General features: G+C 38.9%; 2 protein-coding genes, 1 non-coding gene and 1 pseudogene across 3 annotated transcripts; 3 read left to right on the forward strand and 1 right to left on the reverse strand.

Annotated features, from left to right (window-relative positions):
• The first annotated feature begins 2,507 nt into the window (after nucleotides 1-2,507).
• On the forward strand, nucleotides 2,508-32,146 carry LOC131903378 (zinc finger protein 120-like). The gene is made up of 4 exons (XM_059253917.1): nucleotides 2,508-2,605; nucleotides 29,350-29,476; nucleotides 29,669-29,729; nucleotides 30,870-32,146. The coding sequence occupies exons 1-4, from the start codon at nucleotides 2,579-2,581 to the stop codon at nucleotides 31,897-31,899; spliced, it is 1,245 nt and encodes a 414-aa protein (XP_059109900.1). The 5' UTR covers nucleotides 2,508-2,578; the 3' UTR covers nucleotides 31,900-32,146.
• Nucleotides 32,147-41,406: 9,260 nt separating this feature from the next.
• LOC131904561 (cytochrome c oxidase subunit 6A1, mitochondrial-like) lies at nucleotides 41,407-41,786 on the forward strand (annotated as a pseudogene).
• Nucleotides 41,787-42,119: 333 nt separating this feature from the next.
• Trnak-cuu (transfer RNA lysine (anticodon CUU)) lies at nucleotides 42,120-42,192 on the forward strand. The gene has a single exon. It is a non-coding gene; the product is annotated as a tRNA-Lys (tRNA).
• A 26,941-nt stretch (nucleotides 42,193-69,133) lies between these two features.
• LOC131904562 (NADH dehydrogenase [ubiquinone] 1 alpha subcomplex subunit 1-like) lies at nucleotides 69,134-69,442 on the reverse strand. The gene has a single exon (XM_059255662.1). It carries the CDS (start codon nucleotides 69,415-69,417, stop codon nucleotides 69,205-69,207), a length of 213 nt encoding a protein of 70 aa, XP_059111645.1. The 5' UTR covers nucleotides 69,418-69,442; the 3' UTR covers nucleotides 69,134-69,204.
• Nucleotides 69,443-72,089: the final 2,647 nt, after the last annotated feature.

Below are 72,089 nucleotides of genomic sequence, written 5' to 3' on the forward strand. Positions count from 1 at the left end.
CCTTAAATCATAAATATACAAATAATAAATATGGACTCAGCAGGGTGTATTCATATATTTCAGTGTACTTATCCATACATACTTAACAAAGAAGAAAGTTGGAAGGAAAGTATGTGGACAGAAATAGAGGGAGGACAAGAATGGGGAAATTGATGTAATATGTTTTCATTAAAAATGTATAGAAGAAATTTTAAATAAAAAAGAGGGTCTAGAGAGATGGCTCTGTGATTAAGAGCACTGGGTTTTGTTACAAGAGACACAGGTTCCATTTTCAGAACCCATATGGTAGCTAACCATTTGCTGTAAATTCATTCCTAGGCATCTCCTGCTTTCTTCTGGTGTCTGTAGGTACTGTGCACAGACACATTCAGAAAAAAGCACCATGTAACTAAAATTTTAAAAAAGGTAGAAAAGGAAATGAATGGAATTGTCTACAGTGATGTCACAGCCCTGAGACAGGTAGCAGCCAGAGCTGGTTAAAATGAGTTCCTTCTGGTCTTGCCTGGAAGCAGCTACGACCTTCCTCCTAGCCAGCCTTCTCAGAGACAAAATCAGCTTTGTTCTGAGGGTAATACAGCTCTTCATAAACATTCATCTAAGAGCAGAATATACAGTGCTGTTCTTGATGTTTTCTGTATTTGTGTTCTCTATCTTTTCTATCTGTGAGAATTGTGGCATTGGTACAGCTATCTTTTAGATCAAATACCAAGGTTGATATGTAGCATAGGCTCCAAAACAATCTGCTTTCACAGTGTCATTTACTTGATTTTCAGCTAAGACCTTATGGTACAAAATGAACATGCCAGAAACATTTCTTTCCATTATTTTTGTAATTTATATATGTTCCTGTATGACTTTCAGGTGAGAATGTCCCTAAATGTCCCTGCTTTTATACTTTGATCATGTTTAGAAGTGAATTTGCTAACTGAGCATGATTAGATATAAGCAGAACTCTACGTGAATGTGTCCAGACTAAGTAAAATCCCCATGCTTCACTTGTTTAGGAAAAGCATTGCTTTGGAAATGACTCCCATGCTCTCCTTGCCTCCTGCAGGCAAGAAATCTTTCTCAGTTCTCTTCTTGGCTGTTGTGATGGTTATTCTTGGTAGTTAAACTGACTAACTCTGGAAATAACTAAAACCCAAGGAGCTGGGTACAGCTGTGAGGGATTTTTCTTTAAGGTTTTGAAATTAAAGACCCATCTTTACATTGGATTATTTAAAGTGATGAGATCCACCTTTAGCATCTTGGTGGCAGTGCACACCTTTAACCCTAGCATGCAAGAGGCAGAGGCAGTCTTTTTTCTGAGTTTGAGGCTAGCCTGGTCTACAGAATGAGTTTTAGGCTACACAGATAAACCCTGTCACAAAAATACCAAAAAGTAATCAAACCAAGAATAAGACCTACCTTTAATCTGGATCACACCTTCTTATAGCAGGCTACATATATAGATATTGAAGAAGGAATCTCTCTTTCTTTGCCTGCTTGCCCTAGCTCTGGCAACCAAATTCATTCTTTTACAAGTTTTAGAGCCTACTCCTTTGGCATTTTGGTGTATACTGAAGACCAGCTGAGACATCCAGCCTCATGGACTGGGCAACTACTGGATTCTTCAAATTTCCATGGGTAGACAGACATTGTTGGATTAGGTGGACGACAGCTTGTGAGACATTCTAATACATCCACTTTCTACAGACATGGAGAGATTGATTTTTACCAGTCCTGCTCATGCAGAGAACCTTGAACAATGCAGCCATGTTTTCTTTTTCACTGCCCACTGGGGAAGATGTGCTGGCATAGAATATTGCTCATAAAGACATTCTGCCTAGCTCCATTATTCTCTAAGTGTTCAACTTACCATGAAGACTACTCTTTTTATTATTCATTTGTCAAGAGTTTGCCCTTAATTCCAGAAGAAAACTTCAAAAGCAATGAAGCCATCATCCAGCCTTCTGATGGGAGACAGATTTATCATTATGTTTTTTTAAATCTGGTTCCTGCATTTCTCTTATGGTTCTCTTAGTGCCTGTGACAAACAGGTAAAAAGTATCTTCAGTTCATTTGACCTCAGCATGAAGCTACAGAACAAACATCTCCTTTTGTGTTCTTAAATCTCTCTTTAAAATTGTTAATATTTTGGGTACCTTCCACCTGTAGAACAGGGAATCATTGCGCTCCACCCTGAGTAAATGGCTGTGCAAGCTAGTTGCATTAGGTCCAGGAGGAAGAATGGGAAGTGCCTATGGAATTCAGGAAGACAGCAGGGTCAGCTATCAGACCCAGGGGCAAGTGTCATTGAAATGCAAATCTCTGCAGTCTGGAAAAGGTCTGGGTCTGGTGTGTAAGGTAGGGTCAGGAACCATTGTGCTGTGTCTTTAAGCACATTGTAAACCTAAGCGAGGTGCTCTTGTCACTCACGCCTCATTAGCCAATCAGCGCTTCCCGGCTGAACTGCCAGTCAGAAGTGGTGCAGGCCCTTCCGGGAACCAGGTTACAGGCTTGGCTTTACAGCGAAGCTGGCGCCATTGCATTTATTTACTGTGCTGTTAGTGCTACTTCAGGGATCTGTGAGGGGGCCATGGGCGAGCAGGGAAGCCACAACATGGTGAGTTAGGGGCTGCTTTCCATAAATAGAGAAGAGTGAATGGGGACGTGCAGGAGCCGGTATGGCAGGTCCTCCCCGGGGCTGGGTGAGAACCTGCAGCCAGATTCCCTGTCCTGTAAATTTCTATACAGTCCATGCAACTCCATGGACCCAGGCACAGGTCTCGAATAATTTTGCACTGTGGGCTGCATCTGCAGAACATTGGGAGAAGGGAGCTGTGTGTGTAGAAACATTTGTAGTCAACAACAACATGCTTTGGTGCATCCGTGGCAGGCAGTTTGCCAAACTTGGAGAGATCCAGTTTCTCCATTATCTTCTAGAAGTTCAGCACTTTGCATTTAAGATCTATTTACAGTTAATTTTGTGGAGGTTGTAAAAGGCATCTCTTGTGTTGGGTAGCACTCCACTACTAAGCTGTGAAGTGGAAGAGTAGAATTGGTGATATAAAGGATTTATGAATGCTTAGAAGATAGTAAGTCTTACAAAGTAGAATTTAGCTGAGGGATAGCTGCCTCTGAAACGCCCCAAAGATAAGTATATGCTAACCAGGCGTCTTACAGATAAGAATGCTAGGATACACATTTTTTTTTTCACCAGGAATGTCCAGCCATTTGGCTCCAAACCATTACAAAGGAGACACCCCTGATTTACAGCCAACCACTAGGCTCATCCCTATATCAAAAATCAGGTCTCTAACAAACTGCTCAATGAGGTCACAATCTACCTTAAGGGCCTGGTGTGCTTTAAAGGTACAGTTTTTCTTCTAGAGAACAGCATAGTTCTGAGAGATGGGCAATTTGACACCAGGTCACAACTTTTTGAAAAGTAAAACACTGTTGCATTAAGGACTGGTCTGGTCAAGCAAGGCTTTCATTTATTCCCTCAGGAATAGAGGAGGAACATTTTGGGGATAGCTAGTTAAAAGCATGGGGCCTATACCTTTAAAGCTTTGCTTAAGGCCTTGATGTATTGACAGTAAAATAGAGTTCCTTCTCTAAAACCAGGAATATAGAGCTGGTGATGGTCTGGGGCCAGGGCCTTTTCATCACATGGAGCTGTGGTTGTAAGTCGTAAGGCCACTGTAGGCTTAGTAATGTTCCTGAGATACCCTGTGTTCCTCCTGTGCAGCATTATTTATTAGCCTCCTCCTGAGTTTGTCCTATTGTATGATAGTTTCAGCGGACTTCATAGAAGTTCCCCCATTTCCTTCCACTCCCCCCTGGAAGTAGTATACAAGAAGCTTTCCTTCTTAAGATGCTTACTTGGCATGAGATATAGCTTGTGCAAAAACCACCTCACTCCAGCTTTTATCTTTTCTACCCTGGTACATGTACCTGAGGACCCTGTTACTGAAGAATGACCTGCTGTATTAGGTCACCAGTGTACTTCCGAAATAATTCTGGTAATATCTTTTCTGTGTATGTCTCCCACCTGCCTAAGTGGTTAGACTCTCACTCTCCTGTTCCTATTTAAACGTTCCAGAGTGTAACCTGGAGTGTGAACCTAAAAGACACATAAAGATGACAGCATATGTGGGATGCAGATCTATCTAGACTGGCTCCTATTTGAGTGTTAGCCAGAGACAGCTGCATGTTCTCATTAAAGATATTTTTTTTATTGAGTTCATAAGTGTGTGGAGTGATTTCCCCCTGGGAAGGCATATTAATTATAGAACAGGTGCATTTCCAGTCTTGTAGAATAATGTTTCTGAGACAAGCTCTCTTCAGTGACTTAGGTGGCCTTGATTTCAGACTGTTGCACTCCAGAGCAATGACCTTGTTGTCCTCTATTTTACACTTCCAAAATTCATAAATTAAATGACTGTACCACCTCAGCATTTTAAAATTATTCATTTGAGTCTTGTAGTTTACTGTCCATTGCAGTTACAGAAAAAGGATTTTTATGTGGAGCATGGCTTCTGCCTCCAGACCAGAATAGGAGGAATAATTTATTGTGTACAGGGCAGAGGGAAACAGGGTAGACAGTCAGCTTCTGGAGTCACCGTTATGAAAAGGGACCAGATTGTGGCAGCAAGAGTTAATTTGTAATTTCCCAGCATGTATTAATTCCCTGTCATATGGATGAACACGGACCAGATTGGTGGGTGTACAATTTGAGAAAGTTAACTTGAACCAGTGAATATTGGATTTGCAGTTAGGGAGGTCTCCAGTGCAGATATGTTCAATCCTGCTTGACATACTTAAATCAGCTTAGAGGTTTGAGAAACAGTCCATTGATTGTAACTCACTGTGTTAAGTTACAGATCTCAGCAGCCAACACGTACATATGGAAAAAATCAGTCTCTTATTGATGGCCTTCCCTCTACTAGGGAAAGGCCTATTCTTTTTCAAATCAATTTAGCTAAGGTTTTTATTCTTTAAAATATATCATTTATATCATTTTAAAAAGGCACTTATTGGTATCAGTTTTTAACCTTTTTTAAAGTGCCTTAGTGCTCATCTCTATTTGTTTCTGAACTCCAATTTTTCTTGGTCATTATAAATTCACTCCTTCTTTCACAAGTGCTATTTATTTATTTCTGTTTAGAGCAATATCTCCTGTAGCACAGGCTTGCCTGGAGCTATGAAGTTGAGAACTGCTTTGAACACCTAATCCTTCCTCTGCTGCCCAGTGCTGGGGAGACAGTCCTGCAATTCCTTCCAGGCTCAGCCTTGACTGGTCAGTGAGAAGGATAAGAGACCAGTGTGAAGGATAAGAGACCAGTGCCCTCCAATTTCTCTGATTTTTTTTTTTTTTTTGGTTTTTCGAGACAGGGTTTCTCTGTGTAGCTTTGCGCCTTTCCTGGGACTCACTTGGTAGCCCAGGCTGGCCTCGAACTCACAGAGATCCGCCTGGCTCTGCCTCCCGAGTGCTGGGATTAAAGGCGTGCGCCACCACCACCCGGCTTTCTCTGATTTTTATCGGGCAGTTACAAATGAAGACGGACCCATGAAAGAACTGAGTTCACTGACCAACTTTGAAGGTGATGTAGTCACAGCACAGAAAGGGAATGGCAGGAAGGAGGATGAGAGCTTTCCTGTTTTGCAGTAGTTGATATTAGCAATATGGAGTCAGGTAATCAATTTTAGATGCTCCATAAATTTCCTGACTGGCCATTTCTTGAGATCTACAGACCAGGACAACCAAGAATCTGAGGAAAGGACTGATCTTATCATGTATCCAAATTACTGCAGTTACGTTAGTTCAACTGAAATAGAGAATCTGTAGAAAGTTGTGGCCCTGCCTAACAGGACTGTTGTTTTCCAGATTTAAGATGTACAGGCTGAGAGAAAAGATGTGAGTAGTCCTGGGTGTGCTCTCATACAAATACCTAGGCCCTGGAGAACATGACCCTAAAGCCTGTTTCATCTTTTCAAAATAATTACTTGACATAAAAACTACATCATATCCACACTCTCTTTCTTGCCTCTAAGCCCTACCATGACCCCTCATTGTTTTCTAATTCATGGCCTCTTTTTTGCTTTAATAACAGTCAGAGTTTGGGTGTGACCTATGCTGGGCTGTAGGACTTCCCAGCTAAGAAGCAAAGGACTGCTTTGGCTACATTGGACATTGAGTGTGTAATGGAATGTGCACACAAAGGACCCTGTGCCTTGGACAAAAAACAGGAAGTGCTCTGGGAGAGTTGAAGATTGTCTACTAAAATACAAACTTTCCAGAGTAAGGCCTTAACTGCTGAGGTGGAAGGGCAGAGCTACCTTGTGCTGTCTGAGTCATTTGATCTCTGCTCACCCAGTAGAGGAGCTGCTAGTATTCTGAGGCCCAACTGGGTGGTTCTTGTTAATGAGGGACCCTGGCAAGGCTTAGCAATAAGAGTTCTAGCTTGCAGGTTCTTTCCAGGATTCTTCTCTGCTTCGGCTATAGGAAGTTGAAAGGAGGACCACAATTAAGGCCATGATGATTGTGTGGTATTCAGAGTAGGTGTGTTGTGCTGTCATTTATGCTGCAACTTGGATGAATCATTAGCCAGACAGTGATTTTATTGGTCCATGTGGTTGGTGACCTGGGCAGTGGCCCTTGTCCTCTTAGTCTTCCTGTATGGAATTTCCTGCGGAGGGGGGGGCCTACAGCCTTGGCATGGGAGGATATGATGCTTGTAATATCACTGTCAAGTGTGCACACACAGGTATTACTTATGATGCATGACGGAAAGCTGAAAGTCTTCTTTCTATAAGTTCTGAATATTGCATTCTACTTTCAGGTTTGTCTTATAAATGTTACAAATAGTTTAGGAACTAGTAGACAGAGGTGATGTGGATTATCCTTCAGCAACATATGATTAGAATGCTTTTAACTTTCTGCTGCCACCAGCCACCGAGGTGTGATTCAGTAAAATTCAGTTCCAGGGGATGGAGAGGGTTTCTGATCTGCAGAGATTCCTCAAGTGTCCATGCTGTCATGCAGGTAGATAGGGCAGATTCCACATATTGTAGCAGGAAGCAAAATTTATATTATTATTCTGTGTTTTTTGGGAATTGGCCATCATTGGGGCTGGGTTTACCCTAAACCACAAGGAGCCATAAAGGGTCACAGAGCCATAGCAAGGGAACACCTCCATTTTTACAGTAAACTTTAGAGCATGGGACTTTGGAAGAACTGTCAATAGCTGAAGGGTCAGAAACATAACAGGTGAGGGTCACATTGAGTTTATTTTATGGAAGTTTTAATATCTGTGTTTAATTTAATTTCTACACACATAGAATCATAGGGAGCTGGATAACATTGGTCAAGATCATACTTTTCCTGTCTAGTGTCCTTTGGTCTTTTGATTATATTTTCCTGCCTTTGTTCTTGGCTTTTTCTCTCCATCCCCTTTATTCTTTCACAAATATTATACATTTTCTTGATTGTTATAGCTTTGTGGTAAGTATAGAAATCATCTTGTGTCAATTTGCGTACTTTTTTTTTCTAATCCCATTGAGCATTCTGAGTGTTTCCACAGTGAATGTAGCTTTGTAATCAGCCCTATTATAAATTGTTGGGCATTGTCATTGGATTGTATTCACTATATGGTACAAATTGACCATATACAGCATCTTATATTGATGCATCATGTTCCCAAGGATTATTTATTTACTTCTAAATTATTTAGATTTTGTTGTTCTTATTGGTCATCTGTAAAGGACTCTTGGTTTATTGGTTAAAAACTGTTATGTGTCTTAGCAGGTGGGTCAGCACATATTCTTCTTAAGGATGACTTGAGTCCAGATACCAACACTCAAGTTGGGAGGCTTATAACTATCTACTATTCTAGATCCATTTTTTGTATGTCACCTGTATACATATAGAAGATATTCTCTCTCATGTACAAACATACACAAAAAGTAGCAATAAACTTGTTTTCAAAATTGCTTATGACTTATAAAGCACTTAGAGCAAAACAAGTTGCTTTAGGTGCACACTGATTCTTTCAAAATCTGTTATCTTGCATTGTTTTAAAAAGATTTCATTTCCTCATTCTGAGGCAGACTTAGAGGCAATCATTAATCATAGAAAAAACAAATGGTGTCTAAGTGATCCTAACAGATATCTTTTTCTTTATCATAAGAGAATGAGATCCTTTTAGTAGTCAAAAATGTTTTCTACAAAGTTAAAACTTCAGAAGGCTTCAAGTGAATCTCTCCCATTTTGGTGGACCAACCTCCTTTCCCGACCAATTGTCTCTGATTGGCAAAGGAGAGAGCTGTGGTACACAGGATGAGTGGTGGCCAGTGATTCCTTGGAGTTTGATTTTGATTAGAATCTTGTAAGTTCTTGTTTAAAGGACCATAATATATATTTCTAGGACTGTCTTTGTGTCTTATTTTGTCAGTGGTTCCATCAGTGTTGTTGATTTTATCAATTGTAGTTTAATGATATCATTTGTTTCTGGAAAATGATGGACATTTACCAATTTATATTCAGAATGTTTTTTTGTTATGAGTTCCTTGAGTTTTTGTTGGTTTGGGAACTTTCTGGGGAGAGACAGTTTTAGTTTTCTGTTCTTGATCTTAGAGGCTTGCCTCTTCCTATTTCCTGGCATATCTGTATTTTGTCTTCATGTTTGGGTTTTTGCTGCTGAAGTGATTGGTATGATTAATACGTTGGCTTCAGATCTTTAAAATCTTCTTGTATATTATTGTCTTTGTGTCCTAATTAACCTCACCTGTCAATGTGACATAGCCTGGAGTCATCTGAGGGAACAGCACTTGAGGGCCTACCAAATCAGAATATCTGGTTACTGTGTCTGAGAGAGATTGTGTTCATTATGCTTGATGTGGGAAGGTTCTTGCACTGAGTTGGCAATATCTCTAAGCAAATGGGCCTTGGCTGGATAAGAGAGCTAGCTGAGTAGAAGACAGTGATTAAACAAGAGAGAAAGCCAGTAAACAATGTTTCCCCATGGTTTGCCTTCAGTTATTTATTATCTTGAGTTTCTATCCCAAGCTCCCCTAAGGAGGGATTGTGACCTAGGGGTTCAACCAAATAAACCTGTTCATTACTGGAGTTGCTTTTGGTTAGAGAATTTAATGACAGCAACAGAGAAGAAAGTTGGAAGAAAACATGGTATTCCAAATGTGATTTTGTTTCTGCAAAGAACCCAGGAATGTTGACTTTTGGAGAAATGTTGAAGATATTAGGACTTTAGATGGAAAAGCCATAGAAAGCTGTTCACAGAGTTTAATCAGCTGTTCTTGTAGAACCTGGAAGATTGGAATGTTGAGAATAATGGCAGAAGTAGAGGTCAAGGTTGTAGAATTTTAGTGGGCAATAAGCTCTGCAGGGAACCATGGAATTGACCTGGCCTACCTGCCTGGAGATACATGTGTCATAGGTTCCTCAGGTTAAAGTCCATGACTCCTGGGGAACAATGTGCCTTTGGGGTCCTGAGAGACTGATACAGCCCTCAGGCAATGGAACATTCAAGCTGCCTTTGGTTTCTCTCTGTAAGATCCCTTAGTAGCCAAGGAAGCATGGCAGCTTAACAGAACAATTGGTCTTAGACATTAATCTTATGTACCCTTGCAAACTTCCTTTTGTCATGGCAACTACAACTATTGATCCTGGGAATTGTCATTATCTTCTGTTTCTGATAAAGGCATAAGAAGTCTAATTGTTATCAATAAAACAGTCACAGCCTCCTCTTGCTGTGACCCCTCTAACCAAAGCCTGATTTCATTTTTCATGGCCTGTCAGGTGACCTTGGCCTGGTAAGTAAACACAGACACTTATAAGAGTCTATGAAAAATTTAGCTAGAGATCATTTGTGTGATAGTTTGGCTGCAAATTTTTCTTATTCTCTCCATGTCTCAAGTAAGTAAGTAAGTAACACAGAATTTAAAAGTAATGGGCTGATTTCATAGACAAAATATTGCTTCTGTTGGATATTATTACTGATGACTCATTCAGGTGTACAGTGGAAAAAAAGTGGTCCTAGAAAGAAATGAAAAGTCTTTATAGAGAAAAACAAGCAGTAGGTAGTTTCATATGGCAATCAAGTAGTGAAAAAGACACAGGAATTTTTTAAGGAGTTTAGCACCATTGAAGAGAACGCCCTTGCTCTGCATTGGAAGCCTAGGAAGGTACCAAGGCTAAGACTCCATCCAGTTGAGCTGTTAATTTATGGAAGGAGTAAGCATGGTGAGTCCTAGTCCTAAGAAGACACGTAATACAGAACCTGCAGCAACTGTGGTCCAAGTCTGGTAGGGTCCATCAAAACTTGGCAGGATCACTTATGTTGTACTGATTCTGGGAATAAGAAAGATGTAAAGTTTAAAGGTCATGGATTCTTTTTCTGTGGTCATTTCATCACTATTGTACCCATCTATGTTTGACCGAGTCAGAACCTCAGTGAGGAGAGTATGAGATTTCATTGTATTTAACAGCGAAGATGAAGATAGGTTGAATTTGAGGCCACAGGATGTTGAGATCTATAAGCTGTGAGACACCTGCAATGGAAAGCTGCACATAGGGTTTGGAAGTAACAAAAGAGAGAGATACATAAGAAGTTGCAGGCACAGAGCTATCTGTGCCCTTTGAAAATGAAGCCTCATTTATCTGAGACAGAGCCACAGGATTTGACATTTGCCCTGCTGAGTTTTAGTCTTTCTTGGTCCAGTCTTCCCTCACATGTCCACATTCCTCTTTTTCATTTATTTTTTATTTTTTATTTATTCTTCTTCATACCAGCTTCAGTGTCTCCTCACTCCACTCCTCTCAGTCCTCCATCTTGTACTCAAACCACTCTTCTTCCATTTCCCTTAGAAAAGAGGACATCTCTCATAGGTATTAACTAGACATGCTGTCTTAGTTAGGGTTTCTATTGTTGTGATAAAACACCATGACTAAAAAGCAAGATGGAAAGAAAAGTGTTTATTTGGATTACACATCCAGATTGATATTCACTCTTAAAGGAAGTCAGGACAGAAATTCAAACAGGGCAGCATACTGGAGGCAGGAGCTGATACAAATGCCATGGAGGAGGAGTGCTACTTACTGGCTTACTTCAAATGACTTGCCCAGCTTCCTTTCTTACAGAGACCAAGACCACCAGTACAGGGATGGCACCACTCTCAATGGGCTGGGCCTTCCTCCATTGTTCAGTAATTGAGAAAATGCCTTGCCAGTGTATCACATGGAGGCATTTCATAACTGAGGCTCCCTCCTCTCTGATGTCTCTAACTTGATGTCAAGTAGACAAAACAAAAGAGCCTCTACATATGGTATAGCAAGTTACAAAAAGACTAGGCACAAAACATCATTTCAAGGCTGGATAAAGCAACCCAGTATGAGGAAAAGGGTCTCAAAGCAAATAAATAAGTCAAAGAAACACCCCATATACACACTCCTACTTTTAGGGGTCCTACAAAAATACTAAGGTATGTAATCATTGTATGCAAAGGAGTTATCACAGACTCCTAGAGGATCCATGGTTGCTGCTTCAGTCTATGAGCACCAATAACCTTGGGTTATTCAGTTCTGTGGGCTTTGTTCTCCTGGTGTCCTTAAGCCCTCTGGCTGCTACAATTCTTTCTCCCCTTTATCTGCAGGGGTTCCTGAGCTCCTCCTAATGTTTGGCTGTGGGTCTCTGCATCTGCTTCCATCAGTTTCTGGATTAAGCTTGTCTGAATACAATTGGGCTAGCTACCATTCTATGAGTATAGCAGAATATCATTAGGAATCATTTCATTGACTTTTTTTTGCCAGTCTTGTTTGGTTCCATCCTAGATCTCTTGACCTTTGAACTCCAGATTCATCCAAGCAGTGTTTGGCATGGGCTCCCCCTCATGGAATGGGCCTAAAGTTAGACCAGTCATTGGTTTTCCACTACCACAAGTTCTGAGCCACCAAAAACCCAGCATCATGCAAATAGGACTAATTGTAGGTGATGGGTTTTGTGGCTGGGTTGGTGTCCCAGTCTCCATACTGAAAGGCTTGCCTGGTTAGAGAAGGCTGTTCAGGCTCCTTAACCCCCATTCCTAGGAGTCCCCTCTAGGGTCGTTTTCATAGAATCCAAGGAGTATCCAAAGAGTGAGTTTTACTGCTTATCTTAGAGTTAGGAAGGAGAGTGGTTCAGCCAATGAGGGTTATACAACAGAGACTGCACTAGGTTTCCATATCGACTCCCAAGTGCCCCCTCCCCTGTTCCAGTAGTCTCTCCCCATACTTTCTCCTTATATCTCCCCCACAGCCTGCTCTCTCCTGTTTTCCCCCTAGCCACCCCCAGTCTAATCCAGAAAATCTATTTTATTTCCTCTTTCCAGGGAGGTCCATATGTTCCCCCCATTGAGCCCTCCTTGTTAATTAGCCTCTCTGGGTCTGTGGGTTGTAGCATGATTATCGTTTACCTTACAGCTAATATCTACTTATATGGAAGTTCATACCATGTTGGTCTTTTTGGGTCTCAGTTACTTCACTCAGGATGATATTTTTTTAGTTTATCCATTTGTCTGCAAGTTTCATGATGTCCTTGTTTTTTTTTTTTTTTTTTTTTTTTTTTTTTTTGGTTTTTCGAGACAGGGTTTCTCTGTGTAGCTTTGCGCCTTTTCCTGGAACTCACTTGGTAGCCCAGGCTGGCCTCGAACTCACAGAGATCCGCCTGGCTCTGCCTCCCGAGTGCTGGGATTAAAGGCGTGCGCCACCACCGCCCGGCGATGTCCTTGTTTTAATAACTGAGTAATATTCTATTATGTAAATGTACCACATTTTCTGTACCCATTCTTTGGTTGAGGGACATCTAGATTGTTTTCAGTTTCTGGCTATTAAGAATAGAGTTGCTATGAACATAGCTGAGCAGGTGTCCTTGTGGTAGGATGGAGCATCCTTTGGGTATATGCCCAAGAGTGGTATACTGGCAACTTGGGGGTGAATCTATTCTTACTTTTTGAGGAACTGCCATTTTGATTTTCATAGTGGCTATACAAGTTTATAAAAGGTATTTCCCATATAGGAACCAGAGTGATGGAGTTAAAAAGTGTTGCTCAGCTCATGCCATTCTGAGGTTTAAAAGATTTTCAGTGGCTTGAATTCTTAGGCCTGCTCTTACTCTCCTGAATGGAATTTTGTTGTTGTTGTTGTTGTTGTTTTGTTATCTAGCCCAGGCTGGCCACCAATTCATGGCAATTTTTTCTTCCCAGCTTCTGAGTGCTGAGGATATATGCTATGTATTCATCTGAATAATTAAAAGTTCGTGTCAGATCTGAAGACCTAGGTTCACTGCTTCTTGTAAAATTAGAGGGGAAAGTGGTTTAGCCAAAGAGAGCTATGCAACAGAGGCTGCAGAGACTGAGGACACTTGTTCACATCCATTGTGTTATTTGCACATTTGCAGAGGTTGATACGAAGGATTTAAAAACAAAATCTCAACAAGTGTGGAGGAATGGTAACCAAATTTGGCTGCTTGTCAGGATTGCAAGAAGAGCTTACTACAGCTTACTGGACAACACCTGAGTTACTCTGAATCTTAAGGGTGGAGATGGATCCTAGAAAATGGAAATTGAAATAAAAATGATTTAATGTAGGTATTGTAATCTGCAGCTCTAGAGAGTTTCACAGAAGATGGAACTCTCAATGTGGCGTAATATGGAATCTTCACACTAGAGGGATTATTTACTATTACACATATTCTGTATGTTTTAAAGTTTAAGGACTTCCCTGTTACCTGCCTGTACTAATGGATGATATTATAATTTGTATCTATCTTACATTGTCAACTTTTTCCTGTGGCAAAGGCATCTAACTAATATCTAGCACTAGAAAAGTTTTAAACTGGTGTTAGCCACTGCATAGACCAGTGGATATAGTGAATTTGGGTAATTGTAGCCACAGTTGCTTTTGGTAAAATTATTTTAAGCATTAAAATCTTCCCACTCATAAAGTTTACCTAGTAGTAAATTTGAGTTAGTTCTTATATGTTTGAAAAACAATCACGCAAGACAGTATATTTACACTGACTTTAGGTGCCAGCACATTGTTGTACAAGAACAATAAGCTGGTTCCTGGGAACCCATGGTAGAAAGAACCAAGTCCTGAAATTGTCCATTGGCCAGTACCCATGAGATATAGCATATACCTGCACTCACACATCAAACAGACACATCACAATCACTTCTCTCTCTCTCTCACACATGCACAGTCATACATATACAAATACACATACAACATTCCCATAAATGCACACACATCACACATAAACACAAACACACACAAATACCAACACATACACAAACACATAAAATTAGCATACACACTAACATAATAGATACATCACACAAACACATATACTCAGACACACACACCACACCCACAAATACACCCACAAATATATACACACACACATACCCAAACACATACACCCAAACTTTCAAAAACAGTATTAGTATTTAAAGAACATTTAGAATATGTGTGGTGAATAAAGTTACACAGGATTGAATTTTTTGTTCCATTTGTTATTCTCTATTTGTGTGATATAACAACCTGTTCTGAAAAGTTCTGATTTCATAAAACTAGTCTGTTTTGGTAGCCCTAATAGAAATATTTGCAAAGTATAATGCTTGGAATACCTTGGCTACTATGAGGAGGGGATGCATAAAATATTTTTGTATTTAATATTAGTGGTTTAGAAGAATCATTTTGAAACTTTATTTTTCTCACTCTGTGATCTTTTTCCTTTTCTCTCCTGGTATTTATTCTCTATGCCTGCCAACCCTGCTGACCCTTTCTCCTGCCTAGCTATTGGCCATTCAGATCTTTATTAGATCATCAAGTGTTTTAGCCAGGCAGAGTAACATGGCTTCACACAGGTAAACAAATTCAACATAAAAGAATGCATCTTTGCATCATTAATCAAATGTTCCACAGCATAAGCAAATGTAAGACATATTAAAATAATATTATACAACAGAGACCTCTCTGTTTTGAAGAAAGAGCAGTAGCTAGAGGGTCAGAAACATAACTGTTTAAGGGTTACTTTGAGTTAATTTTGTGAGAATTATGAAATTTGTGTTAATTTCTATATACATAGAATTTATGAAGTTTGGTAACATTGGTCAAGATCACACTTTGTGTGGCTGAGTTTCTTTTGGTCTTTTGATTAAAAGTTGACTATATTTTTCTGCTTTTGTTCTTGGCTTTTTCTCACTCCTTTATTCTTTTACAAATATTGTACATATTCTTGATTGTTTTAGCTTTGTGGGAAATATAGAAGTCAGATTGTGTCAATATGTGTATTATTTTTTCATAATCCTATTGGGCATTCTGAATGTTTTCACTTTGTATATAGCTTTGGATTTGGGTATCCTGTTATAAATTGTTGAAGTTTTCTTTGGATTGTATTCATTTCCTGCTACAGATTTACATACACAACATCTTAATATTGATGCACCATGTTCCCATGGATCATTCATTTACTTCTGTGCTTATTTAGGTTTTGTTGTTGTTGGTAATCTGTGAAAGACTTTTAATTTATTGGATAAAAAGTTCTGTTGCTAGGCATGTGGTCCAGCATGTATTCTTCTTGGGGATGACCTGACTTCATATCTCAATGTTCTCATTGGGAGGCTCATAACTATGGGAGACAAGCTCCCACATTTATTTACCCCACAGACTCTTAAGGAGTGAGGGATAAGAGGTTGAGATAGAAATATAGAGAGAGATAGTTAGAAACACAGGATAGTGTGGGAGGGTCTGGATCAAAACCCACCATCCCCTTCTGTTTCTACTAAAGGGCTTTTAAAGGAATGCCAAGAAGTGGAGCAAAAGACACCCCCCCCAGCACAGCCAAGTGCAGACCATCCCAGACACTTGGTGACCATGCACATAGTCAAGCCATCCCCTAATGCAGCCTTGCTGTGTTAAGCAAGCTCAAATCTCACTAGAAAGCTTTTGGAGACTCCCACAGGCCCCTCTTAATTTTTTAAAGAGCCCTTCAGGCCCCTCAGATAAGCTGGGTCTGCTTTAGTTCATCCCTGTCAGCCAGACAACCCTTACCCATCTTGGGGGTACACTTTCCATCAAGTGCCCTCTGGTTTAGGTTGCAAAGCTGGCAGGGGAAAGTTGCCCAATCTTGACTGTCAGCTTCTGGCAGTACTGAGCTTAACTCAGCTCTGGCCCAGGTTCCTATTGAGTTTACAACCTCCACAGCAATCTCTATAATGCCACACTTCCCAGTACAGGAGTAGAGGATGATAGAGATAGCATATTTTTTTTCAAATGGGTCTTAAGATGTCTATAACAGCCTTAGCTGTGCCAAGCCCTTTTTAAATCAATAAACTCTTGATGCAAACTGCATCAGATAAATTATATCAAATTTAAAGATTCCCTTAGTTTCTACCAAACTCTGGTTCATTAACACCAACACAATTTTAGTATAAATGTTACTAGACATATTTACAACTATCATGATTATTTATTATATGTATTTACAACTAGCATTGCCGTTTACTATATGTATTTACACTTCTTACAAACTTACATCACTATACATATTTACAACTCTTTACAAGCTTATTTTATACTTCTTATACAAGCTTATTGATCTATTTTACAAACTTACATTCATAAGAATACTATTTTACAATTTTTAGCACATATTTAGAAGAGATTTCTTAGAAGAACTATTTACCAAGCTTATATTTAAGAGATTACTTAACTAACATCTAGAAGAGATTTCTTAGCTATTAACAAGACAAGAAGTACACCAATCATTTCTAAAATTCAGAGTTTATAGTAAAGTTCAGAGTTTATAGTCAGCTTTGATATCATTATGAAAGTTCTCCTGACAGTTGGAAACAAGAGTCTAATTTGTCATTGGCTCTCTCAACCCTGGGATTTAGTGAGTGCTCTTGTTGAACAGTACTTTATGCATTCCAGATGTTTTATAAAAACTCTATTAAGAGCTATCTCAAACTGTAGACTAGTGGCTGTGAAGCCCCCATGGGACTGGACTAGGCCCTCTGGATACAGAAGACGGTTGTTTGGCTCAAACTGTTTGGGGAGCACCCAGGCAGGGGGATTGGGATCTATCCCTAGTGCATTGGCAGGCTTTGGGAATCTGGTACCTGTGGTGTGGCGCCTTGGTACAGTGGGAAGGGGCTTGGACCTGCCTAGGCTCAGTGTGCAGGGCTCTGCTCACTCCCCATGGGAGACCTTGATTTGGGGGATGTGGGGATGTGGAGTGGCTTGGGAGGGAGGGCTGGGAGATGGGAGGAGGGATCTGTGGGTGGTATGTAGAGTGAGTAGAAAATTTCTTAATAAAGAAAAATGGAAAAAAAATAAAAAAATAAATAAAATAAAAGAGCTATCTCAGTTTACAGCAAACCCAAAAAAGAAAAAAAGAGGATGAGGAAAAAACCTCCTAAAGAACATTCTGTTTCTGAATTGCTTGGCTGGTAACTCCACAACAGTCAATTTCCCATCAAGAGAAGATAATAATCTAACTTGGAATGGGGTTCCAGACCTGCAGCCTTCAGCAGGTTCCCCTGTGTACCAAAAACATTGCTGAAATTTTATTCCAAACTCCTCAGCAGTCTGGAGGCCTCCTTATTCTTCTACTATCCACAGACTGCAAGTTGGAACCTCAATATTAGAATATTGGTTTAGCTGCTTTTCACTCCAGTTCCTTTAGAGGAGTATCGTTGGAGCTGACATTCCTCTGTTCCATACTCCTTACCAAACTCTCAGACAATTATCCCCCTTCTTGTTTTTTTTAAAGCTGTATTTGTCAGGAGTTCTTTTAACAATTTTCATTTTTTTTCTAGATTTTTATTAGCCCAATATTTCTGGCAAGGTTATTTGTTCACCAAAACTGCTACTGTTTAAAGGAGTGAAGAACATAGATGTTGTTTCATGAAACACATCCTTCATTAGCTTACTCTGAGGAAGAACATTTTCATGATTTAGTAGTTTTACTTCATTTATTAGCTTCTCAACCCCTGATGCCAATTTTATTAGCAGCTGTGATATACTCTGACCATAAGTTATTTAACTCAGACTGTAGTTGTAGCTTTTCATCCTTTAGACAGCTACATTTTCTTAAGTTTGATCACCATCTGCAACACAATTTTCCAGTGTATGGACTGCTTTCCCTTGGTTTCTTCAGGATTTCAAAGTGACTTGTTGACAAATGGTACTAGCATTTTAATTATCTCCTTAGAGGCAAGTTCACCTGTTCTTAGTTCTCGGCAGGTAAGATTGAGCTTTCTAACATTGCTTTGAAAAGAAACTTCATTTTCAGCTGAAAATGGCAGTATCACCATTTTTATCTGAAAAGCTACATTTCCCATAGTGCATTTCTCTATATCAGCCCAATGTTATGCACGACGTTATGGGCTACATTTCCCATAATTCCTTTTGAGTATGCCACTTCCATTTCTCTTTACATGGCTAAAGTCAGGTTTCTGCTTTTAGCATGGGAGGTTTGAGTCAAGCTTTTTGCTTTTTTCATCATGGGATATTGAGAGATTTCTGTTTTGCCTGAGCTGGTATTACTGGGTGTTTTTCTTTCCTGATACTGTCCCCAGAACTGAGTCATACCTGCCCATTCGCATGTATTCAGGCAGATCCTTTTGTGCCTGCAGCAAAATCCCTTGGGGCTTTCTCTTCTATGTTACCAGGTCAGTGAGGGAAAGTGAAAGTAATTAAGATAAAGCTTTTTCACAGCCCCTTCAGAGAGACTTTTCCCCTGATAGATCTTTGTCTTGTCCCTGCTTGTTCCTTCCCCTTCAGATGCAGAGCCTCAGATGTCTTAGGCCATGGCTTTGTTCCTCTGCTAACTGCTTCTGGAGGTAGGGGCTTCTCAGAACTTAGACTGTGCTTTTTTACACTAGCAGCCTTCCCCAGGTCCTGCACCTTTTGGGGAGGAATCTGTCCCTGTTCTGTTTTCTGCCTGCATTCTCTCACCTGGCCCTTTCCTCAGAGAACTCTGGCTGCTGTTTTTCTCTACCTAAAGAGAGACAGGGCTTAGCACAGAGGATTTATCTAATTCCAAGAGGTCTTTTTGTTTTTTCTTAGAGCAAACCATAGGTGGTTTCCTGTACTTTTCCAGGTGAATCTAATTTTGCTCTTCCAGAAAAAGAATCTGAGAAGGAAAGTTCTGAAAGGCTTTTTACTTTTTTAGAGAGAGAAAGATTGCTAAGGTTTTTCCCAAGACAACTTTCAGTTTTTGAGAGAGAAAAACCACCAGGTTTTCTCGAGACTTCTGTTCTCTAAACTTTTGACTTCATGCTTAAGAGGAAACTGATTCTGATGGTATGGTGTTTCCATACAGTACAGTGGTAGTGTCAGCAAAGTGAAAAGTTTTGTTTCACTTGCATATGTCTCAGTGAAATTTCTTCCCTCTGCTGCTTGGGACCAAAACCTTCCCACAGGAATCATTTTGCATTTATAGTCTCATAGTTGGAAAATTAAGGACATAGTTCCTCCATCTTGTTGCTTTTTTTAATCCTAAATTTTTTCCTTATGCTATATTCCTGCATTCTACTTTTCTGATTTTTGCCTTTTTTATACTATATTGTTACACTCTATCTTCCTTATTTTTCTTAGATAGAATTTTAAGAGAGAAAGGAAAAGGAAGAAACCTAGATAGAGAGAAATCTATGCTGCAGCCTTGCTTTTTGACTTCAGCATTTCACCACCTAACATTCACACCCAAGAATAAAATACCATTGCCTTTATCAAATCCTTTTTTGGCATGCCTTACACCTGTGATGTCCCTGTCAACCCTTTCACCAAATGCCTGGGTCCCTGTCCAGTGGCACCATTTGTGGGAGACCAGCTCCCACATTTATTTACCCCACAGACTCTTGAGGAGTGAGAGATAAGAGATTTAGTTAGACATATAGAGAAGAGAGACAGTCAGAAACAGTATACCTGGGGATGGCCTGGGTCAAAACCCACCAGTCCCTTCTGTCTCTACTAAAGGGCTTTTGAAGGAATGCCAAGGGGTGGAACAAAAGACCTCACCCCAGGACAGCCAAGTTCAGACCATCCCAGACACTTGGTGACCATGCATGTAGTCAAGCCATCCCCTAATGCAGCCTTGCTGTGTAAAGCAAGCTCAAATCTCACTGGAAAGCTTTTGTGGGCTCCCACACATAACCGCCTGCTACTCCAGATCCAGGAGATCTGACACCTTCTTTTCTTGTATGTCACTTTTATACATGGAACACATTCTCTCTCACACACAAACAAACACAGAATGTGGGGATAAACTTTCTTTTCAAAAGTTCTTCTGACTTATAAATCTATTAGAGCAAGACAAGTTGCTTTAGGTGTATGATACAAATCATACACTATCTTTAAAAATCTGTTATCTTGCATTTGGTTTGGAAAAATTTTAATTTCCTCAGCCTGATGCAGACTTATGGACAATCATCAATTATAGGAAACCAAATGATTCCTAAATGATTCTAATAAGCATTCTTTTGTTTATTATAAGAGAATGAAATCCTTTTAGTAATCAAAACTTATTTTCTAAAAAGTCAAAGCATCAGAAAGCTTCAAACAGATCTCCAATTTATTTGGAGCAGCTATCCTCACTGAATCCATTTTTTATTATTATCAAAGCAGAGTATGGGAGTGCACAGGATGAGTGCTGGCCAGTGATTTCTTATGGTTAAATTTTGATTATAATCTTGTAGTTCTTGTTTAAGGAATTGTGATATATATTTGTAGGTATGTCTTTTTGTCTTGTGTGGTAAGTGTTGTCATCTATGTTGCTAAACTTATTAATTGTCATCTAAATTTATTGTTGTTTCTCTGGAAAATGATGGAACTTCACCACTTTTTTTTTTCCAGAAAATTTATATATTTTGCTTTGTGTTCCTTGAGCTTTTGATGGTTTGAGAAGTTTCTTTGAAGAGACAGTTTTAGTTTTCTTTTCTTAATCTTAGAGGCTCACTGCTCCTCATTTTTTTATATATCTGTGTTTTCCAGTTGTTGCTATCTTCATGGTTTTTTGCTGCTTAAGTGATTGATATACCTAATACATTATTTTTGTGTTTTTAAAACCTTTTCATGTATTACTGTCTCTTTATCTTAATTAGCTTCAACTGTCAAAATGATGTAGCCTAGATTCATCTAAGGGAACATCAATTGAGGCACTGGCCCAGATCAGAATTGTTAGTTACTGTGTTTTTGGGAAACTATATTGATAGATGATTGATGTGAAAAGGGTCTTCCACTGAGGTTCCCTGTTTTTACCTTCAGTTCCTAGCTTGAGTTTCTGTCCTAAGCTCACACAAATGTGGGTTGTGATCTGGCAATATTAACCAAATAAACCTGTTCATTATTTGAGATGCTTTTGGTTAGACAATTTAATCACAGCAAGAAACAAACAAGTTAAAACAAAATGTGGCACACCAAAAGTGATTTTGTTGCCAGGTAGACTATGGGAATGTTGTCTTTTGGAGTAATGTTGAAGCTATTAGGGTTTTAGATGGTAAATACCATAGAAAGCTACACACAGAGCTTAATCAACTATCCTTGTAGGACTAGGAATATGTGAGTGTTGAAAGTAATGCAGACAGTAGAGTCTGAGGCCATAAGATTTCAGTGGGAAGTAGACTCCATTAAAAATTTAGATAGGTGTAATATGTATCATATTTTGGCCACAAATCATTCTTACTTTGTCCATTATCTGAGAAATTGAGTAAGGCAGAATTACAAAGTAATTTTGGCTGATTCATTGGACAAAGTATTGATTCTGTTGGGTTTTTATTAATGGTGACTCAATCAGTTCTACAGTGGAAAAAAAACAAGTGATGCAGAAAGAAATAAAATGTCAGTTTTGTAGAGATAAACTGGACTAGTTTCAAATAGTCCTGTGGTGAAGTAGAAGCAAGAAATTTAAAAAAAATTTTAGCACCATTAAAGGGAAGACCCTTCTCAGAATTTGAGGACTAGTAAGGTACCCTATTGGTAAGACTCTATATAATCCTTTAATTTATGGAAGGAATAGGCAACTTGATTTCTAATCCCAAGAAGCAACTTCATACAAAACTTGATGCAACTCTAGTCCAAGTGTGGTATCATCCATCACAACTTAGAAGCCAAATTTGGGTGGTTAACCCTTGTACTGATTCTGGAAACAAGAAAGATATAAAATTTATAGGTCATAGGTTCTTCCTCTGTGGTTTCAGTTGAGCACTGTTGCATCCATCTATGTTAGGCAGAGTCAGAAACCCAGTGAGGAGACTGTGAGAGGTCATTGCATGAAGCTTGGAAGATTAAGCCAGTGTTGTATTTTGAAATCAAAAGATATTGAGATACCCAAGCTATGAGACATCTGCCATGGAAAGCTGTACAAAGTGAGTGGAAATAGCAAAGAAAAAACTAGTATGATATTTTTCAGGGATAGAGTTAACTAAGCACTTGGTGAATGATGACACACCTGTCTGAGACTGAGCTACAGGATTTGTTATTTGCTGTCCTAAGTTTTAGTCTTGCCTTGGTCCAATTTTTCCCTCACTGTTTCCACTTTGCTTTCTTTCTTTTTTAAACTATTATTCTTCTCTCATATACTATATCCCAACTTCAGTTTCTATTTCCTCCACTCCTCCCAGTCCTTTCCATTGCTCCCCTCTCCACCAGATCCACTACTCCTCAATTTCTCTTCAGAAAAGTGCAAGCCTCCCAGGGCTATGCACAAAAACAAGTCTAAAAACGACAAGGCGCAAACCCACATATAAAGGCTGAATGAGGCAACCTAGTAGGAGGAAAATGGTTTCAAAATCAGGCAAAAGAGTTAGAGACACCACCATCCCTGTTCACACTGTTAGGAGTCCTACAAAAACACCAAGCTACACAACCAGAACATATGTGCAGAGAGTCTGGTACAAACTCTTGTAGGCTCCATGATTGCTGTTTCAGTTCTGTGAGCACCTATGAACCCTGATTAGTTGGTTCTGTGGGGGTATATTCTCCTGTGTTCTAAGTTAGGAAAATTTTTTACTATTAATTTTTTAAAAAATATTTTCTGGGCCTTTTAGCTGAGATTCTTCTCCTTCTGCTTCTGTTATTGTTAGATTTGATCTTTTCATAGTGTTCCAGAGTTCCTGGATGTTATGTTTTAGGAAATATTTTGATTTAGCATTCTCTTTGATCAGTATATCCATTTCTTCTATCATATCTTCAAAGCCTTAAATTCTCTGTTCCATGTCTTATATTCTTTTGTTTAAGCTTGCCTCTGTAAGTCCTGTTTGATTACCTAGATTTTTATTTCCAGAATTCCTACAATTTGCATTTTTTAATTGCTTCTATTTCCATTTTCAGGCTTTGAACAGATTCATTCATTTGCTTCACTTGTTTTTTGTTTGTTTGTTTGGTTGGTTGGTTGGTTTTTCTTTTTTCTTTTTCAGCTTTCTTTAAGGAATTTTTTTTCTCTAATTTGTCATTAGTCCTTTCCCTGCTTTCTTTAAGGGATTCATTTACCTCCTCTTTAAGCACTTCTATCATTTTTATAAAGTTGGTCTTTAGGTTTCTTAATTGCACTTCAACCATGTTAGAATAATCAGGGTTTGCTGTACAGTAAGATAACTGGAATCTGGTAGTGACATATTGCTCTTGCTGATGTTGATTGTGTTCTTATATTTGTGTGCAGGTATCTGGGTTTTGTGGTGATTGTGTGTCTAGGTGTGAATTTCTCAGTTTGTCTTTGTTGGATGGGTGTTTTGTTCCTTGGTTTCTATTTGTTCTCTTGTCTTCTGATCTGTGTGGCCTATGGTTGAACATTGGTTCTCACCCCAAGTTGGGGGCTAGAAATGTTGCAGTAGGTGTGTCCTTTTTTCCAACAAGAAGTATCTGCCCAAAACTGGGACTGAAAAAAGGGAAGGGGGAGGGAACTTGAAAATAGTGTTGAAGGGCCATAGAGAGAGTGAAGGAGTTCTGTGGGCAATTAGCCTACATGGACTTCTGACAGATGGTGCATACTTTGCCTGAGCAAGGGATCTTCACCCAAGTTGAAGGCTACAACCCAGAGATGAGGAGGGAAGTGGGATTGGGGATAATGCTGAGGTAATTGAATGAATGGAGGAGGTCCACAGGTAAGCAGCCTATGTGGATTTCTGATGGTTGATATGACTTCTGGTCCAGTAGGGGAGTCTTTGCCTCAGTTTGTCTACCTATTCTTCTGGCTGGTGTGGCCTGCACATAAGCAGAGGATATCCATCCAATTTGGGGGTGTGTACATGGCTTTGGGATTGGCATATGTATGACTTGTTAGGGATTCTGTCTGTAAGAATGTAGGGAGTGTGGAAGTTTTATGAGCTGGTGGTCTGCCTACCTGTTGTTCTAGTTGTTGTGACACACACATGCGCAGGGCATGTCTTCATGAATTGGGGGCTGGAATATAGCCATATTCCTCTTTCTCTGAATGGAACTATATCCTGTGCCATTATATTTGGAAATCCTTAATTTGTTTCTTGATTTTAAAAGATGTGACAATAAAAAGAATGTCTTGAGTGTCAGAAAAGACTTTTGATATTTGTGCTGTTTGGGCTGTTTCAGATTATGAGGATCATTGAAGTTAGACTAAATGCATTTTCATTTTTGCTATTTTTCTTTATATTAATTCTTCCCTCAAATTATACATTCTGACTTCAGCCTCCCCTTCCTCCATTCCTTCCAACACCCCATCCCCATTTCCATAGATCCACTGCTACTCTGTTTCCTTTCAGAATAGAACAGGCCTCCCAGGGATTTCAACCAAACACATCATAACATGGTATAATATACCTCATATCAAGGCTAGACAAGGTAACCCAGTAGGAGAAAAAGGGTCCCAAGAACAGGCAAAAGATTCCAAGACACCTCAACTCCTATAATTAAGAGTCTCACAAACACCCCAAGTTAAACAATCAAAACAGGTATGGAGAGGCCCTGGCAGAGAGCCATGTAGGCTCTATGATTGCCACTTCAGTTTTTCTGAGACCCTATGAGCTCTGCTTAGTTGATTCTGTAGGCCATGTTCTACCAATCTCTCTGGCTCCTACAATCCTCACCTAGAGATCAAGCTAATGTTTGGGTAGAGATCCCTGCATATGTTCCCATCAGCTGATGGAAAAAGCCTCTCTGAGGACAGTTGGGCTAGGCACCAGTATATGGTTATAGCAGAATATAGATACAAATCATTTCACTGATTTTTTTCCCCTTGGTCTCCTGTATTTGGTTCTACCCTACTTGTCTGAGCCATCCAAGTAGTGTTAGGCATGGGCTTCCTCTCATAACTTGGTCAAGTTAGACCAGTCATTGGTTGGTCACTAAAGAAGCTCTGAGTCACCATTGCCCCAGTATATCATATAGGCAGGACAAATGTAAGTTGAATGTTTTGTGGCTAGCTTGGTGTCCCAGTACTGCCATGGGGAGCCTTATGTGGTTGCAGAAGATGGCTGACTCAGCATCCATATTCTTGATTACTAGGAGTCCTTTCTAGGGTCACCCTTATAGGTTCCAGGACATATGCAATGCATTAAATTTTCACACCCCATGCTGAAAGCTCCCCTATTCCACTCACTTCTCCTTGTATTTTCTCCCTTGCCCCTTCTGTACTCACTTGATCCTTCCTGTTTCCATCCTCACCTGCCTCCAGTGTACTCACAAAATCTATTTCATTTTCCCAGGGAGGTCCATGCATCTCCCCTAGAGTTGTTCTTGTTACTTAGCCACTCTTCATCTATGGACTCTATGTGATTAACTGTGATTACTGTAATTATACCTAATTGACTGCTAATATCCACTTAGAAGGGAGTATACCATGTTTGCATATGTGCTTCTGGGTTGCCTCACTCAGGTTAATAATGAACTCAAGAAACTGGACAACAAACCAAATAATCAAATTATAATGGGGCACCTCTCTAAACAGAATTCTCAGTAGAGGAATCTAAAATTGCTGAGAAACACTTAAAGAAATATTCAACATCTTTAGCCATCAGAGAAATGCAAATCAAAACTACTTTGAGATATATCTGTCAGAATTGTTAAGATCAATAACACAAGTGAAAGCTAATGCTGGTAAGGACATGGAGCAAGGGGATCCATTGCTATTGCAAGTGAAAACCTCAAGACCCAGTTATAACATGCTTGGGCATATACCCAAATGATGCTCTTCCATCTACTGCAAGAACACTTGCTCAACTATGTTCATAGTGACTTTGTTCATAATAGACATAAACTGCTGTGTCTGTGAGAGATTTTTGTTGATTGATGATTGATGTAGAAAGGCTTTTTGACTGAGGGTGGCAGTATCCCTAAGAAAGTGGCTCTAGGATGGAAAAGAGAGCTATCTTAACATGAAATGGTGACTAGGCAAGAAAGAAAGCCAAGAAAAAAAACTTTGCCCATGGATTTTGTCTTCAAATGTTAGTTTGAGTTTCTATTTTATGGTGCTAAAATGTTGGATTGTGATCAGACAAAATCAACCAAATAAACCCCTTCATTTCTTGAGATGCTTTTGGTTGGAGTATTTAATAACAATAGCATAAAAGCAAGTAAGAACAAAAAAATTGCACACCAAAATTGGTTGTGTTGCTAAGTAGAACCTGTGAATGTTTTCCTTTGGAAGAATGTGGAAGATATTAACACCTTAGGTGGCAAAAACCATAGAAAGTTGTACACAGAACTTAATTAACTGTTTTTGCAGGACCAGGAAGATGAGATTGTTGAGTAAGGGCAGAAAGTGAAGGCTGAGATCTTAAGATTTCAGACAGAAATAGGTAGACTCCATAAAAAAATATGCTGGAGATCATTTTGTGATATTTTGGCTCCAAAATCTTTCTTATTCTGCCTATACCCTGAAAATTTAGTAAGGCAGAATTAAAATATAATGGACTAATTTCTTTTCTGGAATATTAAATCTCTTATATGGTTATTACTGATGACTCATTCAGGTCTACAGTTTAAAAAAAAAACAAGTTGGGCAGAAATAAATGAAAATGAAAAGGTAGCTTCAGGTAGCAGCCAAGTGTTCAAACAGGCAGGAATTTTCAAGGAGTTTATCACCATTATGTAAAAGGCCCTTGATCTCAAATGGAAGCCTAGCAAGATACCGTAAGGGTAAGACACCATCCAACTAAAGCTTCAATTTATGGAGGAAATAAGCGAAGTGATTCTTAGTCCCAGGAAGCAACTTCATACAAAACCTGCTGCACCTGTGGTCCAAGCATGTTAGTGTCCATCCCAATTAAGAAGTCAGACTTTGCAGACTCACCCATCATGACCCTGGAAAAAAGGAAGCATCAAAGTTTTAGGTAATGAACCCTTAGTCTGTTGTTTCAGAGAGATATGTATGAGAAGTTGCAGGGATAGGTCCATCTAAGCCTTTGAAACTGGAGCCCCATGTGTCTAAGACAGAGCTACAGGATTTGATGGTTTTCCTCTGTGCTTCAGTCTTTCATTTGTCCAGTCTTCCCTCAATATGTCTCCTTTCCTCTCTTTTGGAATGTAAATGATATTTTGTCCCACTTTATGTTGGAAAGATATAACTTATTTTTTGATTTTACAAGAAGTCACCATGAAGAGATTATCTTGAATGTCAGAGTAGATTTTGGACATTTGAACATTATAGAGGCTACTGCAGACTATGAATATCTTTGAAGTGACAAAATGCATTTTCTTTCATGAATGGCCATGGGTTTATATTGTCCTGGGTCATAATGTAGTTGATTGAAGGAGAAACCTCCCAGATAGGATGATGTATTTGAACATGTTTCTCTCCTTGAGGACTTTATTTCTGGATGAAATTCCTCATTGGGGATGGGTTATGAACATTTATAGACTCAGCTGATTTCCTGTTCTTTGTTTCAACTCTGTTGTGGTTGAAACTCATCAGTCATCATTTTTCTTGTGCTGTAATGCCATCACCACCATTATAGACTATGCCTAAATCACATAAGATACAGTAGAAGCAATTGCTATTTAGTGCTAAGCCCGTTTGCTAGCCTACTGTTTTAATTTTTTGTTTGTTTGTTTTTGATGACAAGGTTTGTCTGTGTCACTCTGGCTGTCCTGAAAGTAGTTCTGTACACCCAGCTGTCCTTGATCTCAAAGATTCCCCCTGACTCTTGCTTCCAAGTGCTGGGATTAAACATGGGCCAAAATTCCTGGCTTTTTTTGTTTTTATATTATTGGGTCATGGGCCTGGAAAGCAGGTTTTTGTACATGGCAAGCATATGCTGTTGTACTGAGCTTCATCCCTATACTGAATTTTGAAATTTGGTAGATGGTATCGTTCTGTTTCCCATGATGGCATGTATTCATGACATCAATACTGCCCTTGACTTTTGTCATTGGATTTCAGGTGCATGACATTCTTCCTGCCTGTTGTATTTGTTTTGAAATTTTTTAATGAATGTGAATATTTTGCCTATATGCATGTATATTCATCACATGGGTAACTGGTCCTCACATTGATCAAAAGATGGTCTCAGAAACACTGAACTTGGAATAATGAATAGTTTTGATTCCCTATGTAAATGTTGACAATTGACCACACCTATATGCAAGACCAGCAAGAGTTCATTACTACAGAGCCTCTCGTGCCCTGTGTTGATGATTTATTATCAACATTTATATTGCTAATGTTTTTTATCTGTCCATTTGTAACTGTTTAAACATTCAATGCCTTTTAGAAAGATCTTATTCATGTGATAGATTAAAGTGGGGGTACTTCAGCTTTCTGGAATATGAATACAGAAGTGAAATGAATGCATAACTCTTTGTAGAGACTCAGTAAATAATCTCTGAGTTCTTTCTATATTTTTTTGTTTGTTTGACTGATTTCTGCACAGGAGACAGAGTCCCAATATATACTTCTGGCTGTCCAAGAACTGATTGCATATACTAGGCTAGCACTCAACTCAGAGGCAGATATACCTGCCTCTGCTGCTGAGTGCTGTGTTTAAAGGATGAGCCAATATACCCAGCTTGTCCATCTTATTTTTCTTTTTTGTGCTTAGTAAAATAATTTCTCTTATGTGTGGTCTGTACTGTTGATGTGTTTACTTGTTTCTCTATGTTTGTTAATAGACATTTCTGTTGCAAGGTCATATCCCATTCAAAAAGTACAGAAATGACAGAGTTGAACCTCCTATTCAATATTGTTCTAGAGTGACTTGATGATTCAAATATAATGTCTGTGTCATGAAATAAGGGTGTGGAGCACCAGAATTATATACTATGCTGTCAAAGAAGTATACATTTGCAATGTTGTCAGTATCATGCTTTCTGTTATACACATGTATGGAATATTTCAGAATGCAGTGACCTATGATGATGTGCATGTCAATTTCACCTGGGAAGAGTGGACTTTGCTGGATCCTTCCCAGAAGAATCTCTACAAAGATGTGATGTTGGAGACCTACAGGAACCTCACTACTATAGGTAAGACTGAATTATCCTTTATGTAAGTAAGGGGACAACTATTCCTTGGCTATTTATTTTCTTCTGTAATTTGATTGAGAAAGAAGAATGGGGTGAATAAATCAGGCATGGTTCTAAGGTTCCTTGAAGATAGTAACTTAAATATTGCACAATTTTCAATAATATAACACATTTTCTGAAACTATATTTTAGGATACAGCTGGGAAGACCATAACTTTGAAGAACAGTGTAAAAGTTCTAGAAGACGTGAAAGGTAATTTTCATTTGTAAAATGAAACAAATGTGCCTTTGAAGAAACTGTAATGTGTCCTGAAAGTTTCAAAGAAAAGCAACAGTGTAAATAAGCACAGCTTAAAATGCATTGATGGTTATTAAATTCTCACAACACTATAAAACCTCAACTTCAGGTGGGTGAATTACGTTTACAAGGCATTTTTTTAAGAAAGAAGACAAGAAAGCAATGCCTTACCAGATGTCACCATTTGAATCAAAGTCTCATGAGTGCTGTGCTGTAAAACTGCCAATCCATTTAGTTTTGTACCACATATATTACAAAAGGTAAACACAATGAAGAGGTAATAGGTATATGTCAAAAACCTTCTAATAAGCAAACAGTCCATAGTAAAGCTAGTGTTAATCATATATTTGTGACTTTGCTAAATTTAGTGAGAGGAGCACTTAGAATCAAGAGTCAAGGGCCATTGTGGAGAAACATTAATACCTATACCACATGTCTGTGAGAAACAAATTCACACTGTGAATTCAATGTGGAAACTTTTTTTTTTGTCGTTCTTCCTTTACCATGTATATCATATGTCACTCTGGATACAAGCCACATGAACATGGATATGGAAAGATGTAACATGCCTCTCAGAATAATTAGAATATATGTAGCAGTTCCTATGTTGAGTAGACATGTTGAATTTGATTCAAGTATACAAGTAATTGGACTCTCAGCTTCACTGTTAACACATCAATAATCTCACACTACAGAAAAGCCCTGTGAGTACTAGGAATGTGTGAATAGTTCTGTTTGACGTAGTTCACTTAGAAAATGTAGTATGACTCACAGTATAAGAAAATTTATGAAAACAATATGTGTGGTAAAGCAGAGTTTTTCCAGTTCTCTTGAAATATGTGAAAGTTTTCATATAGAAAAGGGTATTTTAAATGTGAACCATGTAATAACAGCTCTTACCATCACAGGTATCTTCAGAGATTCAAAACAATCCCAAATGAAGGGGAACAACATGAGTGTAAGCACAGTATAAAACCTTAAGATCTGATTCCTCTTTACAACTGGACCAAATTATAAAATTAATTAATTCAATATAAAGATTCAACTGTGTATTGAATGTGATAAATCTTTTACATATGCCAATTATCCTTGCAGGCATGAAAGAAGTCATACTGGAGAACAACCTTCTGAATATACTCAATGTTTTAAAGCCGTTGCATATGACAAAGATCTTCAAAGGCATGAAAGAATACATACTGGAGAGAAACTCTGTGAATATAATGCATGTGATAAAGTCTTTGTACATCACAGTAGTCTCCAAATCCATATAAGTACCTGTACTGGACAGAAACTCTATGAATGTGACGAGTGTGGCAAAGCCTTTGCTCATTACTGTACTCTTCAAATACATAAAAGAATACATACTGGAGAGAAACCCTATGAATGTAATCAGTGTGGTAAAGGCTTTACTTCTCACAGCAGTCTCAGAATACATAAAAGAACACATACTGGAGAGAAACCTTATGAATGTAATCAGTGTGGTAAAGGCTTTTCACAACTCAGTCATCTTCAAATGCATAAAAGAACTCATACTGGAGAGAAACCCTATGAATGTAATCATTGCGGTAAAATCTTTGCACGTCCCAGTACTCTTCAAGTGCACAAAAGAATACACACTGGAGAGAAACCCTATGAATGTAATCAGTGTGGTAAATCCTTTGCTTCTCACAGCAGTCTTGGAACACATAAACGAACACATACTGGAGAGAAACCCTATGAATGTAATCATTGTGGTAGAGCCTTTGCTCATCACTGTACTCTTCAAAGGCATAAAAAAACACATACAGGAGAGATACCCTATGAATGCAATCAGTGTGGTAAAGCCTTTGCACGTCAGAGTGGTCTTCAAATGCACAAAAGAACGCATACTGGAGAGAAACCCTACGCATGTAATCAGTGTGGTAAAGCCTTTGCACGTCACAGTAATCTCCAAATGCACAGAAGGACACATACTGGAGAGAAACCCTATGCGTGTAATCAGTGTGGTAGAGCCTTTGCAGAACAAAGAAGTCTCCAAATACATAAAAGATCACATACTGGAGAGAAACCTTGTGAATGTAATCAGTGTGGTAAAACCTTTGTATGTCAAAGTAATCTCCGAATACATAAAAGAAGACATACTTGAGCAAAATCTTATGAATGTATTCAATGTGGAAATGCCTTTGCACATTAATGTCATCTTCAAAGACATAAAAGTACACATACTTGAGAGAATTCCTATGAATGTAATCAATGTGGTAAAGCCTTTGTCCAACGCTGTACTCTTCAATGGCATAAGACAACACATACTGGAGAGAAAAACGTATGAGTGTAATCAGTGTTGGAAAGCCTTTACACATCAAAGTGATCTTCAAATGCATAAAAGAACACATACTGGATGTTAAAACAGCATGTGGCAGTCATAGCAGTTGGGAAGCTCTGGGAAAGATACACCTTGTACACATGGCATCCATGTAGAAAGTTTTATTGGGGGAAGGGAGAAGGGAAGAGAGGGAAGAAAAGAAAGAAAAAAGGGAATAAAAGAAGCGAGGACATGAACACTACCTCATAACTAGAGAGAGAGGAAGGAAGAGAGAAGTAGAGGGAGGGTTTTTTTTTCTTATAGGGGGCTTTACATAAGATGACATGGTCAGGATGCCGGCAGGTTCTTTTTGATATTGGGAAATTTATTCACATGTATCAGTGTGTCTCATAGCTAAAACAAAGCTTTAAATAATAACTTCATGTAAATAAAAAATGAAGAATTGGATGGTTAGTTAAAATAGTTGTACTGGACTCTAAAATATGTAAAGTAACCCATGTTTCTGGCAACTATAAAACTCCCTATGTAAGCAGTTATGGGTGAAAGGCCTCTGCTCTGTGAGAAGTCTAAAAGATAAATGTTTAACTGTTGAAAGGCATGTGTTGTGTGTTGTTTTATTGTTGTCTTTTTTTTCTTGGTTCTATTTTGTGCTTCAGGAATTATAGCTTTATTTTCTTTTTTCTTTTTTTTCTTTTTTTTTTTGGTTTTTCGAGACAGGGTTTCTCTATGTAGCTTTGCGCCTTTCCTGGGACTCACTTGGTAGCCCAGGCTGGCCTCAAACTCACAGAGATCTGCCTGGCTCTGCCTCCCAAGTACTGGGATTAAAGGCGTGCGCCACCACCGCCTGGCTATTTTCATATTATATTTTCTTGCTATACTTATTCCTCTCCTCAATCTGAAGTGTCACTTCCAATATCCTCTGTACTGATGGTTTGGTGGACATGAATTCTTTTTGCCTGCTTATATTATGTCCACATGGCTCAGCCTTGCACCTTATTTTAGTCTTTGCTCAAAGGTTCTCTTCCCAGTTATGCTCACACACATTTCTCTGTTTTCAGGATCTAACTCCCCAACAGATTTCCTTAATTCTTTAACTATCTGGACATTTTTTCCTACCATGTATCATTTTTTAAGGTAGTATTATATTTTCATATTTTTTGATTAATATCATTCCCCCTAGTAGAAGCTAAGATCCATATGGGAAACAATGTTGTCTTGTATCCACAATGATACACATATTCCTATAATAGCCTCTGGCTCATAGTAAGTATCCAATAAAAGTTTGCATCATATATGAATTGCTCAGTGTGACATCCCCATGCCATTGAAGTACATTTTTAAATTGATGATCATGTGGAACTTGTCAAAAACTCAGTTTCTGTGTATATGGCCTTGTAAAGGAAAATCATTCTTCACATAGAGAGGAAACTGAAGAAGTCTAGAAGAAAAATAATCTGTATGCTCAGTCTACTCTTCGCAATACCTTGTGAGAGAACTGGAGAAAGCTCATGGGAAAGATCAAATTATCTGAAAAAAGTAATGGTGAATTTATGACCACAGTCAGGCTACTGAATTTGCACTCAATTCTAGTAGCTGCTGTTAAGAGATATTGAAGCTCCTAATAACAAGACCTTCCTACTCTCTTCCCTTAAAGGTCTCAGAATATTCTAGGAAATCTACACTATGGACCAACCCATTAAAACTCATGAACAATTAGGGAACATATCCAAACTATTAGATTTGTATTCTTTGTCAATGCATTCCTCCATGAATGCAAGGGGAGGACCAAGGTAGTAATGAAGAGAAGTTCAGCCTTGAGAAAAAATTATGTCCCTAAGAAGATAGCTTACTTACTGTAAAAAATTAGGTGAGTTTTATGAGTTAGAAGAAAAGGAGAAGTGAGTAGGGAACAATTCTGAGTGAAAAAGAACTTGAACTTATAGTCCTATGTAAATATTATATGAATTGAAAAAGTAACAGTAAAGAAAGATATTTTTTAAAGCCCTGTCTGTGTGTACACTAATGCACTAACAGATACACCTATGATTCTATACATATAAAACATGTAAAATTATACCCTTCCATGCTACTATATAGGCCATTTAAAGTACATGAAACTTTAACACTGTGGAAATCTTGTTAAAGTATATGCATTGAGAGACAACACATCATTTACAAGAATGTGAGTATTCACACTAAGGTTTGACTGATGTCATATAATGGTTAATCACAGTTTTCAAACTGATTGTAATGACAATTTTTGGAATTTAGTAAATCTATTTCTGAGTCTGCTTTTGTATTAGAAATCAGAAATCACATTGAAAGGCTAGTGAGAGCCAAGACACATTTTTTTTTCTAAATCAGTGAACCTCAGTTATTCCTCACACACAATGCCTGTGTGGGTGAGGGGTGAATATTTCTGTCTGCTTTCATGCATTTTAAAAATTATTTATGCAACTACTTTATTCCAAAAAGCCTAGTAGCATACAGTAGTAAAAATGAAGAAACTATGGTGGTGTTGGGGCTGGGTTTGTAACCCAATAGTGAGCATGAATTTAGCATGTATGAAGCAATGATTTCAAGCCCCAACTCTAAAGTCAAAGTAAGGAAACAAGGCATGAAGGAAGGAGTCAGAGGGAAAAAAAATCTCAAATTGGGTAGCATAGATTTACTTCTGAGCTTTGGTGAGAAAGACAGCAATAGTAGGCAATCCCTCTCTCTGTCTCAATGTCCTTCCCCAAATGAACAGGATAATAGTAAAAGCTATTGCAGGGAGATGAAGGTGCTTTGGCAAGTAAGGAGTAAAAGATTCTAAATTCATCTGAACTTATCATTTAGGGGTGGCCTTATGTGCTATGAAAATAATAATGTTAATGTTTTTTAAAGGTATATGCTGGCCCTCTGACTAAACTGGGGACTGAGAGTTGTTAGGTCCAGATATAAGGCTATAGATTTGGATTCAGGACAGGACTGCACACAGTGAATTGTATTAGTAAAGGATGAGTAGGCCTGGAATGTGGCTAATCTTGCCTGCCACAAGAAGCAGGGAAATAAAGGATCCTGGGGGAAAGTTAACAGACCAGGCATATGTGTGGACATGTGGATGAACAACATCCAGGTCATATGTCAGAGCCACAAACCCCAATATTCAAAATGTGACTATATTAGTTGTAGAATCTATAGGGGAGGGTAAGATCAATTGAGATCATTAGGGTGGGTCTCAATCTAACATGACTGGTTGGGTTGCATGAACTGGAGACTATGTATGCTGTGGGGGCTCGTGTCAAGACAGAGGGAGATGTGATCAACAATGAAAGGAGAGGGGCCACAGAAGAGAGCAACTCTGTGGACTCCTTGAATCTGCACTTATAGGCTCCAGGACTGTGGGAAAATGAATACCTGCTGCTTTATAGCAACTAGCAATGAAACACAGGTATCAGCAAGAAAAAAAATTGCACTCTCAAAGAGGAAGCATTGGTGAGAAGACTCACTCAGAGCATGATGGACACCAAGCAGCAGGACAAATGAAACAGTGATAACCCAACTGATGAGTAATGGGGACTGTACTACAAAGAACACTCCTCCTCTGCCAGCATCACAAGTGCTTTAAGTCAGACTTGACATCCTCAGGCAGTAAACAGAGAGTACTGAGCTTAGAGCCAGACAACCTCATCAGCTGTTTTGGGCTTGGTCAATGGCTCTAAAGGCCCCAAAGTTACAGAATTTACACACAATTCTTCTGGGAAATGTTTTCAAGATGAAATGTAAAGAGAGAGAGGGGGGAGATAATGTAATGAAGTAATGTTATTTGAATCATCAACTGATTGAATTCTCTGCCCCCCCTTCTGCAGATGTTTTACAATGCCAATGCTCTATACTCTGGCTCTATGTTCTATTCTCTGTGCATCCCTTCACAGGTAGTCCCTCCATTCTATGAGGCATGCTGGACTGGGGAAGGGGATATAAGATTCTATTCCTGGAACACGTTCATCTGTGAGTTCCAGTAGGATTGTCCAATAACAGTACATTGTGAAAAGCAAGTAGCCAAGAATTAGCACCCAGTATCATGGAGCTTTTGGAATCTGTTCTGTCCAGTGTCAGTGCTATCAGAATCTGAGATTTAGCCCTTTAGAGGGAAGGGATGCTTTGGCTCCTTCAGTATAAAAGAAGTGTCTGTCTTAGAAGTAAACAGTAGTTGGATACATGGTTATGGAAGAGAAATATTTAATAGAGGAAGCTGCAAGGGAGAGGTTACTCATGGTGAATTTGGAAGGGACTTAGAGGAGCTTTGCAGAGATTACCTTTCTTCCCTTCTGTAGTTCCCTTTGAATCCACTTTGGCCCTTTAAGACATCTTGAGGTCTTAGTAACTCACCAATTAGAGACAGATTGAAATGTGTATTTCCATGATTTCCAACCATCACAGTCTAGATGTACCTGACTTGTGGCTTATTCTTCCCATATCTCTCCTGGAGATCCCCAGTTAAGTCATGAGGAAGTTCCTGATAGATTCTTAGTGCTGGAAATGAAATAATTCTGCTCTTAAAAGGACCCCCTTTGGCAATATTTTACTGATATACTGATAAATTTTATTGAAGTATAGTCAAACATGATACTTGGACTCCATAATCCTAGATCCAGCAAGTACACTCTGTGCAATATTCCTCTACACTGTATTAATATATGTCCCTCTGATTGGTTTAATAAAGACTGGACAATAGCTGGACAGGATTAGGTTAGGCAAAAGAACAAAACTAAGGACAGTGAGAAAAAAAGTGGAGTCAGGGATGTCACCAGCAGATGCAGAGGGAGCAAGATATGCTAGAGGACAGGTAAAAGCCATGGTCCATGTGGCAACATGTAGATTGAAGATATGGGTTACTATAGGTTACAAGAGCTGTTTAGAAATTGTCCTAAGCTATTGGCCAAGCTTTTATAATTAATAGTAAGTCTCTATCATGATTTATGAACTCGTGGGTGGGAAAGGAAAGTCCACGTATAGATGACACCCAATGTGGGGCAACTACATCAACATAAGACCTGAGAAAGCTTAAAAAGGTTTCTAAACACACAAAAACTGAGCCAAATGCAGATTCCTAGTCTTGTGTCTCTCACGCCAGCCGCAATATGGAGACACTTCTCCTTGAAGCTACCAGCATGCCATGAACTAAGCAGCATGGCAGGTCTCACAGTCTTTTACATGGGACATAGTACAGGTAGGTGTCTTCCAACTACTTCCTGTGAGCTTGAGCTGCCAATGAGAGCCCTACCAGTGTGCTGTGTGATGGTTTGCGATTTTGTTCATGCAAGCAGAAAGGGTTGCAGATGCTCAGTAAAGACAGATCCAGATGGAAAATAAAACCTCCAAATGGGTTACAGTGTGTTTAAAAATGTACAAAGGATTGGGAGAGAAAAGAAAAAGGGTATACACAGTCTTTAAAAAATATGGTTTTAAAACAACAAAATTCTTAAATAGGGAGTAAAGTAATAGAAAAGAGCCATGTAAAGATGGGAAATACACAGTCTGGATTCTGTATGTTATTGTGCTGTCTTTAAATTTTTTGACTGGTAAGTGACACTGGATTATTAAAGCTGCTAGATTAAACCAACATATATATTTTTAAAATATCTTGACTTCAAAATGGAAGTCAAAGGGTATGTTACTTTGTAGGGGAGTTTGTACTTTTACTTGCACAGAAAATGAGAGGATGTGGATTCATTCCAAATTGATATGGATCAGTTTTGGTCAAGGAAGACCCCTGAAAATCCTGACTAAAAACATAAAGAAATAAACCTAAAAAAAAAAGAAAAAAGAAAAAAAACAAAATATGTAATGTATATTTTATTGGCTCAAGCATAAAACAAAAAAATAATCTCTGACTAACTTGTGTTCAATGCACAGTCTATATTTGTATTAATACAGGTATGTATTTTACCTTTAAAAGTTTATGTATTTTCTGAACAAGGATATGAGACACTAATGAAAACAGATGGTCCAGGTGATTCAGCATCTCAGACTGCCTCTGTTACAGTTTCCTCAGAATTATACATTCAAAACAGCTTCAAGGCTGCTGGGTGAGATGGTCCAGCCTCATAGACTATTCCAGCCAGGAATTCAGATAGGCCTTGAATTTTCCCATTGCACAGAGACTGGACAACACATAATACAGCTAACTCTCCCAGGACTTAATCATTATCTCAATTTCCCAAGGTCTCTCAAATATTCCAGCACTCCATAACAACAGGAAGCAGTCTATATAATAAGAAGTCCACATTCTTAAGAGGTGGGGTGGATGAATTTTGGTCATTTAATGGGTTATAGGTGGTTTGTCATCATTTGCAGGGTGGTGGTTATAATTTGATATTGGTCAGGAAAAAAGCTAAACAAAGAAGTTAGATTTAAGGATCTCTTACTGAAAGAAAAAAAGTGGGATATAGTATAGAAATGAGATAAAAGGGTGGATTGCTAAGTCTACTATTAGACAACCACTAGCCTCAAATATTTTACATTGGTATGGATTTTTATATATTGATACAAATTTAAGGTTATTTTTGTTATATTGTATATATAGTTATATTCTTGTTTCAGATATTGTACTTATGCAGCTCATTTAAAAATGTAAAGTTCTAGTCCTTGAAAGTTATTATTATGAACTATTTAGGATAACGAGGAAATGCAGTTTAGTAGTTACTTACCTATCACAATACAACTTGTAGTCATGTTAGTTATGTTTTCAAGGTCAAACAGATATAGCTTAGATATATAGGTAATCTTCAAACACTTCAAACACCTACAGAAATGACATTTAAAATATTCTAATAACGTAAGATTTTTTATGACAGTGAGACATGTCTGCTCCTGACAGCAATGATTTACTTTAAAAAAGGATGATGGGCATTGAAGAACCTCTATATGGAGTTTGTTTTCTTTATGAGAAAAGCTAGCCATTTGGGCAAAGAGACTGTACTTGCCTCAATTGCTGACAATGTACTGTCTAAACTGAATCAGCAGGACACAGAAGAAAGTGACTGCCAAACTTTGCCAAGACAAGGTAGGGAAGTCCTGCAAAATTCCCTGGTTCTCATTAATGTCTGTCATATATTCTAGGCCTATAGCCCAAAGATGGATTCCCTAACATTGCAGAAGGACCATGGGTGACTGTCTAGGCACCCAAATGTTTCTGTCATTACATAACTCTTCACCATTCTGGTGCCTTTGATGGAGTGGAAGACTAGATAGTCATAGTTAACATTTTCATTAATTATGATTATAGCTGGAGTTTTTCTGGTCCTGGCCCACAGTCAGGTCAGATCTCTCTCACCCACTAGTCTCGCAGACCCAACCAAGTAAACACACAGAGACTTATATTATTTATAAACTGTATGACCATGGCAGGCTTCGAGCTAGCTGTTCTTATATCTTAAATTAACCCATTTCTATTAGTCTATAAGTTGCAACGTGGCTTACATCTCCCTTGTCATGGTGGTGGCTGGCAGTGTCTCTCTGTCTCAGCCTTCTACTTCCCAGAATTCTCTCTTCTTGTCCTGCCTATACTTCCTTCCTGGCTACTGGCCAATCAGTGTTTTATTTATTAACCAATCAGAGCAACACATTTAACATACAGAACATCCCACAGCATATGATAAAAGGTAAATTAGGTATAAAACTTTAGACTCACAAAGGTAAGATAAATAGTAGAGTATTTTGTCTCTAAATTTGCCAAATACAAAAGAACTGGATATTATAACTAATCCTTACTTGATAATTCTTTTTGTTGTAAATTTACTATGTTAAAGTTAAAACCTTCCTTATCATTTAGACAAATAGGAGGAAATGTGGAATAATCCTTTACACTGTATAAATATGTATAATGTCACTGTGATTGATTTAATAAACAAGCTGACTGGCCAATAGCTAGACAGTATAAGGTTAGGCAGAAGCAGCAGACTTAGGACACTGGGAAGGCGAACTGCAGAATCAGAGGAGTTGCTAGCAGATGCAAAGAGAGCAAGACATGCTAGATGATAGGTTAAAAACCATGAGCCATGTGGCAACATGTAGATTGATAGATATGGGTTAATTTATGTTATAAAAGCTAATTAGTAACAAGACTAAGCTGTTGCCTGAGCTTTCATAATATAAGTCTCTGTTTTTTGGTTTGGGAACTGGAGGGCAGGAAAGAAAAGTCCACCTACAACAATCACTTCTTGGCATCTTCCAGAGAACAAATTTGCACTGTGATAAACATGTAGATATTGGGAGTTAGTAATACAGGGCATGGGAAGTTAGAGAGTTATACTTGTATTTTGTTTACTTTTCTATTGCTGTTGTAAAAGATCATGACATAGACAATTTACAAAAGAAATAATTTAAATAGGATATGGTTACAGAGGGTTGGAGTCCATGATGGTTCATCAAAGACATAGTAGCAGGAACAAATAAGAACTCACATGTCAGAACTTCAAGCAGAGGATGAGAACATGCTTGGAATGACATCAGTATTTGAATTCTCAATTCCACCCCTGGTACACATTTTAATTCTTCCCAAACTGACTGAGGACTAATTATGTAAACATATTATTTCACTATTCTCATTCAAACCACCACAAATGGGATGGAAATAGGGTAGAAAGTTTCTTGTGGAATGTCATGGGCTGTATTTTTATTTCTAAAAGCTTCTGTATCAAGAGCTTTAGTCTATCTCCCACTGCAGAGATGGGATCTGGGAGAGAAGGATGGTTTCCCTGACCTACCAAGAGTATATGCCCAGGATTTTGGCAATTAAGTCAAGCACCTTAGAGTCACATTTTCCCCCTCCATTCAAGGGATTAAAAGAAGTGTTTGTTGTAGTATTTCAGTAGGAATTAGTGACAAAACAGATTGTAGCTGACCTGAAAAACCAATGGGTACTCCTATTACCAGGAGAAGACAAGAAAAACCAATTTTACTATTGGATGGACCCTACCTCCTAGAGTGAGCTCCATACCAGGGGTCTTCCCCTCTCCAGACACCTAATTATGTGCCTCTCTGGATTGCCTCTGACTTCTGAGATCTTTTGTCCTCTCTAGGTTTCATTGTCCTTAGTCTTCATTAACCCTTGGAGTTGGCAGCCACTTCATATGGGTCCTTTGTTTGTGTTATGGTTTACACATGGCATCATCACTTCAATCAGACACATCTAGGTTAAAGGTGAAGATGCCAGTGTTGTGTCTGAGTTTCTAAGCACATCATCTGTGAGTGACTCGGTTTGTACAGGGCAATGTGGAGTGAGAAGAGTATTGGTGAAATTATTAAGGCCACTCCACGTAGTTAAAAGGAGGTAGTTCCAAGATGGTGGCGGCAGTGTGTGCGTCTCAGGTGTCCAGGCTGCTGGGCCAGGCCCTCCCATGGGTGGGGCGGCCCATGTTGAATGGCTCCCATGACGAGGAGGGTTCAGCTCACATGTGGAAGGCCCTCACCTACTTCGTGGCGCTGCCCAGGGTGGCAGTGAGCATGCTCAATGCCTTCCTCACGTTGCAGTGAGGAGAGCACGAGAGAGCTGAGTTCATCACCTACCCCCATCTCCCCATCAGGACCAAGCCCTTCCCCTGGGGAGATGGTAACCATACCCTGTTCCACAGCCCTCATGTGAACCCACCTCCGACTGGCTATGAAGACAAGTAAAGAGAACCTGGACCTTCCCCCAGACGGCAAGGGACCACAGCACTGGTGTGGACCATTACTCTGTGTGGACTATGAATGCACGTCTTTCCTTGTATCAAATGGTAACCATTACACGAGTCTTCCATCCCTTTGCTCGTAAGAGGAGATGGCTTAAATAAATAACTTAAACTACACTGGCCATGAGCAAAAAAAAAAAAAAAAAAAGGGCTGGAAAGATGGCACAGAGGTTAAGAGCACTGACTGCTCTTCCAGAGGTCCTGAGTTCAATTCCCAGCAACCACATGGTGGCTCACAACCATCTGTAATGAGATCTGGTGCCCTCTTCTGATCATACATGCTGTATACATAATAAATAAATAAATCTTTAAAAAAAAAAAAAGGCCCGGCTAGCTCAGTCGGTAGAGCATGAGACTCTTAATCTCAGGGTCGTGGGTTCGTGCCCCACATTGGGCGCCAGATATTGGTGAAATTATTAAGGCCACTCCACATAGTTAAAAGGAGATTTAATTAATGGCATAACTTACAAATTAAGGGATAGATAGGTTGCGGGGTCTGGGGAAGGTGTATCACAGTTCAGCACTGTTCTCTGGAGCTCTACTTGGCCCACCTCCACTGTCCAGGATCCCGGAACAGAGAGAGCACTGCCGATCCAGATCTCGGGTCTCCAGGCACCTCCCTTGGCCCTGCCTTGTAGGCGTGATAGTTGCTGAAGTCTCAATGGGGGTTGGAACTTCCAGATCAAAGCTGGAAAGGCTACCCACTACAAAGAGGTATGATGATTAATCTTGTCAGCTTGGCAGTATCTACATTCACCTGGAGAGAGGCTTCCAGTCACCCAAATAAGGAGTTGTTTTAGCTTTGACCATGGTCACACATGTTACAGATTATTATCATTTGGCAATTTGAGGTAGGAAGACAAACCCCCCAAAATGGGAGACACCTTTTCCTGGACCTGGATCCTGAACTAAATAACATAAAGACAGGTACCAAAGCAGAAACTTTCATTGTTCTTTTCTTCTAGACTTTGTGAATACTATATGGTCACATGTTCCACATTCCTGCTATTGTGACTTCTTCAGTACAGTGCACCATACCCTTCTACTATGCATCAACATAAAGCAGTTTCTTCTTTAAATTACTTTTTATAAGGATATTTCATTACAGCTCTAGGAAAGGCCACTGAAACAGACATCATCACTGTCCATGTCTGAAACACACTGTGATCTGAAACCCAGTTTTGTGCTCTGTGATTTGCAGATTTCTAGATCTTCATCTTGATGAAGAAACTTTTACCACAGCATTATTTTCAGGTTCCACCCAGAACCTGATTTATGTAGAAAAGGGTAAACACCTAGCTACATTTTCCTATTATCCTCCACTGAAAACAGAATACTCAAGTCCAGCTCCCTCCAAACACTGTCTTTTTATGTTTTGATCAGATCAACCAGTATCTCTATATTAATGAGTCAAGTGCCAACTCACAAGGACAATGAGTATTCATAGTAAGGAGTGTAATCTGTGGTCTAGATGTGGTTTGTCCCTGAAGGTGCATATGCTAGAAGCTTGGTCTCAAGTTGCTATAGGTCAGGTAGTGTAATTTGGCAAAGGTGTCATCTAGTATAATATATGTAGGTCACAACAGTATCACTATTCATGAGAGGATTCATAGCTGTCTTGAAGAGTGGCTAAAGTCTCACAGTCTATTAGTTCTCATAACAGTTGTTTTTGTAAACTAGTGAGTCCGGTTCTCCAATTTTTGTTTACTTTCATGTACAAAGGCCCTTCCAGAACAGAGATGTCTCTCCTTCTGTGTCTTGGCCCTGTTGTGGCATTGTCAATTTGGTCCTTGCCTTGGTTATTTTGTAATAGACAGGAAAAACACTTTAAGACAGTGTGTAATGTCAGGTACTAATGGCATATTATCATGGGCTGTATGATAGGAGCTTAAAGTTAACTGCAGTTTATAAAATTGTTAATTCCTTCCAAATAATTCCCTTACTGTTTCATGGAGCTCTTAATCTTTACTTGTTTAATACCAAAGATCTAATGTTAAAAAATGTGACAATTCTTGAAAACTGTCTCTGGAATTCTTGGTTGGCTCACCAACAGTTCTTCCTACTCCCCCAGCTGAATGTGCTGTCTTTTACTTTTCTTCCTCCTCCTCTGCTTTCCCTCTTTTTCTCTCATTCTCCCATATGTCTCCTCCTTTTTTATATAAATGAACCCATGAGCAGTGTGCTACTGTTCTCCCTTTATTCTTGCTCCATTAGTTATTCTGAGTCTAAGTCCCATATGATCATCAGGGAGCTTGATGGGAGCAAGCTACTGAACATTGTTATCTGAATTTCAATATAGAAAAGAAAAATATTGACTACATATATTTAAAAGTACCCAGATTTCCTATAGTTTATTTGTATAAAATCCTAACCAATATAATGAAATATGTTTATATCAAATGATTAGAGGACTAATGATATTTCAACCACACTGAACATTGCCTAATTTTTCTAGATAATGAAAAATTTGAAAACAAGTTTCAAAATTGAAAAGCAATTATAAACTTGGATTTTTTTCTCCTTTAAATTTACCATATTTCTAAGTCTAGATACATATACTATCACACAAATAGGGCAAACTCGTGTTTAATAAGGATAATATGTTATAAATTGGCTGTTTGCTTCTTGTAGTTAGAAGATTTCCTGTGTCCTGCCTGGTCCTGCAGCCACTTAGACCCAAGTAAACACACAGAGGCCTATATTACTTATAAACGGTATGGCCTAATGGCTCAGGCTTCTAGCTGGCTATCTCCTATAACTTAACCCATTTCTATTAATCTATAAGTTGCCATGTGGCCATGGCTTGCTGGTACTTTCATATTTTGCTTCTCCTGGCAGCAGCTGGCATCTCTTCTCTGCATCTGCCCCTCCTTTTCCTGTCTTTGTCCTGGATTTCCCACCTGCCTATGAGCTGCCTTGCTATAGGCCAAAGCAGTCCATTTATTAAACAATGGGCTACACATATTCACACCAAACAGAAAGATATCCCCCAGCATCTTCCCAACATAATGTGAGGGGAGTAGCTAGGATTTGATGGTCCAATTTATTGAACATGGAAAAAATCATCTGGATCCCCTCCCCCATTTTCATCTCTGCCTCTTTTGTTCTCCTTTAATTCTGAAGTCTTCTTAATTGCCATATTTTTCTCTGTCATACATTGCTCCTTTTATCACTGACATGCAATATTTTCCTATGGACATTTTCTTATTTGTGTAATTGACACATTTTCATTAAGAATTCTGTAATTATTTTCCTCAAGAATTTCAAATATCAAAATCAGCAACAGAAATACTTTTTAATTTTCTATTTAAAATAATTTTCTCCCATTTTTCTTTAAAAATATCTTCATCTGAAACACATGTCACCATATTATAGTTGACCAATTTTTTTCCATTCATATGTATAGGATGATGAACATTTTATATTATATCTCTCAGCTAAATTACACATGCAACTTCTTAGTTTTTGAGAAATAAGGCAGAGCTAAAACCATACTTTGGTATGTGTGGTGGTATTGTGTTCCCCAAAATATTGTGTACCCTAATAAACTTATCTGGGGTCAGAGAACAGAATAGCCACTAGATACAAAGGCTAGAAAATGGTGGCACTCACACTTTTAATTCTAGCATTCCAGAGGCAGAGATCTACCTGGATCTCTGTGTGTTCAAGGATACAGCCAAGCATGGTGACTCACACCTTTAATCCCAGAAAGTGAGCCTTTAATCCCAGGGAGTGATGACAGAAAGCAGAAAGGTATATAAGGCATGAAGACCAGAAACTAGAAGCTTTTAGCTGGTTAAGCTTTTAGGCTTTTGAGCAGCAGTTCATCTGAGACCCATTCAGATGAGGACACAGAGGCTTCCAGTCTGAGGAAAGAGGATCAGCTGAGGAATTGATGAGGTGAGGAAGCTGTGTCTTGTTCTGCTTCTCTGATCTTCCAGCATTCACCCCAATAACTGGTCTTATGTTTGATTTTATTAATAAGTACCTTTAAGATTCATGCTACATCGGTATGTAATAAATATTTTAAACTATTGGATTATGGGAAATACTTACTTTTGAGCAAAGCATATCTCTCCTTCACCAGGAGAGATACCTTGATGGTATGCAAATGACAGAAACAAGGCATAGATAGCATCCTTTCTAATTCTTAAAGTTTGGATAGCTAGTACAATGAATGCATTAAAAAAGATGTGTCTTTTCCTGTGTTACTCAGAAAATTATATAGGCAGATTTCAAAGCCAGGGTCAAAATATTTCAACCATCCCTAATTTTAAAGTAGCAGTGTCTGACAAGTAAATATTTATCCTTTGACATGACTAGAATACCTGTCAGACTTCTTTTGTGAAGCAAGAAATTTTAAGGACTATCCTATCTTGTCTTGACAAAGTTTGTCAGTCACCTTTTGCTTGTCCAAATTGACAGCATGCTGTCAACAGTTCAGGCAAGAACAGTTTCTTGCACACTGGCTAAGTTTGCCACAATGGAAGCAAAATCCATATGGAGGTTCTTCAATGCCCATCATCTTTTCTGAAAGAAATTGGTGCTACCCTGAGCAGATGTGTCTCACTCTCATGAAAATACTTAAGTTATTTTTTGTTGTTGTTGTTTCTTGTTTTTGTTTTTTCGAGACAGGGTTTCTCTGTGTAGCTTTGTGCCTTTCCTGGAACTCACTTGTTAGCTCAGGCTGGCCTCGAACTCACAGAGATCCGCCTGCCTCTGCCTCCCGAGTGCTGGGATTAAAGGCGTGCACCACCACCACCCGGCGAAAATACTTATGTTATTAAAATGTCTTATTCTGCAGGTCTCTGAAGTGTTTGAAGATCATCTATTTAAAATATATCTTTTTGACCTTGAAAACATATCTAACATGACTAGAAGTTTAATTGTTATAAATGACTAATAACCTGTCTTTGTTTACTATCATTAATAGCTTTCAATGACTAGAACTTTTTATTATTAAGTAGGTAACATAGGTATGATACCTTAAACAAGAGTAGAAACATTTAGAGTATAACAAAAATAACCTTAAATTTGCATCAATATACAAAATTCCATACCAATATAAAATATTTGAGACTAGTAGTTGCTTGTTTAGTTTAAAAGCAGATTCAATAATCTACCCTTATATCCTATTATTCCTATATCCACCTTCTTTTCAGAATGAATCTGATCTCCTTTGCTCAGTTTCCTCCCTGCCCATGACCAATAACAACTTTTAACCATTTCCCCTATGCAATGATAAGCATCCATAGCCCACTCAATGACAAGAACCCACCCACCCTAACTCTTGGGAATGTGAGTCTTATGTTCTTAAAATTACTTCCTGCTATCTGAGGGAGATTAGTGACAATTGAATAGTCACTTTGTTTTGCCCCATATCAGGTGGCTCTTCTGACATGAGACAGAGACTTTGGATATTACTTTAATAAGCGTGCTTGGGTTTGGAGAAGGAGAGAGCCATGCTCCAACTCCAAAGCCAGCTTTAAGTTTTATTTGATTTAGGACTACAAAAAGATTATTTGCCATTTATTGCATTTGTGAAGATTTATGCATTTTTTTCTGTTGGAAATGTGTTATACCATTAAGCCAATTTACTCTTTATCTTGGTACATTTTCACTGGATAATTTGTTCTTCAGATATCTCATTTGTACAGTAGTCTTCAGGTTTTTGGGTTGAATGGTTTTATTCTCTTGGAAAGACAAAAAAAACCAAACAAACAAACAAACAACAAACCGTCCTCAACCCTAACTTTGGGGACTTTACCTTTTTGGAAGGTTATGTCTGATTAAATGAAAGACATTTGTTAGCCTTATAAGTTAATTTAAGTGAAATGCCCATGCAGTTTGATGAACTAATGCCTCTTCTAATCAAGAGGTCTCCCCTATTTGAATCTAATCTTTATCAATCATGGTGGTATCCATAGCTTTTCTTCTCCTGTGGAAACAAAATCAAGACCTCTTACTCAATATAATACACTCTGAAGTCAACACATCTTTAAAGTATACAGACTGATTTAATTCAGCAGGTGTTTTTTCTACTATCCAATGTCTCTCAGCAACTGTCTTTTTTTCTCATTAGCATTTAAAATTTTAAGTTATTAAAGTATTGTGCAATCTATCTCTGTAGGTCTTTATTACCCCTTTCTGTTTATTAAGCATATCTTTTAAAGTACAATTAGATCTTTCTGTAATTGCATGTCCTATAGGATTGTGGTATACCTGTAATATGCTCTATATTGTAATGTGCAAAAAATTTTCATTTATCTAGAGGCATATGCATTAGCATTGTCAGTTTTAGTATGTGTAGGTATCCCCTTGATGGCCATACTTTAATAATTATGTAATTAAAAATCAGCCTCTTCCAAACTCAAAGATGTTGCCCATTGAAATCCTACACAAGTATCTATGGTAAGACACATATAATTTAATTTTTGAAACTCCTCAAAATGAAGCACATCCATTTGCAAAGTATCATTTTTTGAGTACCCTTTGGGTTGCTTCCTGCAGGTGGTGCAGTTTTGTTATATGAAGGAAAGTAGGACATTTCCCTATAATTTCTTTGGCTTGTTGGCAAGTGATAGAAAAACTTTTCTTCAAACCCCTGTTATTAACATGTTGTTTATTATGAAATTCTAAGGCTTCTAGCACATTTTATAGCAATAGCTGATCAATTTCTTCATTACCTTGTACTAGAGGGCATGGTAAACCCATATGGGATTTACTATGTGTTATATAACAAGTATATACAAGGGGTGATTTCTAGTTCTGATTTTTCTTATAATTGAAGAAAGTTAATTCTAAATCATTTAGAATAAGTGCAGCAGTTTCAATATCTAAAACAACACTGCATATTGAGAGTTAGTAACTATATTAAGAGGTTATGGAAAATCTAATAATACCATGAGAATAGCAGATAATTCTAATTCCTGTACTAAATCATAAGGGCTTTGGGCCACTTTGCTTATTTTTCCTGAGTTATAACCTGCCTTTCCTGATTTATTTGCATCAGTATAGAATGTAGGAGCTCTGGAATGTGGTGTATCCTATACAATGTGAGGAAAGATCCAATTAATTCATTTTATAAACTGAAATCTCTTGCTGTTGGGATTTTTTTATGCTAATCTCTTCCAAAAAATTACTGCAAGCTTTTTGCCAGTGTTCATTTTCTGTCCATAATGAGGCAATTTCAACATTAGTAAAAGGTACCACAATTTCTGCTGGGTCTACTGGTGAGTTCCTTGAGTCACATGACTAGCAAGGCCCCTCCCCTGAGAACCTCCAACTGACAGGTTCCACCCACAGAATACTCTAACTGCCCTAACTGATTGACCCTACCCACTTTCTGCAGAGTAAAAAGCCTAATCTATGGACATGAAATCTCACTAATCTCCACCCTGGAAAGCTCCACCTTGAAAAGTTCTACCATCTTCCCAAGAAACTCTATAGAAGCCCTATATCTTGTTCAGTTTACTGCTGTTTCTCAACTGAGCAGAAGCAGCCATCATTCTGTTTTTTTCTTCCCAATAAATCTCTTGCATGAGGTTTCTTGTGCCATGTGTTTTTGTGGTATTTTTTTTTTGGTTCCCAACTGCCAGGATACCTTTCCATCCAAGCTTTAATACTTACACTATTCCTGTTCATTGACAATGTCTCAATTTTCCTCTCAGAATCAATTCAGAAACATTTTCTACATGTATTTTTAACTTTTACTCTGTTTCTGTGGTAAAAATATTCATTCTAAGATATTATCTTCTCTCTTCCTCAGAATTCCTGTGGGAAAATGCATAGAAGGTTGTATTTCAAGATACAACCAAGCCCTGGATCCAACCAATCCACATATACATCCTATAATTTCTTTTCTACCAAAACCAATTCTCTCTCAGCCTTGGCTGATAATTTCCTTGGACTATTTAAGTCCTTATCACCTTGTAATGTTTGAAATAAATTACTTAGTCCATGAGTTGTCGATCCAAATGTGGGCCATAACCAGTTAATATTTCCCAGAAATTTTTGAAAATCATTAAGAGTTTGTAATTAATCTTTCCTGGTTTGTACTTTATGTGGTTGAATCTTTTGTAAACTTATCTTATATCATAGGAAAATAATAGAATCTCCTCTTTGTAATTTTTGAGGAGCAATTTGTAATCCCCAAAAGACAAAATTTTCTTTACTTCTTTAAACATTTTTTCCTAAGTTATCTGTGTCTGAAGCAGCTAGTAAGATGTCATCCATATAATAGTAAATCATAAATTGAGGGAACATTTTATGAATTATTTCTAATGACTGTTGTATAAAAATTTGACATAATGTGGGGATGTTCAACATCCCTTATGAAAGAATTTTCCACTGATACCTTTTAACAGGCTGGTAATTATAAGTAGGCACTGTGAAAGCATGTTTGTCTCTATTCTGTTCTTGTAATGGGAAAGTAAAAAATTGGTTGTTTAAATAATTCACTATAGTAGACCACCTTTTAGGTAATAAGGAAGGCAAGGGAATCCCAGGCTATAAAGAGCCCATTGGCTGATCACCTTATTTATGGCTCTTAAATCTGTTAACATTGTCAATTTTCCAGATTTCATCTTAATGACAAATATAGGAGAATTCTGAGGACTGGTCAATTCTTCAATGTGTTGAGCATTTAACTGTTTTTGTACCAGCTGCTCTAGTGCCTGTAACTCTTCTGGTGTCAAAGACCATTGTTCCACCCAGACTGATTTGTCAGTTAACCATTTCAAAGGTAGGGCTATTGGTACCTTTGAAAATCCACCAGCTGTTGTATGCTGCTTAAGTACAACCTGAATGGTAGGTGACTATTCTTGATAGTACTTTTTATTATTTTTATCAGAAGCATTCTTTATTTTATGGTTTGTTTCTGAGAATGGAGGAAAATTAATCTGTGTTTTTAATTGCTGCAACACATCAGGTCCCCATAAATTGATTGCTGTTAAGCACACATGTGCTGTGTGATGTTGTGTATGTCAAATGTGTTGCTCTGATTGGTTAATAAATAAAACACTGATTGGCCAGTAGCCAGGCAGGAAGTATAGGCAGGACAAGCAGAAAAGAGAATTGGAAGTGGAAGGCTGAGGAAAGACACACTGCCAGCTGCTGCCATGACAGGGGAGATGTAAGGTACCAGTAAGCCATGAGCCACATGGCAAAGTGTAGATTAATAGAAATGGGTTAATTCAAGATATAACAACAGTTAACAAGAAGCTTGCCATGGCCATACAGTTTGTAAGCAATATAAGTCTCTGTGTGTTTACTTGGTTGGGTCTGAGTGGCTGTGGGACTAATGGGTGAGAGAGATTTGTCCTGACTGTGAGCCAGGCAAGACCAGAAAAACTCCAGCTACACACATGGATTTAATTTTTCCACTTGTCCTTCTGTCCCTATACAATTGACCCACTTTGTGCTTTGTTTTACCTGAGATAAAGTTCCAATTCCTAGAAGCTGAACATTTACTTCCTGAGGAGGCCAATCTTGATGCCAAGATTTCAGTGAAATTAATGTTATATTTGTTTCTGTGTCTAACAAACCTTAAACTATAATGCCATTTATTCATGTCTTTATTTTCAGTCTTTGATCATTCATAGATGTTTGCCAAAATACCTGTGTTATTGTCTCTCCAGAAATTCTTGTTTTGTTTACTGAAGCTGTTCTATCATCCAGAGCAGTATGGTTTTTAACAATAGGCATTAGATTTTTTAAGCACTCTGTGGAGAAGTTTCACCAATGCTGAAAGGGAATGATTGAGCAAAATTGGACAGTGAGGCCTGTGAGTGGTCTCTTAAGGTGTTTCCAGATAGCAAAGTGTTACTTTGCCTGTCCCTTGTTGATCTTCATTCATTAGTCCAGTTTCAGTCTTTGCTGTACCTTTTGTATATTCCAGAAGGCTGGTTCCCTGTATTTGAATTATCTCTAGAAAAAAAAAGATTGTTTTTAGGAACACCTTGCCTATAATCTCTTTTCACATAACCTTGTTTACCACAGTGAAAATGTCTAAACTTTTGATTTTTTAAAAATTTTTAGAAATCATTTCTCCTATCCAAATATCATCATAAGTGTGAGATCCAATATCACCTGTATTTTGGATTCATTCATGTATTTTACAGCTGAAATTAATCTTACAAAAAATCAGTTTAGGCTTCTTTTGGGCCTTATATAATTTTAGTAAATGACTCAGTCCTTTTTACTGATTCTTCAATTGTGTCCCAAGTATTCAAAGGTGCTATATTATATAGCACCAAGGTGAGATAGTCAAATCTATACTAATTTGCCAATTTGGACTTGACCTGGAGGCTGATCTTGGGAACTGTTTGTACCTCTAGCTCTACCTCCTTGTTCTATGACCCTAGCTTTCTCTTTCCACCATGTTTTCCATTGTAACTGGGGGCCAGCTTCACTATTGCTATAGCTACATCTTTCTAGTCTTGTGGAATACTTCTGTTCTGAGCTAAGCATGAATTTAAAATCATTTTCACAGAAGGTGAATGCATACCATATGAAATGATTGCTTCTTCAAATCTCTTCAAATCTAAAACTTCTAAAGGATTCCAGTCAACTTCTGTATGGCCTTGGGGATGCCTATTATCTGGTGGTATTCTTGTATGTTACTTGGGTAAACTAAGGCTGATTTTATAAAAACTTTGGGCTGCTCCTCTTTGGTGGTACAGTAGGTTCTGCTCTAAATTCCTCTGTCTGTGTCTGAATATTTTTCTTATTTTCATTATTAAGTCTTTGTAAGGCTTTTATCTTATCAGTAGTAAGTCGTTTTAAAGCTTGTATGATAAGATCAATGAACTGTTGATAGGAAATGTGCTGGAGGCCTCAGAATTTCATAAAAAAAATCATGTTAATAGTAAGGGTTTAAAAATGATTTTTTGATAACCTGGCAACAATCCAAGGAAATTATAATGAAATGTCCTACTTGTTCTTTTAAAATCAAACTCCACTACCAGCAGGATGTAACCCAAAGAGTACTCAGGAGAATGAAATCTGGCAGATGGATGTGCTTCAGTTTGTAGAATTTGGAAAATTGAAATATGTACTTCATACCATTGATACCTGTTCAAGATTTCAATGGGCACCTGCTCTGAGTTCTGAAAAGTCTGATTCTGTAATCATGCATTTGCTATAAGTTATGGCCATTGTGGGTATATCTGTACAAATTAAAACTGACAATGTTCCAACATATGTCTCTGGTAAAATGAAACATTTTTTTGCTTGTTACAACATAAAGCATATTACAGGTATACCACATAATCCTACAGGCCAAGCAGTCATAGAAAGATCAAGTCAAACTCTAAAGGATATGCTAGATAAACAGAAAAGGGTAACAAAACCCCCAGAAATAGATTACATAATGCTCTTTTAACTTTGAATTTTCTCAGTGCTAATAAGAAATGAACAACTGTGGAGAGACATTGGATAATAGAAAAAAACTACAGAATTAAATCATCCAATATACTTTAAGGATGTACTGACCTCAGAATGGAAACCAGGATATGTATTGTATTGGGGACAAGGTTTTCCTTTTGTTTCTACAGGAGAAGAAAAGCTATGGATACCATCAAAATTGATAAAGGATCTATTTGAACAAGAGAGACCTCTTCATTAAAAGAAGTGATGATTGATCAACAAGCATGACCATTTAATTTAAACTAACTTATACCATTAACTAATGCTTTTCATTTAATCAGATATAATTTACCAAAAGGAAACCTCCCCAAAGTTAGGGTTTGGGAAGGGTTTTTGTTTTTGTCCTTCAGGAGAATGAATGATAAGGAATATAAAAAACAGTAGACAAATGAGATATCTGAAGAAAAAGGACAAATAATACAGAAAAAGAAATGTCCCAAGAAAAAGAATAAATTGGCCTATTAGTATATCACATATCTAACAGGATAAAATTTTATAAGTCTTCCTAAATGTTTGTTTCTGCTGTTCTCTACAGACACATAACACAAATGGTCTTTATGTAGTCCCAGTTCAACTAAAAATTAAAGCTGGCTTTGGAGTTGGAGTATGGCTCTTTCCTTCTCTAAACCCAAGCATGCTTGTTAAAAGAAAATACAAAATTTCTATATCATATCAGAAAAGCCACCTGATATGGGACAGAAGAAAAACCAAAATTAATGGACTATTCTATTGCCACTAATCTCATAATTCTTTGGTGGTATTTTGACTCTGTAAAACTTTTCTTAAGGTATGAATATTATATTAAAATTTATAAGATATATATTTTAAACTTTTGTCATGATATTAATGGTCACATAGAGTACTAATTAATTCTAGAAAAAAGGCTTCATCAAGCTGCCTGTACATGTTTTCATGTTTGAGTCTCTATCAGTTTTTTACAGGGAATCATGACCATGCCTTACAGCAAATTTGAAGTCTTTGAAAAGATGATGGGGCTCCACAAAGATGATTCCATCAGGACAAACACCACCCAAAGATCAGTTTTAGACAGCAAACTGCTCAGGATAATTTTGAGATGGCCAGCTGAGATGATCCAGCCTCACAGAATACTTGAGTAAGGACTTGAAATAAGCCCTGCAATTTTGCATTATGTAGAGACTGAACAACAAATGATACAGCTACCTCTCCCAAGACTTGACAATTCACTCAAAAATTTTCTTTTCAAGAACCCCTAAAGATGCCTTTGCCCTCAGACAGCAGGAAGTAATCCACATTCTCAAGATGTGGGGTGGGTGGTTTTCGGTCATCCAATGGGTTATGAATAATTGTCATTGTTTAGAATGGTTAGTTACAAGTTGTTGTTAATGGTCAGGAAAAAGTTAAACAAACAAATTAGATTTCTGGTTCTTGTTTGGAAAAAAAGAGGATTAGAAAAGAGGTAAATTATTGAATCTACTCTAAAAAAATAGAAATAATAGAATAAAAGGTAGATTATTGAATCTACTCTGAAAAGAAAAAAGAAAGAATGTGGATATGATAAGATAAAAAGGTAGATTTTTGAATCTGCTTTTAAAAAGCAACTACTAATTTTAAATATTTTACATTAGATTGGATTTTTGTATATTATATACAGATTGTGTATATTGCTACAAATTTGAGATTGATTTATATAGCTATGATAAGATAAAAAGGTAGATTGTTGAATCTACTTTTAGAAGGCAACTGCAAGTTTTAAATATTTTACATTGGATTGGATTTTTGTATTTTTGTATACTGATATAAATTTGAGATTGATTTTGTTAGAAAATACTGTACATATATTTCTAATTTTGTTCAAGGTATTGTATCTATACAGTTTAGTTAACAATTTAATGAAATTTTCTACTCCTTAAAAATTATTACCAACTATTTAGGACATAAAGAAATGCAGGTTAGTAGTTAGTCATTACAATCAAACTTGTTAGATTATGTTAGATTAGATATGTTTTCACTATCAAATGGAAATATATTTTAGGTAGACAGGTCATATGTTAGATTAGATATGTTTTCACTATCAAATGGAAATATATTTTAGGTAGACAGGTCATCTTCAAATACTTCAGAGATCTACAGAATATGGCATTTTAGATGTTTTAATAACATAGATTTTTTTTCCTTTTTTAAATGACAATGAGACATGTCTGCTCCTGGCAGCACCAATCTACATCAGAGAAGATGATGGGCATTGAAGAAACTCCATACAGAGCTTACTTTCATTGTGGCAAAAGTTAGCCATTGGGCAAGAAAGTGCCCTTGCATTGACTGCACTGCTGACAGTATAATGTCCAAAATGGACAAACAGAACACAAAAGAAAGGACTTCTGATCTTTGCCAAGACAAGATAGGAAGGCTCTTTAGAAAATCCTGCTTCACAGATGAGTCTGTCAGATGTACTAGGCCTGTAGACCAAAGATGGGTGCCCCAATGTTGCAGAGAAACCTCAGTAACTGTCCAGGCAGCCAGCTGTTTCTGTCAAAACTGACATTTTTGGGAAGTTACTTGTTTGCAGTTTCTGTTAACCAGGTAATATTATTTCTTTCTCAGGTCTTTGAGGGAGTTGAAGATTAGATAGTTACAGTTATAGTTTTCCTTGTTAAGAAATTCAGTAAAGAAAGTTACTAAAGAGATATAAAGTATATAAGTTGGAAAGACATCAAAAGATAGTTTTTGGTTGGTAATACAAGTTAGCCTAGAAAGTGAATTAGGTACATTTTGGACTCACCAAGATAGGATAGATAGCCGGGTGTTGGTGGCACACATCTTTAATCCCAGCACTCGGGAGGCAGAGGCAGGAGGATCTCTGTGAGTTTGAGGCCAACCTAGGCTTAGAGTGAGTTCCAGGATAGGCTCCAAAGTCACACAGAGAAACCCTGTTCAAAAAACCAAAAAAAAAAAAAAAGAAAAGAAAGAAAAAAAGAAAGAAAGATAGGATAGACAATGAAATAATTCTGCTTAATTTGTCAAATGCAAATGGAATAATTTTGCTGAATTTGTCAAATGCAAATGGACTAGACATTGTTGATGTATTTATTGCCTGTATATATTATACATAGTTATTGAACTTATTGTATATAGTTTTTCTTATATTAGTTATAACTTTTTTATTTTAGACAAAAAGAGGAAATGTGGTGATATTTTATTTGTGTACCCCAATAAAGTTTATCTGGGGACCAGAGGAATAAGCAAGTCACCATATTAAACATAGAAGCCATGCAGTGGTAGTACAGGCCTTTATTCTTAGTATTCAGGAGGTAGAGATTCATCCAGATCTCTGTGAGTTCAAGGCCATACTGGGAACAGAGCAAGTGCTAGTTAACCATAGAGGTCTGGTGGTCTAGACAGACAGACAGGAAGTGATAGAGCTAGATGGAAAGATGAAGAGATGAAGCTGGGCAGAAAGAGGAAGTAAGATGGCAGGGCACAGAAAGGTTTACAGGTATGAATATACAGGAAGTGGCTATCTCTGGAGGCTGAGGAGTTGGTATGGTGAGGTTGGCTGCGGCTTGTCCTATTCCTCTGATCCTTCAGTTTTCACCACAATATCTGGCTCCAGGCTTTTTACTAATAAGACTGTTTAGCAATTTGTCTTATACAACAGGAACTATAGATGCAAGCATAACCAAAGGAATATAAGAGATGGAATAGAGGATCTCTGGCTTAGAGGATACAATAGAGGAAATAGATTTGTCAGTCAAAGAAAACACCACAGCCAAAGAAGTCATAACAAAAAACATCCAGGAAATCTGTGAAACCATGAAAAGGCCAAACCTAAGAATAATAGAGATAGAAGGAGAAGAATACCAACTCAAAGGCACAGAAAATATGTTCAACAAAATCATGGAAGAAATCTTTCCCAACTTAAAGAAGGAAATACCTATGAAGATACAAGAAGCTTATAGAACACCAAATAGACTATATACCCAAAAGAGTCCCCTTGCCACATAATAATTAAACCACTAAACATACAGAATAAAGAAAGAATATTAAGAGCAGCAAAGGAAAAAGGCCAAGTGCCTTATAAAGGCAGGCCTATCAGAATAACACCTGATTTCTCAATGGAGACTCTGAAAGCCAGAAGGACCTGGACAGATGTAATGAAGACAATAAGAAACCACAGATGCCAGCTCAGACTGCTATACCCAGCAAAACTTTCAATCACCATAGACAGAGTAAACAAGACATTCCAAGACACAACCAGATTTAAACAATAGCTATCCACAAATAAAGCCCTATGGAAGGCACTAGAAGGAAAACTCCAACATAAGGAAGTCAAATGCAACCACGAAAACACAGGCATTGGATACCCCCACCCCAGCAAATACCAAAGAAGGGAAATACATGCACACTATCACCAAAAGATAACAGGAATTAACAAACACTGGTCACCAATAGCTCATAATATCAATGGACTCAATACACCTATAAAAAGATACAGACTAACATGAAAACAAAACCAGGATCCATCTTTCTGCTGCATGCAAGAAACATACCTCAACTTCAAAGACAGACACTACCTCAGAGTAAAAGGCTGGGAAAAGACTTTCCAGTCAAATGGACTTAAAAAGCAAGCTGGTATAGCTATCCTAATATCTAACAAAATAGATTTCAAACTAAAATCAATCAAAAGAGATTGGGAAGGACATTACATACTTGTCATAGGAAAGATCCACCAAGATGAAGTCTCAATTCTGAACATTTATGCCCCAAATACAAGGGCACCCACACATGTAAAGGAAACATTACTAAAACTTAAATCACACATCAAACCCCACATATTAATAGTAGGAGACTTCAACACCCCACTCTCATCAATGGACATATCTGCCAGACAGAAACTTAACATAGAAATAAGGGATCTAACAGATGTTATGTGCTGCAAGGTGCAGGAAAATGTATTGGAATCCAGCTGCTATCACAAAATCTCTTGGAAAAGGTCAAAGACATTTCTGAAGGTCAATCTATGGCTTAAAAAGTTTTGGTGATATTTTAGCTTATATATATATCTGGTTTCTACAATGATTTTCTGGTATGCTATGTGTGCTTCCAAGTACTCCTAACATTGTATTTTTTCTGAAATACCTATCAAGCCTCCAAGGCCAAATGATCTCCTGAATTAAAGTAAATTAAACTCAGACCCTCTTTTCTTTATAGCCTTAGTGATATTTATACTAACATTATAGATTCCTAACATTTACCTAACCACCTCTAGGAATGTAGTTTGAGCACATAAATTCTCTTTTTCTGATATATTAACCGATTTTAGCTCTCAGCTGACCTCCTCCTTTACCACTCCCTTTTTAGGTTGCAAAAGAAAGTCTGATGGCCACTGTCTGAGGAAAACTCTTGTCTATCTTTATGACCCTGTAAGAATTCAAGCCTGGTGACCTCGCTTTGGCTAGCGCACTGCTATTGCATGAGTATATAACTGTAATTGTAAACCTCAGAGATTTAGAGAGGATTTTTGAGTATTTGGGCTGGAGAAGATTTTGACTGGGGAACTATATGGAAAACTAGAAAAATGAGATGGAAGATGAGGAAGAGCCAGATGAGGAAGAACAAGATAGGTAAGAATGAGATGTGAAAGAACAAGAATGTGCAGACTAAGATGAAAGAATTAAGATAGAACTTAGAGGGAACAGCAGATAAACATAGAGAGAAATTAGGCAAGAATGGACCTAGGCATGAGAATAGAACTGAAGCTTTGTACATAGGATTTTATTCCAGAAGAATAAATTAGATAAACTAAAAGCTCAGTGTACTTGGATTCATTTTCCAAAAATAATTCTCACCAATCTTAGCCTCTCTTCTGAGACCCTGGGAAAAATATTATTAAGGCTGGTCCATAATAATATTTGAGAATTTTGACTCAAATTGACTTAATAGATATCTATAGAACATTCCACACTAACAAAAAAGAATATACCTTCTTCTCAGCACCCCATGGAACCTTCTCTAAAATTGACCACATACTTGGTCACAAAGCAAATCTCAACAGATACAAAAAAATTGGACTAACCTCCTGTATTTTATAAGACAACTATGGCTTAAAGTTAGATTTCAACAACAACAAAAATTATAGAAAGCCTACAATCTCACAGAAACTGAGGAATGCTCAACTGAATCACCAATAGGTCAAGGAAGAAATGAAGAAAGAATTAAAGACTTCCTAGAATTCAATGAAAATGAATGTACTACATACCCAAACTTATAGGACATGATGAAAGCAGTGCTAAGAGGAAAATTCATAGCTCTAAATGCCCACATAAAGAAGTTGAAGAGGCCGGGCAGTGGTGGCGCACACCTTTAATCCCAGCACTCGGGAGGCAGAACCAGGCGGATCTCTGTGAGTTCGAGGCCAGCCTGGGCTACCAAGTGAGTCCCAGGAAAGGCGCAAAGCTACACAGAGAAACTCTGTCTCGAAAAACCAAAAAAAAAAAAAAAAAAAAAAGAAGTTGAAGAAATCTCACACTAGTGACTTAACAGCATACCTGAAAGCTCTAGAACAAAAAGAAGCAAACTCATCCAGGAGGAATAGACTCCAGGAGGTAATCAAATTGAGAGGTGAAATCAATAAAATAAAAACAAAAGGAACAATACAAAGAATCAATGAAACAGAGTTGATTTTTTAAGAAAATCAACAAGATTGACAGGCCCTTATCCAAAAGGCATAGAGAGAACATCCAAATTAACAAAATCAAAAATGAAAAGGGAGACATAACAACAGATAACAAGGAAATCCAGAGAATCATCAGGTCATACTTCAAAAATCTATACTCCACAAAATTGGAAAACATAAAAGAAATGGAAAATTTTCTGGGTAAGTATGGACCCATAACCCCTAAGGAATGAGAAAAAAAATCATTAGGTTTCCCAACCAAGAACAGTTCAGGACCAGAATGTTTTAGTACAGAATTCTACCAGAATTTTACAGAAGAGCTAATACCAATACTTTCAAGTTGTTCCACACAGTAGAAACAGAAGAAACATTGCCAAACTCTTTTTATGGGGCTACGGTTACTGATACTCAAACCACACATAGATACATTAAAGAAACAGAGTTACAGACTAATCTCTCTCATGAACATTGATGCAAAAATATTCAATAAAATACTGGCAAACCAAATCCAAGAACACATCAAAGAAATTATCCACCATGATCAAGTAGGCATTATCCCAGAGATGTAAGAATGGTTCAACATACAAAAATCTGTCAATGTAATACAGCATACAGACAAACTGAAAGGAAAAACCAGATGATCATTTTATTGGATGCTGAAAAAGCCTTTGACAAAATCCAACACCCTTTCATGATAAAGGTCTTGGAGAAATCAGGAATATAAGGAACATACCTAAACATAATGAAGGCAATTTACAGCAAACCAACAGACAACATCAAACTAAATGAAGGGATGGTATACATACTTCAGTTTTCCAAATTCTGCAAAGTGAAACACGTCCATGTGCCAGATTTCATTCCTTTGAGTACCCTTTGGGTTACATCCTGCTGGTAATGGTGTGTGATTGTAGAAGGAACAAGTAGGACATTTCTTTACTATTTCTTTGGCTTGTTGCCAGGTTATGGAAAAATCCTTCAGACCCTTCAGAGATCTACAGAATATGGCATTTAAAATGTTTTAATAACTTAGACAATTTTTCTTTTTTTTTATGACTATTAGACATGTCAGCTCCTGGCAGTACCAATATACTTCAGAGAAAATATGGGCATTGAAAAAACTGCAATTGGAGTTAATTTTCATTGTGGCAAAAGTTAGCCACTGGACAACAAAGTATCCTTGAATCAACTGCTGACAAACAGGACAGATAGGACACGAAACAAAGGACTATTGATTCTTGCCAAAGCAAGTGTGGTTATGGCTTTATCAAAAGGCATCTTCTGAGGCCAGGACAATATGGCACCATCCCTGAAGTGGCCTTTGCAATCTGGAAAAGGTACAGTGCCCTTTTCTTCGAAGGCAGCTGAACAGGCAGTGGGCCGATGGCTTATGTTATGCAATGGAACAGCAGCTGAAACAGTTATTCTTGAAGAGTAACTAAGCTCACGCCTCTCAATAGTAGAATGGCATTTAATAGAGGGATGTGGAGAACAGGATGCTGAGATGAAGCCACATACACACATAGCCAAAAAGAATGGACAGCTGAATTAAAAAAGCATCAACAATTTCCAGAATTTAAAATCCTGAATCATGACATGACACTAGTGGAATTCAGGTGTTTCTGGTACATAGACTGCTCTCACCCAATGTGAGGTTGAACTGTTGACCTTGTATACATCCTACTTCACAAATGAGTCTGTCAGATATGATAAGCCTATAGGCTGAAGATGATGCCCCAACACTGCGGAGAAGCCTCAGATGACTGTCTAGGCAGCTGGCTGTTTCTGTCAACTCACAATTTTTTGGAAGTTGCTTGCTTGTACTATTATTTCCTTCTTGGGTCTCTGAGGGAGTTGAAGATTAGTTAGTTATAGTTGAAGATTAATTAGGATAGAAAGTGAATTAGATCCATTTTGGACTTACCAAAATAGGATAGATAATGGAATTATTTTCTCTGAACTTGTCAAATACAAATGGACTAGACATTGTTTAGGTATTTATTACTTGTATATACTGTATATAGTTGTACTTTTGTATATAGTTTTTCTTATGTTAGTTATAAGCTTTTTCCTTTTATTAAAATAGAAAAGGGGAAATATGGTGATATTTTATTTTGTACTAAAATTTTATTTGTATGTTAATAAATAAAGTTGCCCAGGGGTCAGAGCTATTAGCAAGCCATAGGAAAGCCAGGCGGTGGTGGCGTACGCTTATAATCCCAGCACTTGGTAGGCAGAGCTAGGTAGATCTCTGTGTGTTCAGGGATACAGCCAACATTGGAGACACATGCCTTTAATCTCAATACCAACCATAGAAGACGTGGAGGTCTATACAGACAGGCAGTGATGAGGCAGTCATGTGGTTGGTTTACAACCAATGAAAAGGCAGAACCGAAAGTCTATATAAAGACTTTAACACAGGAAGTAGCTCTCTTTTGGAGAGGTAGGACCACTGCAGGAGGAAGGGTAAGGTTTTAGCTCTTAGCTCTGACCTCTTGGCTTTCTTCTTTGCATTGGTTCTGTGTTTCTTATTTAATAAGATGGTTGGTTACATCTACAATGTTCTAATCCTCCATCTCCTACCCACTATTGCACCCCTCCTCATCCCCAGTTTACTCATTGGGATCTCCTCTGTTTCCCCTTCCCAAGGTGATCCATACATCCCTCTTAGGGTCCTCCTTGTTTCCTAGCTTCTCTGGAGCTATGGGTTGTAGTCTGATTATCCTTTGCTTTACATCTAGTATCCACTTAGGAGTGAATACATATCATGTTTGTCTTTCTGAGTCTGGGTAACCTCACTCAGGGTGATATTTTCTAGTTCCATCCATTTGCCTACAGATTTCTTGATGCCATTGTTTTTTAACAGATGAGTAATACTCCATTGTGTATGTATATCACATTTTCTTTATCCATTCTTTGGTTGAGGGGCATCTAGGTTGCTTCCAGTTTCTGGCTATTACAAATAATGCTGCTATGAACATAGTTGAGCAAGTGTCCTTGTGGTATGATTGAGCATCCCTTGGATATATGCCCAAGAGTAGTATCATTAATTCTTGAGGTAGATTGATTCCCAATTTTCTGAGAAACTGCCAAACTCGTTTCCAAAGTGGCTGTACAAGTTTGTACTCCCACCAACAATGGAGGAGTGTTCTAGGCGTGGTTTCTTGGCTTGTGTAGGGCACAGGGAAGGAGGGCTATCCAATCACCTCCAGTTTCTAGGGTTAATTTAGTTAAGGTCTCCTTTAAAGTCCAATTCATATGTTCTACTTGTGCAGAACCTTGGGGACTGTATGCACAATGGAGTTTCCAATCTGTCTCCATAACCTTAACATATCACCTCAGAGATGAAGGCAGGTCCATTGTTGGATCCCAATAATGTAATACCTGAGAGAAGTGATGTATCTTGGATTCATATTCAAGGGCTAATAATATTTGTTATCCTAGGATCAGAAAGAGACAATTCTTGATATCCTAACCCCTAAGACAAGGAGGCAAATTTGGGAGTTCTTGGGATCAGCAGAATTTTGTAGGCTCTGGATTTAAAGAAATTGCTAAGCACCCATCTATGAGACCACTAGAGGGCAGGGACACTCTTTGAAGTGGACTCCTAAAATGGATGAGGCTTTCCATAAGCTAAAGGAGGCCCTCCTAAAGGCCCTAGCCTTAGTCCTACCAGATATCTGCAAACGCTCTCACTTACATGTGGATGAGAACAAGGGCATAGCTAAAGGGGTATTAACACAAACTCTGGGCCCCTGGAAGAGAACAATGGCCTATTTGTCTAAGAAACTGGACCCAGTAGCCCAAGGATGGCCAGCCTACTGTTGCATCATGGCAGCCTTTGCATCTTGGCAGCCACTGCATCATTAGTTAAGGATGCAGACAAAATCATCATAGGACAAAAACTTATCATTGCCACCCCACATGCCATCGAGAGGATTCTTAAAAGCACCCCCATATCAGTGAATATCCAATGCTCACTTAGCCCATTGCCAGGCACTGCTCCTGAATCCACCCAGGATCTGACACAGCTCTTCTGCCCTTAACCTAGTCACCCTGTTGCCTGACCCTGACTTGGATGTAAATCATGACTGCATGGTGGTGCTGAGTCAAGTTCAAAGCTGGAGGCCAGATTTGACAGACATCCCATGGCCAAACACTCAGGTAATATACTTCGCAGATGGGAGCAGTTTTTTCCAGAATGGAATCAGGTATGCAGGTGCTGAAGTGGTAGCATTGGACTCCATAGAATGGGCCTCTGCTCTGCCACCAGGGACCTCTGCCCAATGGGCTGAACTGATTGCCCTGATCCAGGCCCTTCAGATGGCCAGAGGCATAATTGTCAACATTTACATGGACAGCCAAAGAATGGATAAAGAAAATTTGGTACATATACAATAAGGAGTGCTACTCAGCAGTAAAAAATCAATGACATCATGGAATTTGTACACAAATGGATAGAACTAGAAAATATCATCCTAAGCCAGGTAACCCAGACTCAGAAATACAAACATGGTATGCACTAACTCATAAGTGGATACTAGATGTAAAGCAAAGGATAGCCAGATTAACAACCACAGCTCCAGAGAAGCTAGCTAACGAGGAGGGCCCTAAGAGGGACACATGGATCACCCTGGGAAGGGGAAATAGATGAGATCTCCTGAGTAAACTGGGGGTGGGGGGACAATATAGGGTAGAGGATGGGGAATGAGAACATAAGGGAACAGGATGGTCAAACTGGAACAGGGAGGGAGTGGGAGAGCAATGAAAGAGATACCTTAATCGAGGGAGACATCATGGAGATAGAGAGAAACCTAGTGCTGTGGAAGTTCCCAGGAATCTACAAGGATGACCCCAGATTAGACTACTAGCAATAGTGGAGAGGGTGCCTGAGCTGGCTTACCCCAGTAATCAGATTGGTGAATACCCTAACTGTCATCATAGAGCCCTCATCCAGTAATCGATGGAAGCAGATTCAGAGATCCACAGTTAAGTACTAGGCCAAGCTCCAGGAGTCCAGTTGGAGAGAGAAGAGGGATTCTATGAGCAAGGGGCATCAAGATCATGATGGGGAAACATACAGAGACAACTGAACCAAGCTCATAGGAACTCATGAACTTTAGACCAACAGCTGTGAAACCTGCATGGGACTGGACTAGGCCCTCTGCATATAGGAGATAGTTGTGTAGCTTGGTCTGCTTAAGGGGTCCCTGGCAGTAGGATTGGGATCTATCCCTGGTGCCTGAGCTGGCTTTTTGGAGACCATTACCTATGGTGGGACACCTTGCACAGCCTTGATGCAGGGGAAGGGGCTTGGACCTACCTCAACTGAATGTACCAGGCTTTGCTGACTCCCCATGGGAAGCCTTACCTTTTTGGAGGAGGGGTTGGGGGATGGGTTGGGCAGAAGGTTGAGGGGGGAGTGGGAGGAGGTAAGAGAGGAAGATTTGTGGTTGGTATGTTAAATGAATAAAAAATTTCTTAATAAAGACAAAAAATAAAAGAAAAGGATGAGTGAGTTCCTGAATCCTTATGGCAACCCGGTCCAGGTCAATTGTCCGTTAAAGCCATGGTCTGAGTCATTCCATTCAAAAGCAAACACAGGATGGCTGACTGGGGCCAGTGGCAGATTGAAGAAGGCATCCTTGAGATCCAGCACAGTATAAATGACCCACTCAGGTGGCAGGCTACTTACTAAAGTATATGGATTGGGCATTGTATGGTGTAAATCTTCTACCCTTTTGTTAACTTCCCACAAGTCTTGTACAAGTCAGTAGGGATTGGAATGGGGCTTTCTCACTTGAAGGAGGGGAGTGTTCCAGGCTGATTGGCAAGAGACAAATATCCCTTGTTCCCAGAATCCATTTACATGTGATGTTATTCCCAACTTGGCCTGCCAGGTCATGGGGTATTGGCGGACCCTGGCTGAACTGGCATTGACCTTCTGCTGCACTACGACTGGGACCACGTGCTTAGCCAGTCCCATCTTTCCTGCCCACATCCTGGAGTCTCTTCCCACAGTCTTTCCAGGAATAGATTGTTGTCAGTGTCTGAGGTGGCATGGCATAGAGCTTATATTCTTCCTCTAGTGCCATGTTTAAAACATGTAGGGGGCCATCTTCCCTGAGAACCTGCACTCCCTCAGGGCCATAGTGGATTTGTGCTCCCGTTTTTTGTCAGGAGGTCATGGGTATGGGCATCCAGAGATGACCATAAATGAGTGAGTTACCCATCCCACTCCTAAATCCACTCCTCTTCAGGTAGTCCATAAATATCAGTCGGTCTCAGTGGCCCTTTGCACCCAGGTCCTTTTGTTAGACAAAGGTCCCATGGGCTGTTCTAAGATGGAATGCTGTGCCCTATGTCCACCAAAAAATCTATAGGCCTCCCCTCCATCTTCAAGGTTACCCAGGGCTCATGGAGGGGACATGACCCCCAACATCCTCAGTCATGGAGTTCCTCTATCTCTAAGACCTTTGTCCCCTATTCTCTTTGCCTTTGTGGGCATTCATTCACTTCTTGCACTTCTGGCCTTTCTAAAGGCAGGAGCATGGCCATGGCTCCTTTTGGGAAGGGAGTTGTCTCCTCTTCCCCTTGCCATGTACTATCTTTCTGAGTTCTTTTGCATTTGGCCTTCCTTTCCCTGTGGCTGCCAGAAACTCTCTGGCAAGCCCCTTAGTCTGCTTATCTTAAGGAGTTTCTCTATTGTTGTAAACTTTCTCTTCTATTGTGACAAGCTCAGCCAGTTTCTTATCTGTAAACCCATCCAGCCATTGTAGCTTTTGTCAGATGTCTGGCGCTGCATGGTTCACAAAAGTCGTATTCACAGCAGACTGCTTTTCTCTCGCTTCCGGGTCAAAAGGAGTGAAGGTTCTGTAAGCCTCCCTCAGCTGCTCCAGGAAAGCTCCCAGAGTCATATCCTTATCTTGAACTACCTGGCCTACCTTGGATAAATTTATGGGCTTTCTCAAAGCTTCCTGGAGACCTCCCAATAAAATCTGGCCGTAGGCTTTCAGCCTCTCCCTATCTGCAGGGCCATCAGGATCCCATTCCAAATGGGTTAAAGGAAATGCTTCATCAATGTCAGCCTGAATAGCCTTGGGCTGGCCATTTGCCCCCATAACCAACTTCTGGGCAGCTGCTAGGACGCACTCTCTCTCCTTGGTTGTGAATAGGACCTGCAAAAGCTGCTTACAGCTGTCCCATGTGGGCTGGTGATTGATCATTACAGAATCTAACAAATCTAGCAGGCAGGGCAGAGGGTTTTTCTGAAAACTTGGGGTTTTGCATTTTCCAATTGTACAAATCACTAGTAGAAAAGGGTATGTGGTTCATATATTGATGACCTTCCTGATCTGGTGGCCCCATTGTCTGCAGGAGCAGGGCCACCACAGTGGAATCTGCCTGTGCTACTTGAAGTGCTGTCCAGACTTGGATATGAGGAGGACTTGCCATGTTTCCCTTCCCTTCCCAAGGGCCAGGCTCAGCAACAGCTATTTGTGTGTGTGTGTGGGGGGGGGGTACTGGTATGGAGGCTGGAGCATAAGGAGGTGGGTAGAACTCCTCTGGCTTATGATCCCTCTGCTGCTCTACCTCCTTCACTTGCAGAATCATTGGGGCTGGTGGCTAGAAGTGTTTCAACCAGGTGAGGGCCTCTCCACCAGGTATTGCTAAATCAGATGATGTATGACCAGGTCAGGGTGTCCAGGGTTCCAATATACAATATCTTTAACCTGATAGATGACTTTTTGGCCATCCTACACCAAGGGCCAGCCATTTATTCCTGCAAAAGATTGTTAGCTTCCCTGGACATAAAATTAGCCCCAGACTCTCCTCTTGGCAATTGAAGTCCTTGAAATAGGTCCGGACTAGGTCCACGGGGAGTGGAGCTTGCTGACTGCCCCATAGTATTTTTCAAGAACACAAAAGAGGATGAACAAAACATCATACACACACACACACACACACACAAAAACCCATCGGTGTTCAAAAAAGAACTGAAAAGATGCAGAAGGTTGTATCTTCATTGCTCTGCTTGATGGGCTGATGGGCACTACCTGTCACTAGGTGCCGCAACCAAATTCAAACTGGAGTCTCCTAACTCCAACAAATTGAAACTCCTGGGTTCCACCAGAAGGGAGCACTAAGAGTGCTCAGACTCCTGACCATGAGGAAGGTATTGGAGCACCCTCCCTGAGAGTGCTCAGACTCCTGACCAGGAGGAAGGTATTGGAGCACCCTCCCTGAGAATGCTCAGACTCCTGACCAGGAGGAAGGTATTGGAATGTCCTCCCTTCCTGAGCTGGTCTTGAGTTTGCATCTGGTCACCAAACCAGAACCAGTTTTTCTTGTCCAGTCACTAAACCAGAACCAGTTTTTCTTGTCTGATCACCAAACCAGGATAAAGACAGAACAAAGACACACCCAGACTCACCAGTCAGAGGAGAACAGAACTTGCTCTCCTAAACACCCCACTAATGAGTTTGGGGGTCCCCAGCATTCCCAGCCACTGCACCATATGTAAGGTTTAAGGAAATGCTGAAGGAAGACCCCAGACTCAAATAGTATGCAAGAACAATGAGAGTTTATTATACTATCATGCATGTGGAGTCACTCACCTGTACAAAATAGCAACAACCCCCACAGGGAAGTGCAAGCTTCTTTTAAGCACAGCTGAGGGGAGATTCAGGGTCAGCTACATAATTGATTAAGCAAGTAGAGGTCACACTAGTATATTTTTAATTAGCTGAGGTTTAGTCTTACTGTTTTTGGACACATCAGCACAAGCTTGGATGTGACTAAGAAGGTGGATTGCTGGGTTTGTCCTTGAGATACTGTGAGGCTGACTTAGGTCAACTGTGTTTGTTCTCTCCCTCAACCCTGAATGTAAGGGCCTTGTAGATAAATGGTCCTTTGTTGGAAAAAACATCGTTTGTCCTTCTCAGAGAATTGGAACCTAAACCCAGTTGTGAAAGTGGGAGAATTTAACCCATTCACACTGACCTATGAAGAGTATATGCCTAGGATTTGGGCAACTGAGTCAAGCACCTTAGACTTACATTTTCTCCCTCTGTGCAAGGAGTTAAGAAGTGTTTGGTGAAGTATTTCAGTGGAAATTAGAAACAAAACAGATTGTAGCTGACCTGAAAAACCAATAGGTACTCCTATGTCCAGAGGAAGACAAGAAAAACTAATTTTACTGTTTTTTTTTAAATTTTTATTAAGCATTACATAACATGCGCATAGTATATAATATGCTGCATTTGCCTTCTAGCAGGAATAGGTGACCATAGCTGAGTAGTTGTTTTTATCAGCCAGGAAAGTGCTTCCTTAGTCAATATTCTCCAAGCCCCTGCACTCATAGTAGCGATTGACTCCAGAGACAGGTCTATCTCTTTCCATCAAATACCACTGGCAACAAAGTCGAGCAACTCTTTTTTCCTTGCCCCCGTTGGTGAACTTGTGGATGTACGCAGTGGACACCCCAGGAATGGCCAAGCACATGCCCATGATGGCAAGGCCAGGGAGAATCTCGAACCACATCTCCTCACTGCTACTCGTGCTCCAAACCGCAGCCGTCTCCTCAGAGGTGACCGGGTTTCCTAATTTTACTGTTGAATCGCCTCTATCTCCCACAGCTAGCTCTCACAAGAGGCCTTCTTCTGTTCTCCAGACACAGGATATGTGCCTCTATGGATTGCCCCTGACTTCTGAGATATTTTGTCCTCTTTGGATTCTGTGTCCTTAGTCTTCATTGACCCAGGTGGCAGCCACTTCATATGAGACCCTTGGTTGTCTCAAGGTTTATACTTGGCATCATCACCATTCACACACATCTAGGTTAAAGATGCAGATGCCAATGTTGTGCCTGATTTTCTAAAACATCTGTCTGTTAGTGACTAGGTTTATTTAGGGTGGTGTAGTGTGGAAAGGGGCATGGTGAATAGTCTTGTCAATTTGGCAGCATCGATTTGTTAATTTGTGTTCCTCCAGGCACAAAAATGAGGGATTATCTTGGGTTTGGCCATGGCCAGACATGTGAGGGATTATTAGCATTTGACTATCAGAGGTAGGAAGACCTGTCCCCAAACTGGTAGGCACCATTTATTGGACCTGGGTCCTGAACATAATAAGTCAAAAACAGGTAGCTAAGCAGGAATATTCATTTCTTTCTTCTTTCTGACTAGGTGAATTCTATGCATTCTTGAAACCCAGATGTTTCAAGTTCCTCCTACTGTGGCTTCCCCACCATGATGCACTATACCTTCTACTGTGTGCCAACCTAAGCGTTTTCTTCTTTAAATTCCTTTTAATATGGCTTTTCATCACAGCAACAGGGAAGGTCACTAAGACAGACATCGTCTCTGTCTAGATCTGAACCACATTGTGATCTGAAACCCAGTTCTGCGCTTTCTGATTCTCAGATTTCTAGATCCTCATCTTGATGGAGAAACTATGTTACCACAGACATATTCAGGTTCTATTGAGAACCTCATTTACTTAAAAAGAGGGAAACACTCAACTTCAGTTTCCTCTCAGCTTCCTTCACTAGAAATGGAATCCTGAAATCCAGCATCCTCCAAACACCCTTTTTTCATCTTTGGATCAGGTCACATGGTACCCATTAGTCAACGAACTGTGTTCACCCACAGGTCAAGTGCCAAGTCCCGAGGACAGTGTGTTCTCATAGTGAGAACTTCATGTGTGGTCTGGATGTGGTTTATTCCTGAAGGGCATGTGTTAGAAGCTTGGTCGCATTGTGATGTTGGTCAGTGTGGGATGACTCATCCCTCATGGGCTTGAGGGCCAGACGGCCCTAACAAGTAAAAAAGATACTTTCTGAGAGCCAGCTTGGGTCTGCCTGATGGTCTTAGCAACAGCAGCTGAAACATGATCTGGAGATGACCTGGACCAATGAGAGACAGCCATGTCACACCAGCTGATGCATATTCATCAGACCTCCCCCAAGGGTGGGGTGGAGGGTATATAAGGCTTGCCTCTTCCTGAATAAACTGAGCTGCTTGTTCGGACATTCTCCCAGAGTCTGTGTGGTTTGACTCTGCGCCTACTTAGCCCCCACCCCCAAAGGGAACAACAGCAAGGACCCTGCTACATCTGGTGCCGAAACCCTGCTACGGGTCAGGAAGTGGAATTTGGCAGATGTGATGTCTAGTATAAAGCATGTAGGTCATGCTACCACTTATGATATGATTTGAGTAATTTAGGCCTCACAGTCTATTAGTTCACATGTGAATTGGGTTTTGTAAACAAGTGAGTCTGTCTGCCTTATTTGTTGTAGTTGTTTACTTTTTTGTAAACAGACACTTCCTGAACAGGGCCATCTCCCTTTCGTTTCTTGCCCTTGTTGTGGCACTGTCATTGAGGTCCTTGCCTTGGTTATTTTGCAATTAACGAGCAAGACAATCTAAGAATGTGGAATCCCAGTATTAATGGCATATTACAATTCTTGAAAACCGAACCTGGAACTCTGGGTTGACTCAACATCAGCTCTTCCTACTCCTCCAGCTGACTGAGCTTTCTCTTCTTTTTCTCTTCCTCCTCCTTCTCCTCTTCACATCCTCTTCCTCCTCCTTTCTCTCCTCCTCTGCTTTCTCCTCCTCCTTCTCCTATTGTACCCCCTCCTTCCTTCCTCCTCCTCCAACTCCTCCTTTTACATAATAGGAGCACATCAGTAGTGCTTTTGCCCTGACAGCTGCTCTGTGACTAAAGCCCATGTGATCATTGTGAGCTTGACGGGAGTAAGCTACGGAGAGAGGGCTGTTGTCTCAAATATCCATGTATGAAATAAAGAGAATGACTATATAAACACATATACACATATATACATATATCTCCCAGACGCCATAAAATTCATTTGTAAAAAGTTCTAACCAATACATATGATTATAACAAATGCTTAGAGGACTAATGATATTGAAACCAAACTGAACATTGTTCCATTTTTTTAGACCATGAAAATTTTAGAAACGAATTTCAAAATTGAAAAGGAATGATCAATATATTTTCTCTCCTGCTGATTTACCGTCTTTCTCTCTAAATGTAGTTACACATACTGTCTCTTACAATAAGGAAAACTCGTGTTAACAAGGAAAGGTTTTATAAAGTGACTATTTCCTCCTCAACATCATGTGATGTAGAAGATTAGCTTGAATGGTGCAACTTAATTAATAGTCAAAGGCTCAGCTGCATCCCTC

The sequence above is a fragment of the Peromyscus eremicus genome, chromosome 2, assembly GCF_949786415.1.
Source record: "Peromyscus eremicus chromosome 2, PerEre_H2_v1, whole genome shotgun sequence".
Taxonomy (NCBI): Eukaryota; Metazoa; Chordata; class Mammalia; order Rodentia; family Cricetidae; genus Peromyscus; species Peromyscus eremicus.

Coding starts and splice junctions, on each gene's coding strand:
- LOC131903378 (XM_059253917.1), top strand. CDS start 2,579: ATGGGCGAGCAGGGAAGCCACAACATG. Junction 2,606..29,349: donor AGCAGGGAAGCCACAACATG/GTGAGTTAGGGG, acceptor GGAATATTTCAG/AATGCAGTGACCTATGATGA. Junction 29,477..29,668: donor CAGGAACCTCACTACTATAG/GTAAGACTGAAT, acceptor ACTATATTTTAG/GATACAGCTGGGAAGACCAT.
- LOC131904562 (XM_059255662.1), bottom strand. CDS start 69,417: ATGTGGTTCGAGATTCTCCCTGGCCTTGCCATCATGGGCATGTGCTTG.